Source organism: Benincasa hispida, chromosome 9 (genome assembly GCF_027475165.1).
Source record: "Benincasa hispida cultivar pf3 chromosome 9, pf3_genome.v1.1, whole genome shotgun sequence".
Classification (NCBI taxonomy): Eukaryota; Viridiplantae; Streptophyta; class Magnoliopsida; order Cucurbitales; family Cucurbitaceae; genus Benincasa; species Benincasa hispida.
In genome coordinates this window covers 41,083,492-41,155,580 of record NC_143486.1, presented here as the reverse complement: position 1 = coordinate 41,155,580, position 72,089 = coordinate 41,083,492, and the positions used below count along the sequence as shown (strand labels likewise).

The following is a 72,089-nucleotide window of genomic DNA, read 5'->3' as shown; positions in this document are numbered from 1 at the left end:
AAGTGAAGGAAATCGGATTCTGAGATTTCCGTGAGCAGCGGAACAAGACTATTCCAAATTACAATCATGAATGAGCATATATTTACAGTCGACTTCTAAACAAGCAGTTATACAATTCAAATGTATAAATTACAGCATGAACAATACAAAGGCATTAAGGAAAAACTCTACACACATTTGCAGATGTGTCTCCACACTCCGTTAGGCGACCGCTCGAACAACAACAACCACGAGCGCTCGATCTACACGACCGCAACACCGTACGAACACAACACGAAAACTTCGCACTCATCCTCAATGATCTCCTCGATCACGAACTTCTCTGCAACACGAACGGCCTCCACAGCACCACAAACGACCTCCAGAAAACCTCGACAGTGTCGAGTTGAGTTTGACACCACCAACAAGGCGACCTTGGTATTCTCGATGTGAGAATTCAGAGGGTGGGCTCTGTTCGGACTTGGTATGAGGCAGACGAAAGGAGGAAACAATGATCGCGTACATGACTGGGCAAGTGGGAGATGGCGAGACCTATCGTATAGGTCGATGCCCAATCGTTTAGATAAAGCTATGCGATCGTCTAGCAAAAGCTATGATCGTTTAGTCTATCGTTTAGCTCGGTCTATCGCCTACAGACACTACACGATCATTTACCTTGGGCCAACGATCGTCTAGCAAAGCTATGCGATCGTTTAATAAATACTGCACGATCGTTTATCTACTCTACACGTTAATTTAGCTCGCCCAGCCATCGTTTAGTAAATCTGAATTTACTTGACGACTTCGTGAGTTTCTTTTGCGCGGAGAGAAAACTCAAAAACTTTTTCAAATCTTTTGTAAAAACTTCTTTTCAAAATAGGAAACCACTTTTCTTTTAAACTCACGGTTACCATGATCCAATAACCACCCACTACTTTGGTTATTTAAAAGAAAAAGTATTAATTATCCAATAATTAATATTATTATAAACATAAATGATAACCAACTTATCATACTATATTTATAACCTATAGTTTTAATATTTCATCTCATGAAACATATAAACCATAGTTCTTTTTCTATTCCATGGTACTTAATGTAAATCTCATTTACATCAATCCTCCACTAGATGTATCTCATACATCAAATCGATTATATCATATATAATAAAAATACCTCTTGTCAATTTGAACATTTCAAATCAACACCAAGAACTAATCCTCAACTGAATCCATTGAGCTACTAAGGGGACCTCATGGATCTGTAGCTCGAAGCTCCAAAGGTACGTGAATAACTGACTAAACTCTTTAGTCATGGGTCTATCATCCATTAACTGCCAAGCACTCCACTAAAGACCGATAACTGAACTCTCCTTACCATAGATATATTATGTGTCCATCTTAACCAATCAGCAGTGCGACAACCCTTCACAGATTGATCGTAAATACAACTGGGCCAATAATCGTTATGCACCTTTAGTTACATCTGTCTCCTTAAGTACCACTGATTCCTCTAAGGAATATAAGTCATAGTTCTACTATGACTGAGTCTTTTCTTCAAAAGCGAAGTTGTGGCCACTATATTCAAGCCCCGAAATCAGCCTTTAAGGAAGCAATCTCTCTACTTATCCCTGCTTCGAGAAAGCAGTGAATTCCATCTTTGTGGATTGAGTTCCAAGCTCTTAGACCAGAAAAGTCCCCAAAAAGGTAGGCATGTTGAGTTAGCAATCTGACCACTCTCACCCATACAAATTAAAGGACCACCCTTAAAGGCAAGAGTTCCCAAAACACTCAGGATTGAGGTCGTGTCACCTATGGTCATTTAGATGAGATGTAAGTCTAGTCATCTCATGGTCTAGGTCTTATACAAACTCTTTGTATAGGAAATCCCCGCTCCACGTCTCCACATGAATGGTTAGGATCTACCATCTGTAGTAGTTTACAACATTTGCAAAACTCTACAAAGCGGGCCGTATCCGTAGTATCACCAAGATCAGGTATCCCACCTTAATCCTTATACTACAGATCTATTTAGGTTATCACTTAAGTCACGATCCACTTGTATATCACATATATATGCTTAAGTTCACATAAGATAACAAAGGAGCTCTGTTTATTGGATATGAGTAAATATGAGTAAATATCAGAATTAAATAACACTTATTTTATTCATTGAACAATGTGTATCTTTACAAAACAACGAGACTCCAGGAGAATTAGGACACCAATCCCAACAATCTCCCACTTGTCATAATGACTCGAAAGACTAATGTACAATACAATATAAAAATGTATAATATACAATAAACTAGGACAAACCCCAGTATCATCTCCCACTTGCCCTAGACAAGATGTCACATGTCCCGCAGTGACCCTCGAACACTTTAACCGTGAGGGCCTCTGTAAAGGGATCAGCAACGTTGTGCTCCGATGCGATTTGCTTGACTATCACATCACCGCGATGCACAATCTCCCTAATTAGGTGATATTTCCATTCTATGTGCTTACCCCGACGATGACTCCGAGGTTCCTTCGAATTTTCCATAGCCCTGCTGTTATCACAATATAGTGTGATTCGCAAATCCATATTTGGAACAACTTCCAAATCTGAAAGGAACTTCTTATGCCAAACAGCCTCTTTCACTACTTCATAAGCCACTACATATTCGACTTCCATAGTGGACTCCACGATGCATCCTTGCTTGATGCTTCGTCAAACTACAGCCCCTCCATTCAGAGTAAACACTGACCCCGATGTCGATTTGTGAAAATCTTGATCGATCTGAAAGTCAGAATCCGTGTATCCTATAAGGATCGGATCCTTATCTCTATACACGAGCATGTAGTCCCTCATTCTCCAAAGATACTTTAGGATCATCTTGATCGCCATCCAGTGATCAAATCCTGGATTGGACTGATACCGACTGATAATCCCTACTGCATAGCAAATGTCAGGTTTAGTACACAACATTGTATACATCAAGCTTCCTACAGCAGAAGCATAGGGAATCTGTCTCATCTCCTCAACCTCTTGAGGTGTCTTAGGATATTGATCCTTAGATAGAACGATCCTTTGCCTGAAGGGTAATAAATCCCTCTTGGAATCCTGCATCTTGTACCTGATCAGCATTTGATCAATGTACGATGTCTGAGATAGGGCTAACCGTTTGTTCTTGCGATCCCGAATAATCTGGATCCTAAGAACATACTATGCCTCACCCAAATCTTTCATTTGGAACTGGGCAGCTAGCCAACTCTTAATGTCAGTTAGATACCCTACATCATTCCCAATGTGTAGGATATCATCCACATACAATACCAGGAAAGCTACTAAGCTGTTGATGATCTTCTTGTAAGCACAAGGCTCATCAACGTTCTGGTCAAAGCCAAACGACTTGATAGCAGTGTCAAATTTGATGTTCCAAGATCGAGATGCTTGTTTCAGCCCATAAATGGACATATAAGCTTGCAAACCCTTTGCTCTTGATCTGGAACGACAAACCCCTCTGGTTGAGTCATATAGATGGTCTCTTCAAGATTATCATTAAGAAAGACAGTCTTGACGTCCATTTGCTATATTTCATAATCATAAAATGTGGCTATGGACAGGAAAATTCAGATAGACTTCAGCATGACAACAGGTGAGAAAGATTCCTCATAGTCAACTCCCTCAACCTGGGTATAACCCTTTGCCACGAGTCTAGCCTTGAAGGTTTACACCTTTCCATCTATATCTCTCTTTTGCTTATAGATCCACTTACACCCAATTAGGTCTTACCCCATTAGGTAGATCAACAAGCTCCCATAAGTTATTAAAGTACATAGACTCCATTTCCTGGTTCATGGCCTTAACCCATTCATCTTTGACAACATCCTCCATTGCTTTCTTAAAAGACAACGGATCCTCGACCCCAATATTCGTAATGACGTTTTGGGCTTATGTCAAACCCATGTAGCGATCCGGTGGGTTCATAACCCTCCCACTACATCGAGGAAATCTCAACTCTTGAGATGGTTGACTAGACATCCTGACCTCAACAACTCTTGTTGATCTATAGGCTTGTTCAACAACTCTCGTTGAACCCTCAGCAGTCTCAGTCTCACTTGAGATATCACGTAAAACGAGTTTACTTCGTGGCTTATGATCTCTCATGCGATCTTTTTCTAAGAAGATAGCATTAGTGGAAACAAACACTTTGTTCTCACTTGAATCATAGAAGTATTCTCCTCTCGTTTCCTTGGGGTAGCATACAAAGAGGCAACCTTCATCTCCACGCTCCGTTGTGCGACCACTCGAACAACAACTACGAGCACTTGATCTAGACGATCACAACACCGTACGAACACTTCACGCTCGTCCTCAACGATCTCCTCGGTCACGAACTCCTCCACAACATGAACGACCTCCACAGCACCACGAACGGTTTCCATAAAACCTTGATGGTGTGGAGTTGAGTTTGACACCACCAACAAGGCGAATTTGGTATTCTCGGTGTGAGAATCCAGAGGGTGGGCTCTGTTTGGACTTTGTATGAGGCAGACGAACGGAGGAAACAACGATCATGAGTTTCTTTTTTCACGAAAAGAAAACTTAAAACCTTTTCAACCATTTTGTAAAAACTTCTTTTTAAAATAGGAAAACCATATTTCTTTTAAACTCACGGTTACCATGATTTAATAACCACCCATTACTTTGGTTATTTAAAAGAAAAATAATTAATTATCCAATAATTAATATTATTATAAACATAAATGATAACCAACTTATCATACTACATTTATAACCTATAGTTTTTGTATTTCATCTCATGAAACATATAAACCATAGTTCTTTTCCTATTCCATGGTACTTAATGTAAATCTCATTTACATCAATTCTCCACTAGATGTATCTCATACATCAAACCGATTATATAATATATAATCGAAATACCTATTGTCAATTTGAACATTTCAAATAAACACCAAGAACTGATCCTGAACTGAATCCATTGAGGTATCAAGGGGACCTCATGGACCTGTAGCTCGAAGCTTCAACAGTACATGAATAACTGACTAAACTCTTTAGTCACGAGATCTACCATCCGTTAAGTGCCAGGCACTCTACTAAAGACCGACAGCTGAACTCTCCTTACCACAAATATATTATGTGTCCATCTTAACCAATCAGTAGTGTAACAACCCTTCATAGATCGGTCGTAAGTACAACTGGGCCAATAACCGTTATGCCCCTGTAGTTACATCTAACTCCTTAAGTACTACTAATCCCTCTAACGAACATAAGTCATAATCCTACTATGACTGAGTCTTCTCTTCCAAAGAGAAGTTGTGGCCATTTTGTTCAAGCCCTTAAATCAGCCCTTAGGGAGCAATCTCTCTACTTATCCCTGCTTCGGAAAAGGAGTGAATTCCATCTCGTGGATTGAGTTCCCAGCTCCTAGATCAGACAATTCCCGAAAAAGGTAGGCATGTTGAGTTGGCAATCTGGCGACTCTCACCCATACTAATCAAAGGACTGCCGTCAAAGGCAGGAGTTCCCAAAACACTCAGAATTGAGGTCATGTCACCTATGGTAGTTTATACAATTCAAATGTAAGTCTCTAGTATCAACGATGTTATATACAGAGTCTAGTCATTTTGTTGTCCAGGTCTTATACAAACTCTTTGTATAGAACACCCCCGCTCCACATTTCTACATGAATGGTCAGGATCTACCATCTGTAGTAGTTTACAACATTTTCAAACCTCTACAAAGCGGACCGTATCCGTAGTGTCACAAGGATCAAGTATCCCACCTTAATCCTTATACTACAGACCTATTTAGGTTATCACTTAAAGCATGATCCACTTGTATATCACATATACATGCTTAAGTTTACATAAGATAACCTAGGAGCTTTGTTTATTAGATATGAGTAAATGCCAGAATTAAATAACACTTATTTTATTCCTTGAGCAATGTGTATCTTTACAAAACAACGAGACTCCGGGAGAATTAGGATACCAATCCCAACACTAGGAAGTATATGAAAGGACCTAGAATGGCCTAGGGACATATTAAGACACCTTGAAAGTGTCTAAAAAGAGCCATGGCTGACCTTATGGGGCATAGGTTGATGGGAATCCATATAAATAGCCCAAGGGGGCCTCATTTGTAAACATCTCAATATCAAACGTCAATAAAGCCTCTTAACATTCTCTTAAACTCACTCACTTGCCCCCACACTCTTCAAAGCTCTAAGTCGTGTACCTAAAGTATCTTTAGTAGACACAAGATGCTTTTTAAAGGCTTACTTGGTGTTCTTTGATAGCAACATAGCCCAAGTTTTGCACGGTTGGTCATCTCAAACACTGACCTCGTGACAGGTGGTATCAGAGCAATGGTCCTTGTACCTACGTACCCACACACACATAACTCGTTGTTATTGAGGTTTATTTAGTAAAGATGTTATTGAATATGTGAATTACACCTTAAAACTCTAAATCCAATAAACTAAGAACCCCTGGTTATAGCATTAATATTTGAACTATATGTGGAGACATAAAAGTGGATCAAGTTCGAGTAATAGCCAAAATGGTATATAGTATAGAGATCAGGTTGAATACCTTATCTTGGAAACACTATGTGTAACACCCCGCACATTTTTAGTAATAATATAATTTCAGTAACTTTATTATTTGGAATTTTAGTAATTATTATTAGTGAAGGGCATTTTTGAAATTTTGGACTTCAAGTGTAAGTGTGGGAATTTAATTGTTGGCGTGGAATTATTCAATTTGGACATTAATGGTAGGAATTAATTTTCTTTTGAAAAGAAAAAGAATTTAATAGTATAAAGTGGTATAAGAAAAGGAATTAAATATAATTATATTTATTTCCTTTTTAGTTTTATTATTATTATTATTATTATTTATAAAAATCGAAATTTCTCTTCTTCTTCAACCTCACAACACGTGCCCTAGCCGACCCCCACCCCTTCATTGCGTGGCCGCCACCGTTATTGCCCATTCGACCACCGTTCATCGACCGCCGGCCCAGCACCGCCACTCTAGCACGAGCCGCCATCTTCCATTTATGGCTGCGTTGCCGAACCGAAGGCATCGTTTCATTCGTCAGCCGCGCATCATATCCGTCTGGCTCCGTCGCTAATCTGATCCGTTTAGCCGAGCAATTGTCCAAGCTGCCACCGCTCGAGCCCAAGCCCGTCTCTGTCGATCTCGCTAGCTGGTCTGCGTAGGTCCACGCCCGCCTCCAGCAGCCACCCGACGCCGACCAGCCCTGTTAGTTGAGGCCGAGCCACTCTTCCAAGATCCCTGTCGTTGCTCATTGTCGTTTCTCCATCCGACCAGCCGTCGGTTCGGCCTTCGCCATCATTCTGTAGGGTTTTTGCCAGAACTTGGAATCTGGGGTAAGATCTAAAGTTTGTATTTTCTTGGATGGGTTTGGTCACTCTTTGCGTTTGGATTTAATTTAGTATAATGTTTATGTTGTGAAGCTTGGATTGAAGTTTCAAGGTGTTAGGACCCGCTGTCCAATAAGATTATAGTTCGGCTCAAGAGAATTTTGAAGCGTGTTTGGTAAGTAATGTGAACTTGAAGCTCTTCGGAATGGATTAATATGCTGGAAATTGGTTTTAAATTCCAAATTTTGGGTTATGAATAGATTAGTATTTCCGTGCTAAGCTTGGAACAGATTTCTGGCTCATCACATCGTTTGGGTAAGTTGTTTTGTGGCATATGAGGTATTTCTGTATTTGGAATTTAATCCTAAATGTTAAACTTAATTTTGATTTTTGATTCAGGGTGTGATTCAAGAATTTTACTAAGTTAAAGGTGGGTGTGGATTACTTTTTGTTAGATTTGGTTTCGAGGTAAGTAATTTTACTACTAGAACTGCCTCACGAGCCAGACATTAGATGTATGCTAGCCTGATAAATGAATGTTATGGCAGAATGACAGCATGATAGATTGATAGTATAACATGATCAAAGTATGTTCTATTACGAGATCCGAATTATTTATTTATGCACATAAACATTTTAATGCTAGTATAAGATGGTATGTGCTTCCATGGTTGTATTTGATCTGATGATGTTGAGGTATACATGTATGTTGTAGAACCATGATGTTGAGGTATATGTGTATGTTGTAGAGCCATTATGTTGAGGTTTATATGTATGTTATAGATTCGTACAGTGATGATTATGATGTTGAGACTGTACAAATGTCCTTACTAATTAGTTAGATACCCATTAGATTTTGTGTTTCCTTTGGGATTCACCAGTTTGTGTTTCTTTCGGGATTCACCAGTTTGTGTTTCCTTCGAAATTCACAAGTTTGTGTTTCCTTCAAGATTCACCAGTTTGTGTTTCCTTCGGGATTCACCAGTTTGTGTTTCCTTCGGGATTCACCATTTTGTGTCTCCTTCGGGATTCACCAGAGGTAGTGGGCATACTTAACTACAGTAGGATAGGACTCAGTCTTCTTCTTGGTTCATGTGTATATGTGTCCCATGAGGACTAGATCAGTTTATATGTTTCACCAGAGGTGGGTATCTTGAAGACATAGATGCCCAGCCTGACCCCATTAGTGGGGTTACTTACTGAGTATTTTATACTCATTCTTTCTCATGTTGTTGTTTTAGGTAAGGGTAGAGATATACCCGCGATGGACAAGCAGAATTCGTGATCAGACTTATTTATTATCCTCTATGATTTCTGGGTACCCTACTATTGTTTTAATATTTGAATTTAATGAAATTCTTTTGAACTTACCTTATTTAATTAGCATTATGTCGCCATAACAGAGTGTCGTTTTGAGTTTTATGTATGCATGTATTTAGTAACGGCCTAACTTAAGTCTTAGGGGGTCGGGTCGTCACAGTTGGTATCAGAGCCTATATTTTGGGTTCTGTAGACTGACTTACTACGTAAGTATAGATAGTCCCTATGGCCCAGTAACGGATCCCTCGTCATCGCCAGGTACGTTCTACTAATGAAAGTTTCAATGCATATATGAAAACATTGATGTAGTGTTTTAAATGCACGATGTCTGAGAAAGACCCAGAAATAGCTAGTTAATGTATGAATTTATGACGGGACAAGGCACCCAAACCTAGAACAAGAAAGACAGTTAGAGAAGAAATAGAAGTAGAGAGAGCTGAGAGTAGCTTCAAATCTGCCTGTGACCCAAGTTGATGAAAAGGCGATGGATGCTAGAATTAGTGAAGTTGTTGCATCCTCTCTAATGGGAAAGCTGCAGGAACTGATTCGTAGCACGATGGCAGAACAGATTGTCGAGACCCAGGCTCAGGAGAAACTGGTGCCCTCCGAGCATGTACAACAGACCCAACCGCAGGATAGATATATGCAGGGCCTGTCTCTTGAGGCTAAACATCTGAGGGATTTCCGAAAGTATGACCTTGGCCCCTTTGATGGATCGTTGGGGGACCCCACCAAGGCATAGATGTGGTTGTCATCTATTGAGACAATATTCCATTTTATGATGTGCTCGGAAGAGCACAAGCTTCAATGCGCAGTCTTCATGATGACTGGTAATGCGAAAATTTGGTGGCGTTTAGCAGAAAAGATGATTGATACTTGTGGTGAACTTGCAACCTGGGAGCAGTTCAAGGAGCGCTTTTATGCGAAGTACTTTTCGGCCAACACCCGATACAAAAAATAGGCAGAATTCTTGAACTTGAGGTAGAGAGTTATGTCAGTGGAGGAATACGAGCAAGAATTTGATAAGCTATCTCCCTTTGCTCCTGAACTAGTAGCCATCGAGGCAGTGAGGACAGAGAGATTCATCCTGGGCCTGAGGAGCGGACTGTGAGGGATGGTGCATGCCTTGGATCTCAAGACATATGTTACGGCACTACGGGCCGTCGTGAGGATTGATGCTGACTCCCAGGTGGGAGAGGAATACAAGAGGTGGCTTGGGATTGGGACCTCCACAGGTCGGAAAAGGAAGGCTGAACACAGGGCTCCTAAGCATCAGCAGAGAAGCCAGAACACAGTGAATGCTCCACGTCAGTGGGGACAGCAGGGTTCCCAGGTTGTGACTGGCAGGGAGGATAGGCCGATATGTACCACTTGTGGTAAGCAACACTTGAGATGTTGTCTAGCCGGCTCTGGGATCTGTTTTCGATGTGGCTAGAAGGGACAAGAATTTAAGGAACAAGATGTAATTACAATGGCAAAACAATAATTTTGACCCATTTGTAACTATGAACAACCAGTGAATGATCGACTTATTAATCATGGTTATATCGAGTGGACATAAATATATCTACACTGAGGAGAGTGCAGCGACTGGGCTATAGTGGAATGTTCCGGTAGTTAATGAATGTTGGTTAACTAGGTTAAAGAGTTTATACGATTAATCTTGGATCGTTGGAGCTCATGATCTATAGGTTCATTAGGTCTCCCTTCTCGCTCAGATCAGACTAAACCTTAGAATAGTGTGATGAGAAAATTTGAAACGTTCAAATTTAATTTAGTAAGTAAGCATCAATTATATTTGATATACTTAACAACTTATCGTTTAATTATGAATTAAACAATATTGAGAGTTGAAAATATTTAAAAAGGATTTAAATATTGTACATATGAATAGGGATTCATGATCATGATTGATGTTATATATAAATTTAATATTTTATATTAAATTAATATTATTAATTGAATTATTGAATTAATTATTTAAAATTAATTATTATAATTAATTTTATTTAAAATTAATTTAAAATAAAAATTTTTTAATTAGTTTTATCTAAAATTAATTATGTGAATTATTTTATTTAAAATTAAGAAAAAACTTTTTTAAATTGAATTTTAGAAATTCAATTTTAAAAAGAGAGTGGATTTGTCCCACTTTTCTATTCTTACAAATACCTCAAATCTCACTTTAATTAGTACTTAATTTGGTGTCAATTTGAGGTGAATTGAATTTGTATGATTTCTTCTTGAAATAGAAGAAAATTTGTTGAGATTTGGGTGCTCTTGGCTAGCTTGTGAAGGACAATGAGAATGTATCCTAGTCAAGTACCTAAGGTATGACAGTACTCAGTTATAACCACGTACACGTAGATAATACGACGTCGAGGGATTGAGCAAAAGGGTTCTTCTCGACTAAGGTTGGCATTGAGAGTTAGATCTGATAGTTCACTCTCAACTAAGGATAAAGGTAGTCATATCTTCTTCTAGGCTAGAAGGATAGTTTGGAATTGCTAATGCTTATGAATATTTATCAACGCATGATGTTACTAATGTATGAGTTTTCCAAGTATGTTTCCCATATCTAACGCATGTTAATAGTTTTACAAGCTAGTTCAACATGATTTAAGTCCACTTATTTTGCAAAGTATGAAGCATGCGTTAGGGTTAAAGCTAAGGTCATATGAAGCTTAATGTATTATGTTTTAAATACCTAAGATTGTCAAAGTACATGCATTAGTATTCCTAAATATACTGAAAAGGATACTGAAGGTAGGGAAGGTATCCTAAAGAGCTTCCTATGCTATATTTGAGAACTATTCTTTAAATGCTTTTCAAGAACTTGATAGCTTGAGTGAGTCGGATACCAAAGGTAAGAAAACAATCTGAGTAAAATTACCTAAGGTGTTAACGGTACATAGAAAACTCAATGAGCACGTGGACAGGTCTGAATGAGAGGCCGAGGTATGGGTCTCTTAGCCGATAATAGACGTTGGGAGCTAGAGTGATGCATGCTCGTTCTCAACTAAGGAATAATGATGTTAAGGTGGTTTTAAATGTTTTATATACACATTTGCTTGGTATACTCTAGTTTCAGTATCATGCTTTCAAGCTTTCGGTTTTAAGCATGAGATTTATATTTTTATTAAGTCACTCACTAGGCTTCTAGCTCACGTTTTCGAATGTTTTTCTTTTTCAGGTAGCGGTCAGTTCCCAAAGGACTATTTTGCTGCTGCCCTGCTACTCAAAGAAATAGGTTGAAGGAAGCGTAATTGAAGACCTGTAATAGTTAGAACACATGTGTCTGTCTAGTGACGAGTACTCTTGATGGGGCTCACTAGGTTGTAATATCCATGTATAAACAATGCTGTGAAACTCTGTGATGTAAATGTGTTAAGTTCTGAGTTAATATGTATGTATTTAGGGTTTGAGTATTATTTAACAGTTAAGATAGGCAGTAAGTGCCAGTAAAAGGGTTGGTAACTACTGCAGTCACCATTCCATCTAGGTTAGGAGGGTAATCTGGTGCAGAGTGTGACAAGTTTGTATCAGAGCAAAAGATTTTGGGAAGAGAGGGGAAAAGTTTATATATATAAGTCTGAGTCCTGAGTCCTTAGCATGTGTATTACTTAAGTAAGAGGAAGATGTCAAGAAAAAGTGGCAAGAAGAGCAAACAGATAGACAATGGGAACTCGGACCCTACCTTTAGAAATTCCAAGATTCGAGGGAATTCAAATGTTAGTGAACGGAATGGTAAAGACCCGGTAAATCAGGAAACGAATTTTGACGGGAGTCGAGGATTCTAAAAATAGGAACAGATCTTCAGTTAGAGGACAGAATATTTAACAGGATCGCCAAGAGGTTTGCGGAAAGGAAGTATGGTATTGAGAATTACCTAATAGGTATTGATAAAGGGCAGAGAGCTACAAGTCAGCATAGGGTAGGAAGGAAGAAGCCAAGACTTGTAATTAGTATGGAAGATAGATCAAGGTTTTGACATCCTATCGAGTTGGTAGCTGGTATGGGTAAGAAACCCTTATGCACGAATTGTGGTAAGCATCATCGAGGGACATGTTATAAAGGGAAAAACGTATGTTTCTGGTATGGACAGGCAGGACATTTCAAGAAGGAATGCCCAGCTAGGTCGAGGAATTCAGATAGAACACAGCATGACTTTACAGATGATAGATAAGCCTAGTGGCTCAGGAGCCGAGGAAGGAATTCAAAAGAAGAAAAATGAGAAAGGAAGCAGGACGACCTCAACGTCAGGGCAGGTTTTATGAAGTGTCCTACCAGGAGGCAGAGGAGTCACCTAATGTTGTGAATGGTAAAGTAACTTTATGTACCAGTATATTTATGAACTAAATGCCTATGGTGTTATACCTTTATTGTTATCTAGCATGTTGCACTACTTGTAGGAAAGATTGTAGAGAGCATGTCCCTAAGTAGTTATTATTTTGTTGTGGATAGGTTGTAATAGTATAAGAGTTTTACAGGCTCTGGAGTAGTTGTTGATAAATATAGTTATGAAATGATTCCATTAGATTTCCTGGAATTGATATCACTCTAGAACATGGATTTTCCGAATAAATGTTACAACTGTATGAATTGTTTTAAGGATGGATAATGTTTGAGAGTTTTGGTAGGCAAAAGGCAGTATTTGTAAGAAGTAACGGAATATTTCAGAAAGCTTAATAATAGTAGTGAAGGCTAGGAAGCTGCTAAGTAAAAGATGTGAAGCCTATTTAGCCCATGTGGCGGTTTCATAGGACAAGAAGATGAAACCTGAGGATGTACCAATTGTACAAGAGTTCCTGGATGTTTCCTTGAAAAGTTATCAGATTTACAATATGACAAGGAAGTTGAGTTTACTATCGATTTAATTCCAGATACAACACCTATTTTTCTAGGTATAATTAATCATGGTGCTAGAAGAACTTAAGGAGTTGAAAGTTCAGTTACAGGAATTAATAAATAAGGGTTACAATAGATCCAGTGTGTCACCTTGATGACATATTGGTGTATTTAAACAGTAGGGAAGATCACGGGAATCATTTGAGGATAGTTTTGCAGACACTGCGAGAGAAGCGGTTGTATGCCACGTTTAGCAAATGTAATTTCTGGTTAGACCAGGTTGTATTTCTTGGTCATAAGGTTCCAGCAGCAAAAGTGAGTGACTCTAAACGTTTTAAATGTTTTAAGTAAATTGCTAAAGCTTATGAATGTTTAGCAATGTATGTTTACTGAAAACTATTTATGACAACTATTCTCAAATAGTTACTAAACAACGCACCTCACATTAATGTTGTGTTTATGCTATGTTTTACAATGATCATGAGGATGCGTTAGTATAGAATGTTTTTGGGCAACTAAGTCATTGAGAGATAAGAATATGCAAGTTGAGTATGAGTGGCTCAGTACTGAAGTACATGGAGAAGGTATCCGAGCAGCTCGATACTGAAGTACACGGAGAAGGTATCTGAGCAGTAGTACTTAAGATATGATGGTACTTGAAGTAGAATTGTACAATTAAGGGAAAAGTTGTGATTGATAATATTGAGAACACTCCATTCTAGCCATGAAATGATGTTGAGGGTTGAGTAAAGATGCTCTCTCAACTAAAGAATGCAAATTATGATTGTAGGAAGAGAATAAGAGGAGTTCCTTCACAGTTAAGTAGTAACGTGGTAAAATAAAATGATAAGGAGTGAGCAAAACGGCCACTCTAGTCTAATGGACTAAGGCATAGTCTAACAAAATAAGAAAAGTGTTATGTGATGTTTTTTTTGTCAACAAGTAAAGTCCAGAAGGCAAAGGCCGGAAAGATTACTCAATCCACAGTACCTGAATGGAAGTCAGTAGTCACACAGGTAAACATAGACTTTTCACTAGAAATAGAATGTATAGCAGGTTTGCTCAGAGGTTGGTGGCAAACGTGAAGTCTATTCTAGTGAATTCAGAGGAGAGGGTGTAATCTAGAGGAAGTCCTAGTCAGATTAAACCTAAAAAGAGGAAAAATATGAGCAACAGTGAGCTCAAAATGTACCAAGGGTACATTGAGTATAAAAGTAAAGAATAAATGGTCAGTAGAAGACAAAAAGGAAAAGGTCTAGATTTGTTGATGTTCCAGGTAATAGCTCGAAGTTTGAACTGTAACTGAGCTAGGGACTTGTATAGTTTAGAAAACCTTATGTATACTGTATGGTAAGCCATAGTTTGGAAAATGTTATAGTACAAAGAATGTCTTTCCCCAAGTGTGGATAGAAAGGACATCCTAAAAGAGTGCTCTTGGTCAGGTCGAGAAGTCTAGTTGACATAAATATTGATTTCACAATTAGCAAGTAATTCAAAGGTATAACAACTGGAAAAGAATGTTCCAATGGTATTGCTGGGAAATGGAAAAGGAACACCCTAGTAATAAACGAGTACTATGACTCAATGGAAAATGGAAGAGTCACCAGAGGATGTGACAAATACAGTGATCTATGATGATCAAATTGTTCATACATACTAGTATTATTTAATATGAACAAAGCTAATATCAGAGTAGCACAGTGAAAGCATAGTAAAAGGGGGGAGGAAGAAAGAAAAGAAGAAGGTTGTAAAGTTTACGACCAAACGATGTTCTCAAAGTCTAAGTTATAATAGGTTCAAGCAAATTTTGAGGACGAAATTTCTTTTAGGGGGGAAGAATTTGTAAAACCCAAACCCTAATTACTTCAAGTAAGAGTAAGTAATGTGATGTCTTCTAATAAGCTAAATGAAGCCATGCCTTAGGAAGGGTAAAAGAAGGAAGCAAGAAGAAATAGGCTCTTGGGTAGTTAAGTGTAAAAGTAGGAAAAAAACTCGGCTAGGCTAAGGAAGGTCATGCTTGATAATGGAATGCATAATAAGCATATGAATGAGACTATGTCATCTAATAAGGTGTAGTGCTGAAGTAATATTGTGAGTGAAGTTAGAAAAAGGAGTTTTGCTAAATCCTAGCCTTCATCACCAATAGTGGGCCAGGTGGCACAAGGAGGGTTCATGCTAGATTTTGGGTGGTATATAAGCAAGAAGGTCGAATTCATTGGGTCGGTTTGGACAAACTACTTAGGCTATTTGTGTAATTATAATGGCATTCGAAAGTTCTGTGTGTCTATTTTCTGTGGCTGGGCTACTAGAAAGAAAACTCATCGGAATAAAGCCAGAGGGGCAAAATAAAAATGAAGGGTTCGTTTCTCGGGTGAATCTAGGCATCAGTGAAGAATTGAAGCTCCAAGACGAATTACGAAGCGTTTTAAACTAAAAATTTGAGGAACTCAATTATGAACAACTTTATAGAATAGAACTTTTTAAGATGAGGGCTGGAAATCGAGTTATATAATTTTGAAGTTTGAACTGGAAATTGTTGAACAAGCAGGCAGCTGCTTGAATTGGGGCCAACAATGAAGTTTTGAATCTCTAGATTAAACGACGAGAAATTTTGAGCTTAAATTTTAAGATAATGTTGCTAATCAATTATAAGCATGTTTGTAAAAGGAAGTTTCTTCAAAAACGGTCTGGATTTTGAGTAATGATTTTTTTTAAGTTGTAACAGAGAATATGTGCATAAGTAGACAGCTGCTTGGGAGGAACAAGCAAACAGCTCACTATGGAGATTATAGCAAGATTTTGCGATGAGGATCTTGCTAATGAAGGAAATCTCACTAATTTTGTGTTAAGGATCTCGTTCTAGAAGGGAATCTCGCTAGAAATTGGTTGAATCTTGCTAGAAATTGGGTTGATCTCGCTCAAGAGGATCTCGCTGATATCGCTCTAGAGGATCTCGCTCATGGGGATCTCGCCAGTAAAGCTGTCTTTGTTGATGAAAGTTCCTTTAATAAATAAATTAATTGAGGTATTTTACTAAGAATTCTAAGTAGTTTAATCGGGAATTATTTCCTTTCAGGCCAAGAGGAGCTAGGAAAGGCGTATAATCCATTAATAGGCCAACGAGCTGTGAGTGACTATATGATGACTTACTGTTTTAATGATTTAGAAACTATGATTTCTTTGAAAATATTTCTCATGCTAAGTGTCTAAATGATGTGCCAAGCAACATATTTGTGAAATTGTTTCTCATGCTAAGTAAAGCATGTTTTCCATGGAATTGACATGATTTAGATATGTCATCTTGTCCAAATACTATAAGTATGTTTAAATAACACCATTTTTATGATGAACTAGTATGATGATTTGAGTACTAAGCTTTAGTGTACAACTAAATGTTTATGATTAGTTATATGACAGATACTAAAGGACAATGAGAAGGTATCCTTTCAACTAAATGTTTATGACTAGTTATATGACAGATACTGAAGGACAATGAGAAGGTATCCTTTCAACTAAATGTTTATGACTAGTTATATGACGGATACTGAAGGACAATGAGAAGGTATCCTTTCAACTAAATGTTTATGACTAGTTATATGACGGATACTGAAGGACAATGAGAAGGTGTCCTAGGATATTGAAGGACAATGAGAAGGTATCCTAGTCAAGTACCTAAGGTATGACGGTACTCAGTTATAACCACGTGCTTGTAGATAATACGACGTCGAGGGATTGAGCAAAAGGGTTCTTCCCGACTAAGGTTGGCATGGAGAGTTAGATTTGATAGTTCACTCTCAACTAAGGATAAAGATAGTCATATCTTCTTCTAGGCTAAAAGGATAGTTTGGAATTGCTAATGTTTATGAATGTTTATCAACGTATGATGTTACTAATGTATGAGTTTTCCAAGTATGTTTCCCATATCTAACGCATGCTAATAGTTTTACAAGCTAGTTTAACATGATTTAAGCCCACTTATTTTGCAAAGTATGAAGCATGCGTTAGGGTTAAAGCTAAGGTCGTATGAAGCTTGATGTACTATGCTTTAAATACCTAAGATTGTCAAAGTACATGCGTTAGTATTTCTAAATATACTGAAAGGGATACTGAAGGTAGGGAAGGTATCCTAAAGAGTTTCCTATGCTATATTTGAGAACTATTCTTTAAATGCTTTTTGAGAACTTGAAAGCTTGAGTGAGCCGAATACCAAAGGTAAGGAAAGAATCTGAGTAAATGTACCTAAGGTGTTGACGGTACATAGAAAACTCCATGAGCACGTGGACAAGTCTGAGTGAGAGGCCGAGGTATGGGTCTCTTAGCCGATAATAGACGTTGGGAGCTAGAGCAATGCATGCTCGTTCTCAACTAAGGAATAATGATGTTAAGGTGGTTTTAAAGGTTCTATATACACATTTGCTTGGTATACTCTAGTTTCAGTATCATGCTTTCAAGCTTTTGGTTTTAAGCATGAGATTTATATTTTTATTAAGTCACTCACTGGGCTTCTAGCTCACGTTTTCGAATGTTTTTCTTTTTCAAGTAACGGTCAGTTCCCAAAGGACTATTGTACTGCTGCCCTGCCACTCAAAGAAACATGTTGAAGGAAGCGTAATTTAAGACATGTAATAGTTAGTACACATGTGTCTGTCTAGTGACTAGTACTCTTGATGGGGATCACTAGGTTGTAATATCAATGTATAAACAGTGCTATGAAACCCTGTGATGTAAATGTGTTAAGTTCTGAGTTAATATTTATGTATTTAGGGTTTAAGTATTATTTAACAGGTAAGATAGGTAGTAAGTGCCAGTAAAAGGGTTGGTAACTGCTACAGTCACTATTCCGTCCAGGTTAGGAGGGTCATCTAGTACGGAGTGTGACAAACAGTCTTGTAATTTAATGTCTTGCTAATGATCATACATTCAGAATAAGTAATACAACCATAAACATGCAAAGACAATAAAAGAACCTAAAGACAAAATACAAACAATTAAGATTAAATGTTTAGCATAAGTCTCACAAGGTCACAATTGGAGAAAACCTCAAAAACTAGGAATTGGTATCCTTACCTTCCCGTTGAGTTGAGAAAGCTCAAACCTACCATCTTTTAGCCCAATTACAGATAAATACTCATCTCAAAACATCTAAAACTATGTTGTAGATGGATAGGGGACAAAAAAGACAAAGAAAACAAGTGGTAATCCGCCTAAAACGACCACCTAGATCAAAAGATCTGACCGAAAAATCGAAGAGCAAATTTTGTATCCACAAGACAACATGAAGCGTTGCACTATTTTTTAGCATTCTCTGAAGAGTGGCATGTCACAGTGTCATAAGGCACTTTGGTGTTATCCCTTGTTGGCAAATTTTTCATTTTCTCTTTCATTTGAAGCCTCGATGCCTTTTTTAGATTTTAATTGCTCCAAATTATCCTCGAATGACCATAACGCTCCAAAATTCATGTGTTGCTCGAGATCCTAAAAATATAATATTTAAGAACATTAAATATAATAAACAGGCAAGATTAGAGGTACTAAGATAGCACATTTTAGGCGTTATCAATGGTTGATTCTCTTCTGGATAATACTTGAAAAAGATAAAACCTTTTCTCTCTCTATCAAGCTCTTAATTCTCTAAACTTACAGAGAAAATTCTTTGCAAAAAATCAATTCCCATATTCTCTTTTCACAAGGTTTCCACGAACCAAACCTTACCAGAGAATAGCAGGGAAGGCCTTTTGAAGGTGTCATGGTACGTGATGTGGAAATCAATTCGTGAAAAGAATTTTTTTTTTCTTAAGAAAGCTTGTCTTGGTATGTGCTGTGGAAATCGATACGCTTGTAGATATATTTTTGTATCCATAAGTATAACCAGTCATCAATAAGTTAATTCTTTCCAAATTGCTCGTAATTACAACCAGGTCAAAATTATTGTTTTACCCTGTTTTTTCAAGAAATCTTTTACAAGAGTTGTAAAGGTCACAAATTACTCGTAATTACAGCTGGTTATCCTATGAAATGTTAGTCTCTTCAAATAATGGTGTTATAATGAGAGATTAATCATTTTGTGTTCTCATCTTATACAAACTCTTTGTACCAAATACCCCTACTCACATGTCTCCACATAAACGATCTGGATCAAGTCGTATGTAACATTTATAACTCTTGTAAAATTTACAAGGTGGGTGGTTTCCACAGTGCTACCAGGATAAGGCACCCAACCTTATCCCTACACTGCAGATCTTTTAGGTTATTACCTAAACATGATCCAATTATGTGTCTACCACATACTGTTTAAGTTATATTAAATAACCTATGATATTAATTTATTGGATTAAGTTAATACAATCTAAATGTAGAATAAAATACTTCTTATTTTATTAAATAAATAATTCATTATTCACAAAATACAAACTACAAGACCCACAAGATTTAAGGCATTAATTCCAACACACATGCCATACATGTTTCACATTCGGAGTATGATGAAGGATTTCTTTGAACTTCTGAGATATCCAAGTTCAGTTCATCGATAGGGGAGGTTGTGTAACAAAAAAAAAAACAATACTATTGTATATGATCCCTTTGTCCATAATAGTGATAAACCCAGAACCTATCATCTTTCAAATAACATTGATAGATGATGATTCTGATGATTTAGACGTGGCTTGATTTTTTGTTCTCACAAGTTCAGCTTTCCGCTTTCTTTTGCCTTGAACCTACCTTCCATGTGTGTTTTCACTTTTGCTGAATCCAATACCAGAAACATCCCTTGCAGCATTTCCTTTAGTCAGAATTTTATCACAAACCTCAAAACCAGTGTTTAACATTCTTACAAATTTTTATACAGACTCTTTCTCAACTCGACACGATTTTTCTCACGCTTTAGATCAGTGATTAATTGAGGGGCAATAATCTGAAGAAGCACCAAGCAAGGGTGCATTGCTGACTCCATTATGGAGGCTGAGTATGTAGTAGCTTGTGAAGCTACTAAGAAAGTTGTGTGGCTCAGGAAATTTTTTACTGATCTAGAAGTGGTTCCAAACATGTCTAAACCCATCACCTTGATTATGATAATAGTGGTGTGGCTAATTCCCAAGAGCCTAAAAGTCATAGGAAGCACATAGAGTGGAAGTATAATCTCATTCGAGAGATGGTGCATCAAGGGGACATGATCATCACGCAGATAACTTTGGCGCACAACGTTACTGATCCATTTACAAACGCTCTCATGGCTAAGGTGTTTGAAGGTCAGCTGCAAAGTATAGGTCTATGGAACATGCCACATCTTACATGACCTGAACCCTAAGTGAGTTGTGAATTGCTACCTATGAAGGCGGTCCTTTGATTTGCATGGGGTCAATTCGTCGGTTCAATATGCCTACCATTTGGGGATTTGTCTAATTGGGGAGTTGAGAACACAACTACACAAGACGGAATTCACTTATTCCCTAATGTTAGGGTAATTAGAAAAATTTCTCCCTTAAGGGCTGATTCTGGGGCTTAAACAATGTGGCGCTACACCCTCTCTTGGCCTGAGAGGGGTTTGGTCATAGTTAGACTATGACTTATTGCCCATTAGAGGGATCAGTGATACTTAAGAAGCTAGATGTAACTACAGGGGCAAAATGATAATTTTCGCCAAATTATACTTATGAGTAATTTGTGAATGGTCATCGTACTGTTGACTGGTTATATTCAATGGACACAGAAATATATCTGTAGTGCAAAGAGTACAACTATCGGTCTTTAGTGGAGTGATTGACAGTTAATAGATGTTGAATAATTTAATTAAACTAATTTAATTAAAGGAGTTTAATTAATTATCCAAGTACTATCGAAGCTTCAATCTACAAGTCTATAAGGTCCTATCTACGAGTGGGGTTGGGTAAGGGGGTGCGTAGTAAGTTGTTCTGTGTATTCTGGTATGTTTCCATCTACTAAATCTGGCAAGAGCATAATCGGCGGCTAAATGGAGGTCGACCGAGGTTGATGTTTTTTTTGTTTCACCTTATGGTCTCTACGGTTCGTACTCGAGCTGCTTCCTAGTGGGTTGATCTTTTTGGTCTTATCTAGCGTGTTTATGGATGCTTTTCTTCTTTTTGAACTTGTTGTTGCTTTCTGTTTTGCTGTTGTCCCTAGTTGTAGGGTTTTGATTTCTCTTCTCTGCCTTTTTCCCTGGTGTTTTGAGGTTTTTTTACGTTTATGTTTGGTTATGTTCTGGTTTTATCTTGTTGGCTTTGTTTGCATATTGTTGCACTGTCTTTGCTTGTGTTTTGTTGCTTTGATACCTTGATTCCGGATTGTGGGATCCTTCTTGTTGTTGTATAATAATATCATCTATTCGATATATATATATATTCTCTGTAATATTGCATAACTTAGGCTACTGTGTTTTAATTATTTGTGAGAATTGAAAATTGGGATTGATCTCGCTTCCGCTATGGACCTCACAGACCTTCAATCTTCAACAATATTAACATGTAGAGTTGGTTTGATAACAACAGGATTTTCATCTGGGATTCTCTTTCTCTTATTACACTGGTAGGATTTTTGTTATGGTTTCCCACAAACATAGCAGATTGGTTTTAACTTCTCAAATTGTCCACTAGCAACCTTTAATTGACCTTTCTTTTGTGGTGACTTTGTGACCTATTTTCCTATATTTTTTAACCTATCTTTTGCATTGGAAGATTTGACAAGGTTAGCGTTAAAAGAATTCAAAGGCAACAAATTTAGCATATCTTTATGTATGTTCGCCTCTTCAGTATGTATATGTATATAATCGATTTACTTTGTAATGTTAGATATTTCTTTGGAAAATTTCCACATATAAAAAAATATCAAACTAGTTACAAAAATAGTAAAAAAAAACACTGATAGACTTCTATCAGCATCTATCTTTGATAAACTTCTATCAGTTTCTATCACTGATAGACACTAATAGACTTCTATCAGCTTCTATTGGCCTTTATCAAAGAAGATTAAATTTTTTTTATTTTGTGTAAATAATTTCCATCATTTTTCTATTTTTGAAAATCCCCCCATTTCTTTGCTTCAAATGATTGCAATAGTCACTCTAGGAAGGAATAAATTTTTCGAGCAACACATTTGCTTGAAGAATTTCACATACCTTCATGCCCTCAAATAACACGTTGGCCACCAAATTCTTGTATTCATGAACTTGTGGTTTGTTGTCATCCATCATCTTAAATTGCAACCATTTACCAACAACATACTTTTTTTGGCCTGCATCGTCACCTTCATATCTCGACTCTAGGGTATTCCATATTACTTATGCAAATTTCTTGACAATGAATATATTGAACAAAGAATTTTCCTTGTGGGTTAGTAAATGGCCATGAACCATCTTACTATCCTTCTCAAACTTGTCAGTTCCACATCAGAGTTCCTTTTAGATTGAACATGATCGACAACAACATCTAAATCAATGATAGCAACATTTGTTTTTGAACTGCCAAGCACTCAACGGTGAAAATGTACTCGACCTCCAATTGCTCGAAGATCAACAGTTTTTGGGACCAGTGACATTAATTGGCTCCATCGAGTGGCTCAAGTTGGACAAATATGGGAGAACGTTTTCAAATTTGATTGATATTGGGTAGAAACTTTGCTTTCAAATTGTTGACCATCATCAACTCTTTATCTAGAGCGTTGTGCCATGAAAACCACTACCTTGAAAACAAATTCAACACAACCTCGGTACGAATTTTTTATGTCGGTTGTTCTCCAAAATTAACACAACATCCACCTCAAGCGTGAACTCACTAGTGATGGGTGAGAATGGAAGTTCAAAATCAGAATGAAAATTCGTTAAAAAAGAATGTGAAAAAGGACTACTATTTTATCTAAACTAATGATAACAATGAAACATAGCGGGCGAGGGGGAAAGGCTTAACTACCATTTTATCCACTTTTACAAGTGCCTTAAAGTGCTCTTGTATATATATCCACTGCCTAACTTTTAATCTTCCAATGTGGGATAAAAAGAATCTCTCCCATGAGAAAACTTGCTATGGACCTTAGGGCCCAAAGTGGTTGTGAGTCATTCCCAACAACTTATACTCATAAAATTTTAAGATTGAGCATATCAAACCAACTTTGTGGAATAGTTCACTCCCATCACATCAAAACGCTACAAAATTATGGTGGATGCAATATGGTTGGCAAGGTGACATAATTCTCAAATTTAAGGAGCAATTAAGAGGTCATTTGAGGCAATAAGTTGGTTATCATATTCAGTGGTCATTATAGTCTATGGGTTATAATAGACTGTAGGTTATAATAACAAGTTCTAGGTGTAGCTTATTTTAGTTTAGGTAGAAAATAGTAAACATTGTAATAAAGAGAGGAAGAAATGATGAATAGGAAATAGTAAACACTGTAAAAAGGAGGAATTTGAAATAGTAATACATAGTTATATTGTAGGTTGTAATAGTTAGAAACACAAACTATCATAATTGAAGCCCCAAACATAGGAGTGAGTTATAATAAATAAAAGAGTTGTTTTCAAATATCGGAAAATGAACCAAAATATTTACAAATATCATAATTTCACGGCTTTTTTGTGATAGATCGAAATAGACTATTATCTATGTTTACATAGTCACAGATAGTAGTCTTTAGACTGTGATATTTTGTTATTATTTGTAAATATTTTCATCGATTTTGTCATATAAAATAGTTTTTCTAAATTAAAAAAATAAAAGAAAAAAAAATAGATTGTTGAAAAGAAAATCCAAATTATAAAATTACCAAAAATATATTGATACACCTTGAATTTTCTATCTCCAACAAAAACCCATAAAACATTGGTGATGTACAGTGGCGTCGGTCAAGCAGTGGACGTGGACGACGGTGGAAGCAAGGTGGATCAAGAGCCATGGTCCACGTTTAGTAACGGTCGACGTGGGTTCAGTTATGTTTTGCGTAAAGAGAAATTAAGGGAGAGAGATAGAGAGAGATGAGGTTGTGAGTGAGGGTTTTGCGTGAAACGAAATCTAATCTTTTTTTAATTCTATTTTATACAAGGGGTTGTTTGACAATCAAGGAGAGTTGGGTTGAGTTGGTATTTTTTACCAATTAAATATTTAACAACCAACTTTAAATGTTGGTGGGTTGTGTCGGTTATTTTACCAACTCTCCCCAATTCTCTCTTTATAATAGTTCCACTCATCGATCTTCGTTGGATATTACCGCTACCACACTCCGACGACATACTCCGATGATCACCTTTGGGTGGCCAACTCCAATGACCAACTCCGAGCTCCGGTAACCACCTCTGACGATACTCTGACAACCAATTCTGAAAATCACCTTGGTATAAAAAAACTCTTACTTCCACATTCACACGACCAACTTCGACGAAGAACTCCGAGCTCCATCAATCACCTCCGACGATAACTCTAGCACTCCAACGACTACCTTTGGACAAGCAACTTCGGAAACATATTTTACCTACCACCTTTGTGTCCCCATCTTCGAAAACCACTGATAAAAATAAAATGATGGCTTTAATTACCCACCATTTTATCACTCCCACTCTCACCCGTTTTCTCACACGTTTTCATTATTCTCCCAACTCTCTCAATTACTTTGTCGTTTCTCTCTCTCATGCTCTCTTCACATTTACTCCCCTTCTCTCATCTTCTCTCTTCTTTCACTATTTGATTCGTCTTTCTTATTTTCTCTCTTCTTTCTCTATCTAGTTCGTATGGGTTTTATTTTCCCTTTTCTTTCTCAACTCTTCATTTCTCTTTTTTTTTCTTCCTATGGTTGTTCTTTTAGATCTAATTATTCTTCTTCTATTTCATTTTTTTCTTAGATCTAAAAAATATTACATACAACATCCTATTATTGTTTCACTAAACAAAAGTTCAACGATATGTTTTTAACAACCTATCTCTTGATGTTTTCAAATATTACATAATTCTAATGAAATAGTGAAATTTAAAATTATGGCTCAATTTTTTTTTCTTTTTGAAATAGTGGATGGTTTGTACACTGATGCAAACATAGTAGTAGAAAAAATTGACATCAATATTTTTAAAATCATTTCACTGGTTTTAGCAAAAGGTAAATCCACATTCTACAAATTGGTAAAAAAAAAGACTATCTAATATTTGGTTTTATGATTAAAGATTTTGGTTTTTTTTTTAAGATAAACATTTAAGTGTCATCCCTTCTATTTAAAACAAGGTCAATAGTTTCATTTGTTGGCACTAATCCCTTAAGTTCTTTTTAATTTTTAAGGTAATTAATGAATAAGTTAGGTTTTCGAATGGAATAATCACTTCTATTCAAGTGTTTAAAAATTTGAATTCAAAATTTTATGTTTTGTATATGAAGACTTTCTAGAGAATTTGTTATGTTTTGAGAATAGAAAAGAATTGGAAGTTTTTTTTTGTTTTTATCTTAGAAAAGTAGAAAAATATGTGTATAGTTGAAAATTAAAATCAACAATAGCAAAAAATAATAATAATAATAATAATAATTTCATTTACAAAAACAACACCAAATATCTCAACTCAACTCAGCATCCAAATACAGATAATAATTACTAACTCAAATCAACTCTACATGTCAAACACAGACAATGTAACTCTCTAGATAATAATTACCAACTCAACTGACTGCTTTTATAATGCATCGAACGCCCCTAGAAAAAGAGAAATTGAAGGAGAGAGATAAAGATAGGAACAATAGGGGTTTTGAGTAAAAACAATATTTTCTTAATTCACTTATTTATATAATCTTAAATAGAGTTAAATCTATCTTTTTTTCTCTCTCAAATTCAAAATTTACAAATTTTAAAATCTTTTGTCAACTTAAATCTAAAAATTTCAAATGTCTTGTCAAATAAATTTAAATAAATTATTTTCTCAATTATATCAAATTTGTAGGGAAACAAAACCCAATAATTTGAGATATATAATACTGTCATATTATTAGATTGCATTTTAAAAAGTATATACTAACTATATAATACAAATTAAAAATATGTATGAAATAAAAAAGAAAAGAAAAGAAAATTAGATAAGTCGTCGTCGTATCCGTGTCAAGATTTTCGTCGATATAAATACCATTTTTGGTAACAGTTTCTGTCGGCATATGTGTTTTCCCAACAAAATACAATTTGCGTCAGCAAAAACATATTTTTAAACAATAAAAATTTTCAGTTCAATAAACAGATTTCTGCTAACGTTTATTTGCATCGGCATAAGTTGTTATTTCCAAATTACTAAATTTTTATTTCCTTGAATACCTAATTATGCACAAACAAAAATTAATCTACAAAATATCAATTGGAGACAAATATAACAAAAGTAAGCTTATATATTTAAAAATAAGACTAATATTCAATACACGAGCTATAAAATTATACAAAAAAAAAAATGTGTATGCAATTAAATTTGAACATTTCTAGTTTCTTACATATTCTCTACACAAAAAAAGTTTAATCTTCGCTAAAATATTCTAAACCCAAATAAGTGAGTTACTAAATCAAATTAAGTAATCATCTCAAAATCTTCTCGTAATCTCTAAAAAATAATAAGAATTTACACGAATGACCTGAAATAGGAAAAACAAATATTATGAAAGATTTCTTAAAACAAAAATGAAAAATGCACAAAAATATCTTAATAATCACACAAAGACTTGAACAAAATGTTTAAAATGGTTATGAGAAATGATCCCCCTCTCAAGCCACAAACATGTCGTGAATGTTCATAATTAAAATATAGACATCACAAACAACCATTTTAGTATCTAAAAAGTTATTAAAATGGTTATAATTAAGACATGAACCTCTCCTCCACGCTACAAGCATATCGTAAATCCACTTAAACAAATACATAAACGCCCTTTAAACCTCCACAACTATCAGATCCCTACAAATAAGCCAAGAACAAAGTTCCTTTAAAGTGCACAATTAGGCTTCAATATAATCTAAAACACAATTACAACATATACATCCCCCTTCCCAAGTTATGAGTGTGTCCTAGTTCCACCTAAATGCCACTTAAACCTATAAAGTAGCAACAATTGCATAGAAAGCGTCGAAGTGAATCTTTCTCCCTTAAATCCACCTAAATTTCTTTCAAGGCTAAACTCAACATTCGATAGTCCTAAAAGCATATAACTCAACTCTCGGGTCCTACAAATAAGCCATGAACAAAGTTACTTTAAAGTGCACAATCAAGCTTTAAAATAATCTAAAACACAATTACAATATATACATCCTCCCCCCCTCCCTCAAGCTACGAACGTATCCTAATTCCTAAAAATATATAGCCCACCTCTCAAAAGTAATATACAACTTTTGAGACTAAATAAGTAATTAAATAGTCCTAAAAATATATAGCTCATCTTTCAAAAGCTATAAAAAAGCCAAAAGAAAGTTCCTAAAAAGTGTTGAAACCCCTCCCTATGTTATGAACCCCTCTCTCCTAAATCCACCTAAATTTCTTTCAAGTCTAAAATCATCATTCAAAATGTCTTAGAAGCCTAAACTATGCTACAAACATTTCGTAAACACTACAAACAACCATTTTATTATGCTATGAACATGTCGTAAATCTACTTATACAACTTTTGAGACTAAACAAGCAATTCAATAGTCCTAAAAATATATAACACATCTCTCAAAATCTATAAATGAACCAAAATAAAGTTCCTAAAAAGTGTTGGAACCCCTTCCCACGTTGTGAACCCACTCTCTCCTAAATCCACCTAAATTTCTTTCAAGACTAAAACCATCATTCAAAATGTCCTAAAGCCTAAACTATGCTACAAACGCGTCGTAAACACTACAAACAATCATTTTATTATGCTACGAATATGTCATAAATCTACTTATACAACTTTTGACACTAAATAAGTAATTAAATAGGCCTAAAAATATATAGTCCATCTCTCGAAAGCTATAAATAAACAAAGAAAGTTCCTAAAAAGTCTCAGGACCCCTTTCCACATTGTGAACCCCTCCCTCCTAAATAAGCTAAAAGAATTTTTCTCTTAAAACCTACAAAGTAGCAAAAGGAAACAAAAAGATTTCTACAGAATACAAACTTGTCTTAAACACATCTAAAACGTAGAGAATTTTGAAATAAAAGTATCTATATTAGCTACCATAGCTGTAGGATAGTCACATAACAATGTAACAAGTTCCTAAATCCGCTATATTACCGAAGTGAAACTTTGACTCTAAAAAAAACCTAAAACGTTTCTAAAAGTCACTTTAACTCTCAAAACCAACTAAAAAAACTTCTAAGGAATTTCTAAAAAGCACTTTCAATCTTAAAATAGTCTAAAAATGGCTAAGTTCCACTTTGATTCTCAAACACTAACTAAAAAGTTCCCAAGTGTCACTTTCACTCTCCAACTCAAACTAAAAAGCTCTTAAAATTTGTCTAAGTGACACTTTGACTCTAAAAAAAAAACTTCAAAAGTTCCTTTAAGTCACTTTGACTCTCAAAACTAACTTAAAAGCTCTTAAATAGTATCTAAGAGGCACTTCCACTTTCAAAGAGAAACTAAAAAACTCTTAAAAAATAGTCAAATGACACTTTGACTCTTAAAGCAACCTAAAAAGTTCCTAAAAAGTATGAATAACAAACATATTACCCAAAGAAACTTGATAACACTTGAAATTCATCTTATAACTCTATCTCCACAAGAATAGTTTTTTACATGTTTTTCATATACTATATTTTTTTACAAGCTTTTTGAACTCGCAAATGCTCGTGGAGTCCCTCTAGCCACAATCTGTAAACAAATTAAGTTTCAAAACATACCCTTTTACATTTAGTTAAATAAGTAATTGAGTTTCTCTCTCTAACTTTATAAATCTTACTTTCTATTTTTTCCATCAATATAAATCACATAATAATGGAATGTCAAAATTCTAATCACTATCCATGTAGTTCAAATCTTTTCACCCTATTTTTTCAACTATTTGTAGAAAGACAATAATTACAAGATAAGTGTTTAAAATTGATGCTACAAATACAAGTAAGATAGAGAAAAAAGAATATATTCAACTACAAGTTACAACTTTGAGTTAAAACTCACTAATGTAATGTAAAATATGTGTTCTTTTTTTCATTTCTTTTCTAATGCATTCATTATAATCATTTGAAAAAGAGGAGAAAAAAGTTGTTGAAAATGAGCTAATGTAACATTTAGAAGTTTCAATTAGATCTTTGTTTTAGTAAATGACACTCTAATACCCACCATTTAACTTGTTTTTTTCAAGAAAAATCAATGTTAATCAACAAAAAAAAAAAAAAAAAAAGAATTGTGTTAACACAATAGGTAAACTTCCAACGTGCAACTGTCGGAGTTGGAGTAGTGTGCGGCACCAACATTGGAGGAGTGTGCGGCTGCCAGCATCGGAAGAGCAGCCACCGGACCTCCAAAGCTTGCAAAGAAAAAAGTGAATGGGGGGAGGTGGAAGAAAAAAACGTGGGGGAAGAGGAGGAGTGGGAGGAAAATGGTGAAAAAGTGGAGTGAGAAAGGAAATGGGGGGAAATAGTGGGAATTAGGAAAAAATGGGAAGCAAAAAATGGGGGGAAAGGAAAATGGAGGGAAAAGGAAAATATTTTTTTTTAAACTTTGACCGACGCGTTGTGTGTCGAGATAAGTGTCTAGTTACGTCGGCATAAATAAGTAAAAAAAAAAATGTAGGTCTTGCTTCATTTTGGCCGACGAATTAAAATTACGTCGAGAGAAACCAGTCTATGTAGATGAAAATTGATGCGTAGGGAAAAAAAGTCAAAATAGGTAAAAATTCTTGTAGTGCGTGATAAGAATATAAATCTCCAAAATGTATATAAAAAAAAAAAAGAATTAGACCAAAATAAATCAAATCTGAATCTAATAATGAAATAAATAAACAAATAAAAAAATAGTAAGATAAAACCGAATCTAATAACGAACGATAGATTTGAACAAAATTAGTGGAGAAAATCATGAAAATATTATGTTAGAATTAAAAATCAAGAAAATGATGGTTAAATTAAAACCTCATAACTTCATATTACAATTACATTGTATATAAATGTAGATTATTTTAACCTCATACCTTCATATCTATTATATTGTATGTGTGAATGTATATTAGTTAATTACTAAAACACACCGATATAATTATCAAAACATACTGATATTGGTGGTGAAAATTTAGGAAGATTAAATATTCTGCTAAAATCAAGAATGACAAAAAATGATGGTTAAAACCTCATATCTTCATATTACCCTTACACTATATGTGTATAGATAGATTAGTTAAATCTCATAGTTTCGTTTTACAATTACACTGTATATATAAATGTATATTAGTTAATTATTAGAATCAACCCAGGGTAAATTGGGAATACAGATAAAATGGGGCATGTGCAGGGCACATGTTTCACTAAAATTCTGATTGATTCCAGAATTTGCTAAATATCCAAAACAAACCTCAAACATTGCTATGTACTACAATTTCCTTCTTATTAATCAGGGACAATTTGTTTACAACCTAGTTTATCACTTGTCATTTTGCTTAAGAAAAAGGTGCAAATCAAATATATTAATGATACACGAGTGATGGATGAAGATAAAATTAGAATAATAAATATTTGAAAACAAGTTCTAAAAATTTTTACCACTTTCGATTTATAAATAGCCATTTTTTTTCCTTTTTTTCTTTTTTTTTTTCGCCACTCATTATAATTCCCTTATTACCAAAAATTTAATGGAAGCGTAGATGTTACTGACTATTTAATTTTTTTCGAGCTTATAATTCCCAAATTTAATTATATTTCAAGTTCCTGATCATATAAGAAAAAAATTGCCTCGTCCTACTAAGCAAAGTAAATATTAAAGCCTCAAATTGTTTTTAGTTTTTATGATTGGGAAAATAATGAATGGAAAAACAACTAAGATGTTTAGTGACTTGTTTTTCAAACAATTTTGGAAAATAATTGATCGACATGAAATCTACTATTTTCATCGTCTTCAATACCCTTTCAAAAAAAAAAACCCTTCAAATTAGATCGTAGTTCTTTATTGTGTTTCCTTATTTTTATTTTCTCATGTCAAATTGTTATATTTTAGGGAAATTGCATTATATGACAAATACATTTTAAGAAACCAAGGCCATGACTTCAACTTTTTTGTAATTGCAGGTGTGACAATCATATAGAAATCACATAGTACTCACATAACAATCATATAGAAGTCAGATAGCAATCAAATTTTCAGGCAGAAGTTTTTTTGACATGTTTGCAAAAAAGCAAAACTTAAGGACACGCGTCTAACTTTCAATTTTTTTTTTAATGAAAGTTGCAATTGCCCCTATATTTTATTAACCAAGAAGTATGTTGTTCGAATACTCCACTCTTATGTACTAAAAAAATGTCTTATAAGCACACCCGCGGAAGAAATCAGGATCCATAAGCATTCTAATTCATTAATTTTGGTTGAAAAGAAATATGCTAAAAATATAGTATAATGGGTTTCAAAAACATATTTTGGCCGAACCAACGAAATCTCTATTTCCAGCTGCTAAATCCTCCACCAAATCCTTGTGTAGACCACCACAAGATCTTTCTTACTATCCTCTTGGTGATCTAGATTGAGTTGTGGGACTCAAAATAAACGGGAATCAAAGGGAATATGGAGAAAGCTCACTAAACCAACCCATTGAAGAACACCTTTTTCATCTGAATTATTCAGAAAAACTTCAATCGATTCATCATCATTTTTCTTCACTCCAATCTCTTGAATGTATTGCAGACTATCATGCAAAAAGATGTGTTGCATGGGATGCAGCTCATGTTTAGAGTAAACTAAAGGAGGAGGTGGATTCCTTGTGAGCAACTTTGAACATGACTTGAAAAACCCATTTTTCAAGTTTGTGTGATTTTTCAATTTCCAAATTTTATTTTGATTTTAAAATCATATTTTATTTCTAAAAACAAAATTTATTAATTTTACAAATTAATTGCATAAATTAATTTTCTAATAAAAATTAATAAATAATTATTTATTAAATAATTCTAGTTAATTTAATATCCAATATTAAATTAATTTTTTACACAAATTCATCTTCATGTATTTAAATCGTATTTAAATATATTTTCTCCAATTCCATTTGTTTCTAATTTGAACGTTTCAAATTAACTTATCACGCTATTCTAGAGCTAATCCATTTCCGAGCTAGTAAGGGAATCTCATGGACCTACAAATCATGGGCTCCAACGATCCGAGATTAATCGGCTAAACTCATTAGACCGCCCTCACTGAGTAAGTTAAACATTTATAGGTTGTTCGTAATAACGGCTAGTTCAAATCTCTGTTTCGTCCCCGAAATTACCTCTTGTTCCTTAAGGCCCCACTGATCCCCTAATGAACAATTTTTTTGTGATCCAAATCACCAAATGAAAGGGCAAGATCTCTTGTTCAACCCCAAAATCAGCACTTAAGGAACAACCTATCTACTATCCCTAAAGCGGGTAGGAGTGAATTCCTCTTGCATCTTATGTCCCCAACTATCTATCCGGTCTTACCCCTAAAATGGCAATCATATTGAGCCGGCGCTGTTGAGCCAACCCTCACCTATGCAAATCTAAGGGCAATATCAGATAAACAAGAGTTCATAATTAGCTCAAGATTAAGGTCAAATTACCTAGATCATCGCTTTGAAATAGTCAATCATAAACAGTAAACAACGTTATAAAGTAAAAGTGACTCATTTCGTGGTCCAATCTTGTACAAACTCTTTTGCGCAAGGATTCCCCCACTCCTCATGTCCAACATGAACGAATTAGGATCACTTCGTTTGTAGCACTTTACAACTCCTTTTAACAACTACAGAGTAGACCGCATTACCAGAATAAGATACCCAATCTTATCCATGTACTATAGACATTTTGACTATTTACTCGAACCTGATTGGTAACTTATACATCTGATATATAAGATTGAGTTCCTAAGTTTTATAGAGAAATACAATAAACCAGGACATCCTATACCCATTTTTTACCATTCGGTATCTCTATACCCGATATTTCTCCTATTTGCCCTAGGTTATCTGGTATTCCTAGTTCTACTAGATAATTCTCAAACACAAGAGAATTATTGTAAACATTTTAATATACAATAGGCTTTAGATAAAACTATAAGGGGATTGCATCTTAATCTCAATAATGGCTAGGAAGCACACTTTCCTCGGCTAGGAAGCACACTTTTTTTTCCTCCCACTACATTGAGGTACTCTTAACTCTTTGAGCAAGATGCATCTGACCTATCTCAATAACTATCTTTGTTAATGGTCAGATTTAGAAACATAAAATTTCTATACTTTGATCTAACCATTTAGATATCTAAATATCTACAAATGACTTTTAACAATTTGATTCTCAACAGAGATAGCTAGAACAAACATAATTTTTTAAAATTAACATTTCATGAGAGGAAGGTAACCAGGCTAACATTTTCTAGTAAGCCTGTAACTAGTAGTCAAATTTTATTCTGCATTCAAATTGCAAAAAACTCTTCAGAAAATATTTTAGAATAAAACCAACTTCAGCACCGTTTACTTAGCTGGCGAAAATATAAGCATGAGCTATATCATTAACCTTGACCCATCTGTCATATACATCCCGAACATTTAAAGTTAAGAATGGGAGGACAGTCCTCAGTTAAGACAAACTGCAAATTGCCTATGTGTTCAAATTTGATTTTTAATTCACATGATTATCCCTAATGAATTTATCTAAAACGATACTACATCAAAACATTCTTGACTAAATACTAAAATAACTCATATTCCGATAGTCATTTATAATTCTATAAGTGTAGACTCACCTATGTTACAACCCTCCGAGGGAAGCCGTCGTAACGAACAGACGCAACATAAGAATCTCACAGTCCAAACTAATGGAAGAAACCGCATGACATGTTGACACATTTCCTTCACCCTACTTACCATGCACTAACCACTTGTTTTAATTAGTTAAACAAACTCAACCGCCTATTTTTGTCAATATTTTCAATCCTAACCTATTTTTATTAATATATATTAAAATAACATTATTTAAAAAATTTGTTAAATAAATGAGTATAAAATATATATTTAGTACAAATAAGTAAATAACTACGTTATTATTTTGACTAAGATTTAATTGAAAAATCAACCGATCAAATTGAAAAGGTTAAAATAAATCAAAATATTAACAAAATATAGCAAAATTTTAGACTTATCCATGATAGACATTGATAGACTTTTATCAAAGACCTCTCCAATTTCTTCCGATGATCACATGATCTTTTATTCCCTTATTTTCATCTCACCCCACAAAAACATCAACTTAGTTTTCCATCCTAATAATGCATCGAATCGACTCCCCTTTCAGCATGTAATCAAACGCCTTATTGATCTCAGAGAACGGCACTGTATGTGTAATGAACTTCTCCAATTCCAGCTCCTTCAACAACAACAACAACAACAAAAAACACCTCAATTCTCAAATTAACCTTTAATGGGGATTCCAAATTCTTTTAAACACCTTCCTTACCTTCTTCAAATACTTCTCGACGACCCCGGGAATGTCGGTTCGTGGTTTGTAGTTGCCGAAGAAGGTTCCCTTTAGAGTTCTTTCGTTAAGGAGATTCATAGGATGAGTTTTGAATGCATCGTCTTTGTTTGGGACTCCCACAAGTACAGCTACACCCCACCCCTGTTTTTTCATAACAAAGCAAATCAAAAGTTAAAATGGGAAATGGGGAATTCAGAACATGAGTGTAGGGTCCGTTTGGAATGACTTATTTACATCGTGAACGCATTCGAATGCTGAAATCATTGCTTGGATGCTTCCGTGCATTCGACACTCCGGTCAACTCCTCCATTCGTCATCTCAGCAATCACCTCTTGAACTGGCTTGTTGTGATCCTTTGGATTCACAAATTCATTGCAACCAAATTTCTTTGCTGTTCAGAAAATTGTTGCCACATTAATAAATAATCCATCCAAACCAAGAAAATTCTCATTACTCATTATGTTAATTTGATTGTACCTTCTTCAAATCGAGCTGGGTTCAAATCAACACCAATGATCCTAGATGCCCCAGCAATTCTGGCTCCTTCAGCAGCCTTAGATTAAAAAACAGAGAACAGCTCAACAACAGATTCAGAAAAGATCAAAATCTAAATTAGACTTATGATTGATAAACTAAAAACTTACTGCAAGTCCAACAGCTCCAAGACCAAAGATTGCAACAGATTGACCTTTTTTGGGCTTTGCAACATTCAAAGTGGCACCAAGACCTTGATTCCAGAATCAAGAACCAAATTGATTACATTATACAACATAATCAAACAAAGGGAAGGTTATAAATTTATAAGCGTTATATATAATAAAGAGAAATGAGGAAAACCTGTGGAAATGCCGCAGCTAAGAACACAGACTTTGTCAAGAGGAGCAGCAGGATTGATCTTAGCCAAACAGCCAACATGAACAACAGTGTATTCACTAAAGGTGGAGGTTCCGACAAAATGATGAATGGGTTGTCCATTTCTGGAGAATCTAGTCTTTCCGTCATTGATCATAACTCCACGATCAGTATTAATTCGAAGAAGATCGCACATATTGCTTTCTTCAGATTGGCAATGACGACAATCCCCACATTCACCAGTGAAAACAGGAAGAACATGATCTCCTGGTTGAAGATCTTTCACTCCTTCTCCAACACTCTCAACAATTCTATTACAACAAAACAAACCCAAAACCCCAAAATCAATATCCCCATTTACAAAAAAAAAAAAAAAAAAAAAAAAAAAAAAAAGAAAAGAAAAGAAAAAAGGTTGACCCAGTACTTACCCTCCAGCTTCATGCCCAAAAATGCGAGGAAACAATGGGGTTTGTCCCTACAAAAGATCAAAAATACAAAAACCCTAAAACCCCATTTGAAAAAAAAAAGAAAAAAAGAAAAAAAGAAAACGGGATTTGTTGATTATTGATTTGAATTTGAAAACATACCTTGGCTTCCCAGAAATAAACATCGGTGTGACAGAGAGCTGTGAAAAGGATCTTCACTCGGACTTCATTGGCTTGCGGCGGTGCTACTTCGACTTCTTCAATCACCAGTGGCTTTCCGGCCTCCCAAGCCACGGCAGCTACAACAAAACAAAGATCAAACGAAATGAAAACGAAAGGCCATCACAAATCTTTCCTCATTTGGGAAAACAAGAAACCTCAAAAGTGTTATTGTTTTCACCTTTGCATTTGATGACTTGACCGGCAGTGCTTGACATGGTTGGTGGTTATGGTGGGAAGGGATTTGAAGAGAAAGAAAGAAAGAAAGAATTTGATTTGGGCTGAGGAATGAGCAATGAGTGAGAGTATTTATAGTTAAAATTATATATGAAACTAATGAAATGAACTAAGCGTAGTTTTCGGCGTGTAATACCATTTCCGGTTATACTATTGACTGGTTTTCTAGGTGCGCCTTGGGTTCTTTATTGTGACACGTGGCGTTTTGCAAAAGAAAAGAACTCTGAACCAATCCAAATCCATAACCGAAACCAACTTGCTCGCCACGCCACTATTCTTTTTTAATTACCCAATTAAAATGTTTCTACTTACAATTCTATTGCTTTGCGATTACCATAATACTATTTCATAATTTAGGAGATTTTTTATACTACAACACTCCCATAGTTCACCATTTTTAATATTTGAGAGGAATTGAATAACCATCCTGCATAATAGGAAAAACCTTGCATCGATGTGGTGTTCAGTCAGCAATACTCTAACGATCAAGTCTATAATGATCTAGAGAGTTGAGAGAAATGGAAAATTTAGAATATTTTCAATGTAGCTCAAATGTCGTGTACCTAATTATATAAAAATATGGTTTTTTAACGTTCATCTACTAATTAATCTATTGAATAATTAATTAGATTGTTTTTAACCGTTATGATTTGTTGGAATTATTTCACCAACAAACCTAAGCACAAGTAGAAGTTAAACACTTAAGTATAGTTTTGTCTTCATGGTCGGCTCTTCCTCATAAATCAACTTCCATACTTAGCCAAATAAACATATTCTCTTGTTAGATTATCCAACCTTAGACCTTCATACTTTAGACATTATTTCTTCTAAGGGGTCAAATCTCATGAAGTCTACAAAGTTTATCTCTATGGTATTCTTAATTTCCATGTCAACCATAAGGGTTAGGCTTCATAGTTCTTGTTCTATCTTATGAAGTTAGTTGATCTATTTGGCTCTTATGATTGTCTCTTGGTCGACCTTCTTAGCCAAATAACTTGCTTCTCTCAAAATGAACCATTGGCTCATCCTTGTAAGACCAAATAATAAGCCATATTTTTCACCCATAACAACCATTATTTTAGCTCTATTTGACAATAATTTGGTTTTTAATTTTTAGTTTTTGAAAATTAAGACTATAAATATCATTTCCACTTTTAAATTTCTTATTTTTATTATCTATTTTCTTCTAGTAGTTTTTAAAAATCAAGACAAGTTTGGAAAACTAAAAATAATTTTTGAAAACTTATTTTTATCATTAGAATTTGACCATATAAGAATACAACTTTTACTTAAGAAAGATGAATATTAGTTGTAACAGATTTTTGTTATTTCTGTTAGTATTTTCTTATTGGTTATTGCTTTCCTCTTTTCTCATTGGATGTATATATAATGTATTTCTGCCCACTGTGATAATAAAAAAGAAAGATTATATTTAAATTTTCTCTTTTCCATTTTAATATGGTATCAGAGAGAGAAAAACCTTTCAATCCCTAATTTTTCCCCCTTCCCCTTCCCGCACGAAGTCAACATGCCCCTTCCCGATTTGCCTCTTTCTCCTCTGATCGATCCATCTTCTTCAACCGACTTTCTGGCTACTGGGCTTCATCTTTCTCATCAAGATCAATACGCTCTTCATCACAGTGACACTTCCAATCTTGTTCTTGTTTTAGAACTTCTCACCGACAATAACTATGTTTCTTAGAGCAGATCAATGGTTCTCGCCCTTTCCATCAGAAACAAACTTGGTTTCATTGATGGTTCTCTTCCTCGAACCATAGGTGACCTTCTCTCTTTGTGGATTCGCAACAATAATGTTGTTGTTGCCTAGATTCTCAACTCTGTTTCTAAGAGTATTTCTTCAAGTATTCTTTTCACCGAGTCGGCTCGAGCAATATGGCTTGATCTTCAAGATCGTTTCCAAAAACGCAATGGACCTCGTATTTTTCATCTCAAATGTGAGTTATCCAACCTCAAGTAAGATCAAGATTCTGTCACGATATATTTTACAAAAATGAAGAGTTTCTGGGATGAATACATTTCCTATCGCCCTGGTTGTACTTGTGGGAAGTGTACTTGCGGCGACATCAAATCCATGGAATATTTTCTTCAATTCGAGTATCTCCTCTGCTTTCTGATGGGGTTCAATGACAGTTTCAACCACACTCGTTCTCAAATTCTTCTTATGGACCCGCTTCCACCTATTAATAAGGCCTTTTCCTTTGTTGTTCAACAAGAGCAACATCATTCTCTTGCTAATCCTTCTTCTTCTGTTGTTACATTGGCTGTGTAGAAAAATGATAACCCTTGCTACAGAGTAATCATTAGCCCTCTTCAAAGCAGAATAAAGGTCGTCCTGTTTGTACATATTGCAACATCACTGGTCACACTACTGATAAATGCTACAATCTTCATGGGTATCCACCGAGTTATAAATATAAAGGACAGTCTAATAAAGTTCATAAGCAAAATTCTTCATCCAATTCTTCTGCTAATCCTGTTGATTCTGCTTCTTCATCATCTACTGCTCCATCTGAACATATGATTACCAATGACACTCTTCAACAACTCCTCACTATGTTGCAGTCCAAGCTTAATATGGCAAAATCCGATATTGATTCAGTCACACATGTAGCAGGTATTTATTTTCAAATTATCTCTAATCATGAATGGATCATTGATTTTGGGGCTTCTACACATATATGTTTCCAAAAGCATTTATTTCATGAGCTACAACCGACTAGTACTATTGTTGTTCTGCCTAATAACACAAGAATTTTAGTATCTTTTCTTGGCAATGTCACTCTTTTTAGGTCACTTCATCTTCACCATGTTCTCTATGTTCTTGAATTTCAGTACAACTTACTTTCTATCAGTGCTTTAACATCTGATGGTAATGTATCTGTCCACTTCTCCACTGATTCTTGTGATATTCAGGCAAAGTCCACTTTGAAGACGATTGGCAAGGGTAGGTTGCGTGATGGTCCGTATATTGTTGAGCAACCTCACATCAATACAGTATCTTCTCATGTTGTTAATGCTGCTTCTTCCACTAATTCTTCCTTATGGCATGCCAGGCTTGGACATCCATCCCTATCTCGCTTATCTGCTTTGAAACATATTTTACATCTTGATTTTATTTCTCTAAATAGCACACATCCCTGTGACATTTGTCCTTTAGTAAAACAAAAGAAACTGTCTTTTGAATCAAATAATAATAGATCATCTGCTGTTTTTTATTTGATTCATGCTGATATTTAGAGTCTGTTTTCTACACCTAATCATGTTGGACATAAGTTTTTCCTTACTATAGTAGACGATCATAGTCGATTCACTTGGGTCTTCATGTTAAAATCCAAGTCTAATGTTTATACTCAATTTTTTTCTTATGTTGAGATTCATTATGACAAGAAAATCAAAGTGTTTCGTTCTGATAATGTTTCTAAGCATTTTTTTTGTTGAGTTTTTATTACAAAGAGGGGGTTTACATCAATATTCTTGTGTGGGTAGACCAGAAAAAAATTCAATAGTTGAACGTAAGCATCAGCATTTGATAAATGTTTCCAGAGCATTTTTCTTTCAATCTAGAGTTCCTCTCAAATTTTTGAATGAATATGTCTTGACTGTAGCATATCTTACTAATAGGACACCTTTACCTATTCTTGGTTGGAAAACACCTTATGAGTTGATGTAGGGTACTTTGGCTGACTATTCTATTATCAGAACTTTTGGGTGTCTATGTTTTGCATCCACCTTATCTCACGGTTGTTCCAAGTTTGCTCCAAGGGTTGTCCCTGCTGTTTTTATTGGTCATCCACCAAATATGAAGGCTTATAAACTTTTAATATCACTAGTAACAAGTTTTTTGTTTCCCAAAATGTTGTTTTCCATGAATCTATTCCCTTTTCATAAAAAGACCTTGGAGACCGAGCAACCAGACCCTTTTCAGCATATTGTCCTTCCTATAGCCCTTGATATCGACTTTTCAGCCCACCCTCCCACTGCACCTACCTTACCTCCCATTCATATCGAACCTCTTTCTTCTGACAATCTTTCCCCATCAATTCCTTGTCGGTACCTTTTACATCTACCTCTTCAGTTTCTTTACTAGTCACATCCCCTCACTTTTCACTGATTTTTCATCTCAACAGTCTTCCTCATCATCCAACCCAAATACTCAACCTTTTGTTCCACCTCGGAGGACATCCAGACCACTCAAACCCCCATCCTACCTTAAAGACTATCACTGCAGCCTCACAACTCAAACTTCTCTTCCCAGTTTTTCCACCCGATATCCCATACACTCATCCCTTTCTTATGATCACCTCTCCCCTATTTTTCGCACATTTTCCATTGCCATTTCCTCTCATTATGAACCGCAATTTTATCACCAAGCCATACCTTATGACCATTGGAAGAAAGCAATGAAGCTTGAACTTCAAGCCATGAAAGACAAGGATACTTGGAAGGTTGTCCTTTTGCTTCCATCTAAACATAGCATTGGTTGCAAGTGGGTCTATAAATTCAAACACCGTGCAGATGGCTCTATTGAGAGATATAAAGCTCGACTTGTTACTGAAGGATATACTCAATATGAGGGCTTGGATTTTCTTGAAACGTTTTCTCCTGTGGCAAAATTAGTCACTATTGGATTGAGTCAAACGAAAGAGGATGTGTTAGTAGAATTCAACAATATTAAATTGAAATTTGAGACGTGCAAAAATTGAAATAAGATGAGGTAAGGAAGAACACAACCCCCAAATTTATTTTTTCGTCCACATCATTTTGATCGCATCCTTTCCTATGGTGGGTTGATTCTTTGATTGCGACAGGTTGATTGAACCAGTCGTGTTTTTTAAGTTATTGCATTGCTTCATCGCAATTGTTTACTACGATCAGTGTGATGAATATGAAGAAAATAAAAAGTATGAAAGAAAGAGTTGGCAATTATAAAGAGTAGTAACCATGCAAAAATTAAGATAGATTCTTGAAAGAAAAACAAAAAAAGGATACTAAAAAAGGATATACTTCGTCCCTGATGAATGTGTGTCGCTTATCGTCGCAGGGACTAAGTGTTTCTTATTTATTCTGGCTTCCCCAAGTCAATGGAGGTTTTCTCGCATTGGAAATCTCCTCCATGTACATCTTTACTCTTTGTCCATTTACCTTAAATGCATTGGTCTCATCTTCGTTTGTCAATTCTATCGCTTCGTGGGAAACACTTCCTTAATTATAAAAGGTCCGGACCAACGCAATTTCAATTTTCTCGGAAAGAGACGTAGCCTAGAATTGAACAGTAATACCTTCTGACCTGCTTGGAGATTTTTTTCACAAAGACACTTATCATGCCATCGCTTCGTGTGTTCTTTGTAAATTTTGGAATTCTCATATGCCTGTAATCTCCATTCGTCCAGCTCTAGTAGTTGAAGTTTTCTCTCTTCCCCTGCAGCCTTAAGATCAAAGTCAAGCTTCTTAATTGCCCACATCGCCTTATACTCTAGTTCCAATGGTAGATGATAAGCCTTTCCAAACACCAACGTATAGGTGACATGCCTATGGGTGTCTTATAAGCAGTCCTATATGCCTACAAGGCATGTCAAGCTTCATGGCCCAATCGCGATGGATTCACCACCTTCTCTAAAACCGACTTGATTCTCTGTTAGAAACCTCTGCTTGTTCGTTTGTTTAGGGGTGATACGTGGTGGTGATCTTATGGTGGACATTGTATTTGATCAACATTTTGTTAACAATATAATTCACAAAATGGGTCCCTTCGTCACTTATTATGGCACGCATGAAACTGCTTCAATCCATTTGGAAACATAGTCGACGGCCAATAGAATGTATTTATGACCATTTGACGATGGAAATGGTCCCATGAAATCTATACCCCAGATGTCAAATAGTTCCACCTTCAATATGATGTTCATTGGCATTAAATTTTTTTCTGAAATGCTTCCAGTGTGTTGGCACTTATCGCATTTCATGGAATATTCTCGTGTGTCCTTAAACAAAGTGGGCCAGTAATACCCACATTGCAAAACTTTTTCTGCTGTCCGTTGTCCCCCGAAATGCCCTCCATAGGGTGATTCATGACATTGAAAAAGTATGCACTGAAAAGCAGTCTCTGGAACACAAAGTCTCAATATTTGGTCTGGTCCCCTTTTGTAGAGATTTGGCTCGTCCCAGTAGTAAAATTTGCATTCATGAATGAGCCACTTCTTTTGATGGGATGTGTAGTTTTCAGAAAATTGTTTGCAGACCAAGAAGTTGACAATATCTGTATACCAGGGTAGTTCTTCAATCTTAAGTAACTACTCATTAGGAAATAACGCGTTCACCTCCGACTGGATGCGATCCACTTCAGGATTCTCTAACCTCGATAAATGGTCAGTGACTTGGTTCTCTATTCTCTTTCGTATTAACTCCATATTAAATTCTTGTAGTAAGAGAACCCATCGGATTAGTCTAGGCCTCACATCTTTTTTGGTCATTAAATATCATATCGCCAAGTGGACTGTGTGGACCATAAATTTTGATCCCAACAAGTAAGGTCTAAATTTTTCAATCGCAAAAATTACCGCTAAAAGTTCCTTCTCGGTGGTGGTGTAATTCGCCTGTGTGGAGTTCAATGTTCTACTAGCATATGCGATGGGATGTAATATTGTCTTTACTTTTTGTGCCAAGACTGCCACCATCGCATATCCACTAGCATCGCACATCAGCTCGAATGGCTTTGCCCAATCGGGTGTGATCGGAATTGGCGCTGTAGTCAAGGCATCTTTTAGTGTTTTGAATGCATTGAGGCAGTGTGGATCAAAGTTAAATGGTCTATCAAGTTCCAACAATGCATTCAACGGTCGAGCTATTTTGGAGATGTCCTTCACAAATCTTCTATAAAACCCCGCATGTCCTAAGAAATTCCTCACAACTTTCACATTTGCTGGAGGTGGGAGTTTTTCTATAAATTCAGTTTTTGCTTTATCCACCTCTAGCCCATTCTTTGAAACCTTATGCTCAAGCACAATTCCTTCTTTGACCATGAAATGGCACTTTTCCCAGTTCAGCACCAAATTAATATCTTCACATCTTTTCAGTATTCTCCCCAAGTTTTTCAAACAGGTTTCATATGTTTGCCCATAGACTGAGAAATCATCCATAAAGATTTCAACTGCGTCTTCAAGGTACTCGGAGAAGATTGCCATCATACACCTTTGAAACGTACTGGGCGCATTGCATAGTCCAAAAGACATGCGACGAAAGGCGAATATTCCATATGGACATGTGAACGTAGTCTTTTCTTGATCCTCTGATGCGATCATAATTTGGTTATAGCCTGCGTACTCATCAAGGAATCAGAAATAGTCATTGCCTGCTAGTCGGTTGAGCATTTGATCAATAAAAGGTAAAGGGAAATGATCTTTTTTGTCACCGCGTTGAGTTTCTTGTAGTCCAGACAAATCCACCAACCTTTGACAGTCCTCATGGGGATCAACTCGTTGTTTGCATTAGGGACTACTGTCCTCCCACCCTTCTTGGGAACGCATTGCACGGGGCTAACCCACGTGCTATCTACGATAGGGAATATAATGACGACATCTAACCATTTGATGATTTCCTTTTTGAAAACCTCTTTCATCGCAGGGTTCAGTTTGCGTTAAGGTTCTATCGAGCCTTTATGGTTTTCTTCAAGCCAAATTCGATGCATGCAATATGTCGGACTAATACCCCTGATATCTGCGAGCGTCCATCCGATTGGTCTGATATACTTCTTTAGGATACTAAGCATCACAACTTCTTTTTCTTCAGGTAACGCAGAAGATATGATGACTGGTAAGGTTTCATTCTGGCCAAGGAAAATGTAATTCAAATGGGTTGGTAGAGTTTTTAGTTCCAATGTAGGTGGTTGCTCTAGGGAGGGCTTCTGTGCTTTTCTTTCTTCATCTAAATTCAACATTTCTTCATTTTTTACCGTCTTTGTTATTGCATGGTAGGTTTCTAAGGATGCTATTGCGCCATCTCTTTCTTCATTTTCTTCCTCGGACTCCCAATCTTCAACGCAAGTGTGTTCATCGTCGAAATCTGATAAGTCTTCCTCTTCTGGGAACTTCATTGCCTTGATAATATTAAACTTGAGCTTCTTTCCATTGATGCTCATTGTGATTTCTCCCTTGTGCACATCTATTTGAGCACTACCAATAGACAAGAATGGTCGTCCCAATATGATTGGAACATTTTTATCTACCTCATAATCTAGGATAATGAAGTCTGTAGGTAGAATGAATTTGTCTATTGTTACCAAGACATCCTTTAATTTTCCTTCAGGGTGTACCAGGGATCTATCTACAAGTTGGAGAGTCACCGTTGTGGGTGTTAGCTGTCGTACATTCAATTGTTTGAAGATTGAAAGGGGCATTAAGTTTATGCTTGCCCCAAGATCACATAATGCTTGACCAATGTAGATCCCTCCTATTGAGTAGGGTATTGTAAAACTGCCTGGGTCGCACATCTTTGGTGGGATTATAGTATTTGATTCTTGTGTTAATTCCACCGTGGCGAATTTTCCCTTGTTTCTCTTCTTCAAAACAATATCTTTAAAAAACTTGGCATACACCGCCATTTGCTCTATCACTTCTATAAATGGAATATTGATGTGTAGTTGTTTCAATATTTCTAGGAAGTGATGATACTGACCATCATCATTTGTTTCTTTTTCAGTCTTTGAGGAAATGGAGGTAGCTGTACTTTCACTGTTCCTTGGTCTGGTGGCTTAGAGGTGATCGCATCTTCAGGTTTCATAATCTCGAGCTCCTTTGACTCAGTTTGCGACAATGGTTTCTTTGATTCAATTGTAGGTTGCTCCTTTAAATCGATCTTGCTAGGCTCATTCCTGACTTCTACCATCGCCTTTCAACTTCTTAGGGTGACTACTTAGTAGTTTCTTTCCCTGTATTCCCTAGATGTGTGGAAGCTCGGTTGAGCTAAGCAATGTCCTTTGGGCTCTGTTTTTTAGCTCTCCCGCAATTTGTCCTATTTGAATTTCCAAATTGTGGATGAGTGTAGCTTGGTTTTGAAGGACTGTTTCATTCTTTTCAATGTACTACTTCAACAAGTTTTCCAAGGATGATGATGGTGGTGTTTGAGAGTTATTAGCTTGCTGTTGCTGCTGTCCATTAGTTCTTTGGAAAAATCCTGGTGGTCCCTCTCTCTGAGTCATAGGTTAACTACCTTGTTGTTGGTTGTTTTTCCAAGAAAAATTAGGGTGATTTTTCCACCTTGAGTTGTAAGTGTTTGAAAAAGGATTGTTTTTGACAAAGTAGATTTATTGCGGATTTCGTGGACACTCCTCAACAGAATGCAATTCTTCACATGCAACACAGCTGGTGCTTATTTGCTCTATCGCATTGACCTGCCCACTTTGAGTTCCGGAATTGTTTATTGCAATGCCTTGCAATAAATTTATCAGCGCATTCATCTGATTTTGCAATGATGCGATGACACCATTACTTGCATTACCTTCTCTAGGTTTTGCTCTTTGATCGCTTTCTTGCCAATCTCTGTTGTTTTTCGAGATGCGATCAAGAATGTTCTTTGCTTCATCATATGTTTTGTCCAGCAGACCTTCTGCTGCTGCCGTATTGGCAGCTGTCTGTGGTGCAGAATTGAGTCCATGATAGAAAATCTCCATTCGAAGACAATCCAGCAATCCATTGTGTGGGCAGTCACGTACTAGTCTCTTGAATCTCGCCCATGCGTCACTAAGCGATTCATCTTCTTCTTGATCAAAATTGGTGATCAATTTCCTCCTTCTGGCATTCTCTTTAGGAGGGAAATATTTCTTCATAAACTTTTTCACAACTTGCTCCCATGAAGTTATCTCTCCTGGTTCGAGAGAGTAAGCCCATTTTCTTGCTTTATCGCATAGTGAAAATGGAAATAACGTGAGTCGAACATCTTCTAGGGAAATATTAAGGAACAAAAAAGTGTTACAAATTTCAATGAAGCTTCGTAGATGGGCGTGCGAATTTTCACCACGCCGTCCTCCAAACTGTCCTACCGTTTGTATCATTTGTAACATTACTGGCTTCATCTCGAACCTTGACCCATCCAATGCTGGTCTCATGATTCCTGGAGAGAAATCATACAGGTTTGGTAATGCATAGTCTCGGATGGGTCTATTGTGATCATTTGCCAGTAGGATAGGATTTTCCATTATGTTGTTTTAGTTTGCCACTCGTTCTTCAGGTTGTTCAGCCGTTCTGTGAACTCTTCCTTGTCATTTACGTTTGTTTTTCTATTTTTTGTGAAAAGTTCTTTCGATCTCTGGTCGTAGTTGAGCTCAGGAGTATGTCCTTCACTCATGCGTCACTTGATTCTTCCTCTACAGATGGAATGACAATGCAATAAAGGTCGAAAGATCAAAGAGGTTTGATGTTAGCGCAATCTATACCGTAGTCCCTGACAACGAAGCCAAAAACTTGATGTGATGGTTTATAATGCGATGATGTGTGGATGCAATGATCATACAAGTTTTCCTAACAAAGCCTAAGTATAAGTCTTCTTAGGTTCCTAGTAAGTCCAGGGTCGAACACAGAGACTACTAAATAGATATCCGTTGGACTCTCTGATTCTATTGCAGTGGTGATAAAAAAGTAGATGGTGTTTTGATTGACTTTCCTATGTGATGGAGTTAAACACGGAGTGATGAAAGTGTAGTGTTATAACAAGTATGCGATGAAAGGGTTGAGAAGAGATTTAGCTAATATTACTCAAGATTGTGTACAAGTCATGTGATCATGCTATACACAAATATTAGTACTATATTTCTCAATGCATAATGTCACAATTCCTATTTCTAGGACGCATGTGATGTGTATGAAAAGCAGCAGATAGAACTTATTTCTAAGTCTCTACTCTTGCTTATGCAATCTAATCTGACTCTCTCAAGCCTAGATTCTATCTTTAGACTACTCTCTTAAGTAATTCCAAATGATGAATGACGCATACATAAGACAAGATGATCGCATAAAATGCATAACTGAAGTCATGCTAGCTAAGTACTTCTCAACTCATTCACAAATTTAGTTACTCATTCATGGTGTGGAGAGACTAAACATAAATCGAATTGAAGTTTCCATTTTTGCAAAAAAAGTGTTGAGTACAAAATAACAAATGGATTGAGAAATAACAAGCCAGGTAAGTAATGTCTTGCTTTTCATGGCCTTTTACACTACTCTTTATCACTTCAACTCTGTTTCGATTTGTTGACTCTTGCTCTTGCAAGAGTTGGACTTCTCTCCTTTTTATTGTTTTCCGACAATCTCTCGATCTTTCCGAAAAGCGATTTCTCTCTGCTTCGCCTCGCCTCCTTATTCTCTCCCTCCCTTTCTCTTTCTTGTAGCATTGGGTATTTATAAATTTCAAGGTGAAGCAGCTCTTCTTACTAATGATTGCAAAGATGGGTAGCATTAATTTCCCTACTATGTTGCTCCGTGTAGAAGTCACCGAAAGTTCAATGTACTTGCAAACAGATGGTTTTTAACGGTTGTCAAATGAATTTCGAAATTGACCGTTATCAGCTTTACGCCCCATCATGTTTTATTATGTTGTCGCCTTTATGTGAGGTCTTTATGCGATCGCTTTTTGAGGTACTTGTGATTGCAAACTCAAGTGTGCCATCGCATTGTGCCCTTGGATCGTAATTTCATATGTGTCATCGCATTGTACCTGCACAGAATAAGAAAATTAACTGCTTTTATGCGATGAGCATTGGCGATCGCAATTCCTTTTAGTTTGGCACTTTCAAACATAATATTGCCTATTTTACCATCGCTTTCTCCCATTGTTTTAATAATTTGAGCTGTAATAACTTGTATTTCTACTAGTTATCAATTATGCTGCCCACAGCTGATGCATAGAGAATCTGTCTCATTTTCTCAACCTCTTGAGGAGTATTAGGACACTATTCCTTAGACAATATAATTCCATGCCTGAAAGGCAATAAATCCTTCTTGGAATTGCACATCTAATATCTGACAAGCATCTTGTCAATATACGATGATTGAGACAAGGCCAAAGTTTTGTTCTTACGATCCCTGATCACCTAGATCCCTAGAACAAACTGTGCCTTGTTCGGCTGAGAGAACCGTTGTCGCTCACGACCTCTAATTGAATAAAAATATTTCCTAATTCACAAACCACTACTTATACTACTAGGTAGGGCAAGAGGCAAGCACGGGGTCGAACCACAGGGAGACCAAGAATTAAATCTCTCCTAAGCTTAGTTTGACTGTAGAAATCGATAAAAACGGGGGGGGGGGGGGGGAGGGGGGGTTTGTTGTTTGATTGATAGGAAAACTAAATGCGGAAATTAAAAGGTTGAAAAGTAAGATAAATTGAAAAAGAGAGAGATCGAACACATGATTACCTTTACCAGTTTAGAGATCATAGGGTTTTCTATGAATCTAATCATCGATTAATTATGAAAACAATTATGGATTAACCATTTCTTAAGCTTAATCAAATGTAAAGAGAGCCACATAAACTCCCTAATGAGAATCAACATGTCGTTAATCCCTAAATTAACTAAGCTTGTTACAAAGGTAATTTACTTAGTTAATTGTATTACATTATTGGATTGATTAAGACATTAAGCAAGAATGACCAATTCTATCCTAATGCATTCCCAATCTTTAGGTTTTGTTATCAATTAGGTGATCCTAGATAGCCTAGAAATCATGCCATAATTCAAACTAAAACCTATTGCTACTGAACTAAGCATGCTTTTAATGCAATTACATACATAAAACACACATCGTGAAGACAAACCTACAAGAAATTTGAGTCGTTAATTTATCAATACTATATGCTTGCGCTAGAAATTGAATAAAAAAAATGGAAATCATAAAGAAACAGAAAGATCCAATCAAAAATTCATAACAAATCTTATAAAATTCAAGAAAATTCCTACAAACCTAAAAAACCAATGTCGTGGCCTTCAATTGTTCATCAAATCCGACTCACCTTGCCAAGATTTAACAATTACAACTCCAAATTAAATAGAATCTCATGAGTTTTGGCTTGGAATTGTCAAAACTGAGCAATATGCTTCCTAAGATGGTCTAACTCTTTTCAACCCTTACCTAATTCGAAAAGAAACAATTTACATTACAGTTGCAGTGTTGCAACGCTCTTATCGATCCAATCCTTGATCGTTGGGGTAGGGTTGAGACAACGTTGCAAATCTGGTGCAAATTTGAGGCACACGCAGATTTTAGCACTTTTCCATCAAAAGTCGTAGCATTGTAACGTTGATCTTACATCCACGCATTCTACCTTATAGTGTTGCATTATAGCGTCAAGTGGGGGTTGCAATGCTCCGGTTAGGGGTATTGGTCATTTATTCTCCTTTGAAGCCTAGATGCTCAAATTACCTCCAAATTGCTTCAAATTAATCATGTTTGACTCCAAATGCTTGGTTCTAATTCTTTGGGCACTTAACACCTACAAAATAGGATAATTAAACATTAAAACCTTATTTACGAGCCTAAATTAAGTTAGTAATTATAACTCTTTTTTAGAGCTATCACACCACATCCAAATCTTTCATTTGGAATTGGGTGGCTAGCCATTTCTTTACATTCGTTAGTAGACCTACATCATTCCCAATGAGTAGGATATGATTTACTTACAAAGAAAGCTATTGAACTATTGATGATTTTCTTGTAGATTTAAGATTCATCAACATTTTGGTCAATGCCATGAGACTTGATCTCAATATCAAATCTTATATTCCAAGATCGAGATGCCTATTTCAATCCATAAATGGATTGACTAAGTTTGCAAACCATTTGCTCTTGACCTTGTTTAATGAATCCCTTTGGTTGTTGCATGTAAATAGTCTTTTTAAGATAACCATTCAAAAAGGCAGTCTTGATGTCCGTTTGCCATATCTCATATTAATAATATATGGCAACGGACAAGAGGATTCAGATAGACTTAAGCATGGCAACAAGTGAGAAAGTTTCTTCATAGTTCACTTCGTCAACTTGGGTATCACTCTTTGCCACCAGTCTAACCTTAAAAGTATATATGTTACCATCTACATCCCTTCTTCTCTTATAGATCCATTTGCAAACTATAGGTTTTACCTCATCAAGTTGATCTTGAAGATCCCATACTGAATTGAAGTATATAGACTCTATTTCGAGATCCATAGCCTTGACTCATTCATTTTTGTACACATCATTCGTTGACTGTTTATAGGACAATGGATCCTCAACGTCGATATCTAATATGACGACAAGAGTTTCAGTTAAACCCATATAGCGAGTAGGTTGATTAGGAACCTTTCCACTAAGTTGAGGCATCCTCAACTCTTGAGGTAGATGTGCTTGACTAGATGAAGCAACTGTAGGATTTATGCCCTAAAGCCTCGTAGTTAATTAGTTATTTGATATAATAATTGATAATTTTAGATATGCAATAATTAGGTATCCATTACGGGAAGAATCCAAGGTTATTCCATGAGACTTGAAATAGTATGTATTAGACATAGAGGTGGATCATGTTTCAAGTAATAACGTAAAAGGGTCTATAGTATATGGATTATGGTTGGGTGCCTTATCCTAGTAACACTATGGTTACGATTCACTTTGTAATTGTTACAAATGTTGTAAGTGTTACAAACGATTTAATAAAAATCATTCATGTAAAAACATGCGAATGATGGAGTTTGTATAAGACTGGACTGAGATAAATTTACTCTCTCATTGTAACACCATTGACCGAAGAGATTTGTATTTCATAGGATAATCATGTAACTCGATCTCAGTCCTAAATAAGTTATAGACTCCTGTTTATGAGAGCAACCCTTTGATTTGTATGGATGAGAATGGCCTGAGTCGCTGACTTAATATGCCTACCACTTTGAGAACTTTTTCGAGTAAGGAGTTGGGAATATAACATACAAGATAGGATTTTCTCCTTCCTACCTTTAGGATAAGTAGAAGAGTAGTTCCCTTAAGTACTGATTTCAGGTATTGAACAAAGAGCACCCACCCTCTCATTGGCTCGAGAGGGATTTGGTTTTTGGTAGGACCATAAACAGATTTTTTTTAGGTAGATCGGTGGTACTTAAGAAGTAAGAGATAATTACATGAGTAAAACGGTAAATTTTCCTATCGGTAATTACAAACTACTTATGAAGGATCAACTTACTGTAATGGTTAAATCCATGGACACAAAAATATTCTACAATGCGAAGAATGAAACTGTGGTTTTTTAGTGGAGTGACCCACAATTAATGAATGTTCATTAACATAATTAAAGAGTTTAATTAGTTAATGTCGAATCATTGGAGCTTCTATTTTGTAGGTCCATTACGTTTCCCTGCTAGCTCACAACGGGTAAACAAGGACCAATAGTTTTGGAAGAATTTGAATTGTTCAAGTTATTAAAGGGAATAATATTAATTATATATGATACAATTAATATAATGTACATAGATACATTATAATGTAAAGTTAATTTTGAACGAGAATCGAAATTAAACTTTATAATAAAATGAGATTTATTATTTAAATATGATTCAAACAATTAATATGAGTAAAATTCATATTAAAACTATAGGTGAAAATTTAATGTGAATGAGATTCATATTAAAACTATAGGTTATGAGAGAGATAAATATTTGAATAAGATTCAAATATTTAATTAATTAAATATTAGATATTTAATTTTATAAATTAATTATTTAATTGATTTATTTAAATCAATTATTAATTATTATAATTAATAATTAATTAAAATTAAATTAAATCATTTAATATAATTTAATTAAATAAGAAGTGGGTGAAATGGGAGTTATTCCTACCTCACGTTAAAGAAGGGGAGAAGTTATTTAATCTAATTGAAAGAATTTCATTTAATTAAATAAATATGAAGTGTGAATTGAGAGTTCATCAATACTTCACGTTAAAGAAATGCATTCTCTTTTTCTAGAATTCTTTCAAGTTTTTCACAGATAAATAGATCTATGTGGGAAAGCTCTCCAAACACAACAAATTCCTTTTGCTCTTTCAAAAAGTCGATTCCCACAATGGGTCCTTCCCAAGAGAATAGCTAGGAAGACCCAATGGTGGCATCACAATACTTTGTGGAAGATTAGTTTGTTAAGGAATTGTGAAGACTTAGAGAAGTTTGAAGAATGGTTCTTCAAAATTATGATTTTTCTTCCTTCTAATTTCATGCTAACTTATTACATATTGATGCATGTTTCTTGTTTTCTATGTTGTAATTTTAAAACAAAATCTGAATAAAGTGATAACCCGCTTTTGCTGTGGGATTCGATCCCTTCAGCAACATCAACAACTCTTATTGATGTATTGGCTTCTTTAACAACTTTTGTTGAAGTTTCAGTAACTTCATTAGAAAGCCCATTTGACATGATTTTACAGTGCAGTTTATGCTCCTTGATGTAGTCCTCTTCTAAAAATGTAGCATTTTTCGTATAAATACTTTATTTTCTTTAAGATCAAAGAAGTTACTACCTCTCCTTTCCTTGGGATAGGCTACAAATAGATACAATTTTGAACACAATTCCAATTTTTTTAGATTTGCCTCAAGTACATGTGCTGGACAACTTAAAATCTTGAAATGTCATAAACTACTTTTATGACCTCTCCATAATTCCAAAGGAGTTTCAAAAAAACTTTTGGACGAAAGACTGTTCAAAATATAAGTTGTAATCATTACTACATAACCAAAAAACGAATCAGGTAATTGAGTATAACTCATCATAGACTGAATCATGTCCAACAGGGTTCTATTTCTCTTTTCATATACCATTTTTTTTAGGTGTACCAGATGTTGAGAGTTGGGATACGATTCCATGTTCTATCAAATAGTTATGGAATCTTAAATCCATATATTCTCCACCCTTGTCTAATCGAAGTATTTTAATAGTTTTACCTAATGAATTCTTAACCTCAACTTATACCTTTTGAACTTTTCAAGAGCTTCTGACTTATGTCACATTAGGTAAAGATACCCATATCTTGAATAATCATTGATTAAAGAGATGAAGTATTCATGCCCTCATCTTGCTTCTGAAGGAACTCTGATATTAGAGAACCAATGAGTGGAAGCAAATCGTTCCAAATCCCATTGTGAAAGCACATCAACATTTACAATCTAACACTGAACAGTTATTCATCAAGTCGAAATTACAACATGCTTCAAAAGAAAAATACAAGAGATCGAGTAGACGATACCTTTGAATAAAATTTTCTTCGTGTATCCTTCGATCAATCGGAAAAACATCCAACAGCACGAACATAACGTGAATAAACCAGCAAACTGCACAAACTGGTAAAACCTCGAACACAATCGAATAACACTGGATCCTCGACCCTTGAACAGCAACTTAACACTACCACGAGGCTACCTTGGTATTATTGGTGTGAGAATCTAGGAGGTGTAGGCTCTGTATGGATTTGATAAAGGAAAGGAGGAACTAGACGATCGGGTAAACGATCGAGTAAGTGGGAGAAGAAATTAGTTTATCGTATAGACTTGGGTACTCGATCGTTTAGCAAACGAGACTATCGTATAGGTAAACTCAAACGATCATTTAGGAAACGAGACTATTGTATAGGTAAACTCAAACAATCATTTACTCTCTCAACCAAGCTATCATATAACTCGATTCTTCTTGCACGTATAATGAGTGTTTTTTCAAAATGAAAAACCATTTTTCACTTTATCCCATCGGTTGCCATAAACTGTCCATAACCAACCACTAAGTCGGTTATTGGAGAAAAAACCGAAATCAATTATCTCATAATTAATTTTATTACAAACAAGTATAATAACTAATTTATCATATTATATTTATAACCTATAGTTTTAATACCACAACGTATAAACCATAGTTCTTTTCTTCTTTATGGCATTTAATATAAATCAAATTTATATTAATTCCTCCAATCAAATAATGTATCAAATATATTATATCAATTATATCACATATAATTTAATTAATTTAATTATATCATATATAATCAAATTCCCTCTTGTGAATTTGAACACTTTAAATTAACCCAAAAACTGACTCTCAATATGAACCCATAGAGCTACCAAAGGGACCTTATGGACTTATAGCTTGAAGCTCCAATGGTACGTGAATAACTGACTGAACTCTTTAATCACGATATCCACCATCCGTTAACTGGCAGACACTCCACTAACGACCGACAGCTGCATTCTTCGTACTACAAATATATTTTTGTGTCCATTGGATATAACTAGTCAACAGTACGATGACCCTTCACAAATCGTTCGTAAGTACAGTTGGGAAAATTTATCGTTTTGTCACTATAGTTACATCTAACTCCTTAAGTACCACTGATTCCTCTAATGAACAATACATCATAGTCCTACTATGAGTAAACCCTTCACGGGCCAAGAGAAGGTGTGGCACCACATTGTTCAAGCCTTGGAATCAGCCCTTAAGAGAGCAATTTATCTACTTACCCCTGCTTCAGGGAATGAGTGAATTCCATTTTGTGTAGCTGAGTTCCTAGCTTCCTAATCAGACGAATCCCTAAAGTGGTAGGTTTGAGTCGATGATTTGACCACTCACACACATGCAAATCAAAGAACCGGCCTCATAGGCAGGAGTTCCCAACTTACTCAGGATTAAGGTCATGTTACCTATCGTCATCCTAGTGAAATGAAAGTCTCTGTCATGAACGACATTATATAATGAGACTAAACATTTCGTATTCCGGTCTTATATAAACTTCTTTGTATAGAGCATCCCTGCTCGCATGTCTAATACATGAATGGTCAAGATCAAACCATTTGTAGCACTTTACAACACTTGTAACATCTACAAAGTAGGTCATGCTCATAGCGTCACTAGAATAAGGTTTCCCTCCTTTATCTATATACTACAGACCATTTAGGTTATCATTGAAAGCACGATCCAGTTGTATGTCTCCACATACATGCTTAAGTTACAATAATAACCAAGGATCTTAGTTTATTGGTTTGTGGTTAATGTAACTAAAATATCTCATATTTCATAGACTGAAGTGAATAAAATATCTCATATTATAAATCACAAAATGTTTGTCCATATAGATGTTTACAAACTACAGGATCCTACAAGATTTAAGGCATCAACTCCAATAGTTTCAACATACACAGGACCACAGAGGTCTGAATATACAAGTTCTAAGGGCTCTTTTGCTCTATAACCTTTTCCAGTAAATGGTCTTTTTGTCATCTTACCTTCAAGGCATGACTCACATACAGGTAAAAAGTTTTCTTCTAACTCGCTTAAAAGTCTACTCTTAACCAACCTCTCAAACATTGGGATTTATGTGACCTAATCTTAAATGTGTAAGATGGGCATTTTCTTTAGGAGAAATCTTTTGTCTTTTATGTTGAGTGGTTGCAGTTTTGAACATTTTAGTATTAAGAAGCCCTTTAGTTGTTAACAATCTTAGCACATATAAATTACTCTCTTAACTTGCAGAACAAATCTGAACACCATTTTTTTTTATAAATAAAATCTTTATTTATATTGAAAGATGTAGAATAAGATTATTCCAACAAACACTTTACAGAAATCATGTTCCTTTTTAAACTAGGAATCACATAAACATCTTTCAACAAAAGAAATAATTTCTAAAAGAGTAACTTCATGCCTCCCACTGCTATGGTGAAGACAACCTGCCGAGTTCTGTCCCGCATGGTCATCTCGCCAGTCTCGAGTTGCTGCCATAAACTAATTTCCTGAAAAGAAGAAAAAACATGATTAGTGGTCCCTAAATCATTTATCTAGGACAAATTATCATTCTCTACTAAACAAGTTTCCAAAACAAGTAAATCACTTTTATCTTGTTTGGTTTTCTTCTTCTCTACTAAATACTTGGGACAGTTCCATTTCCAGTATCGCTTCTCGTTGCAATGGAAACATTTTTCTTTGGCAATCTTGGCTTTTATGCCCTTCTAGGCTACAACAGGGTTAACTTTATTCTTCTGACCTCCCTTCTTCTTCTTCCATCTTAGTTCCAGAGAAGGCATAGACTCAATTCCAGAGATCAAACTCCTATGGAAATTTTTAGAGTAAGTGGCAACATTTGTCACTTCTTTCTGTCTCTTGACTTTTATCAGGGATTCGAAAATCTGTAGCTCATTAAAAAGAGTGGTCAAGGTGTAGTCTAGCTTGTTTATAATAGTATTACTACAGAAATGGAGGAAACTCTCTGGTAAAGATTCCAGAAGAAAGTTAACTTGACTGGCTTGATCAATGATGACCCCGTTCATTTCAACTACGTTGAAGTTGAAGGGATTGAATCCCAAGCAGAAACGCGTGAACGCCGTATTATTTAATTTTAATTTGAAGCCAAACAGAAAATACAAAGAAAATATGTATTTTACAGGATAAACAAATTTCTAATCAATATGCTAAAGGAAAAAGATGAAGAAATTAAAAAAAGATGAAGAAGTTCTACTTACCATTGTAGAATTCACAACCTTCACGAATCCTCTCCCGATATCACAAATGAAAACGATCCTTCTTCAGTCTCACAAGCAAATGCAGCAACGGAGGAAGTTATCACTACAAGGGCTTCCTCATTATTCTCAAGGATATGAATCAAAGCGGAGTTGTGGACTTACTTTGATTAATTTTTGGGAGAAAGGGAGTAAAAAATTTTGTTAGAAATTTTTTTTGAGAATTTTCACATAGAGCTTCATTCCAGAGAGAATGCATAGGAGGAAGAAAAAGAACCATTTGCCTCTCTTTGTCAAATGTGAACTGCTCTCATGTATTGGAACTTTCTTGTTGAGAGATAAATGGGGAAAGTTATCAAAATAACTTCCTCCCTAATTATTTAAAAATAAAAAATTAAAACATAATATTTTGAAATTTAAATAAAATATATAATAACTAACCTTATTATATATTAATAAAACTATATGTTACATCACATATAACATATAACCTATAGTTTATATTACATAACATATAATATAATCTACAGTTTATTAATCTCTCATATAACCTATAGAATTCATACGAATCACATTCATATTGATTTTACCCTATAGTTTTTATTTCAATCATTTTCATATAATTTAATATTAGAATCATATTCAAATACTTATTTCTTCCATTAAAACTTTATATTATAATGTATCACATATGTTATATTAATTCTATCTTATATGAATCATATTCCTATAATTAATATTTGAATCATATTCAAATATTTATTTCTCTCATTAAAACTTATAATGTATCATATACATTATATTAATTATACATTATATAATCAATTTCCTTTAATTTGAACAATTGAAATTAATCCTATAATGTATCATATACATTATATCTCATGTAATTAATTAATTCCCTTTAATTATTTTGAACAATTCAAATTAATCCAAAATTAATTCGATTCTTATTAATCCTAATTGAGCTAATGAGGGGACCTTATGGACCTATACATTGAAGCTCCAATGATACTTTTTAATTAATTAAACTCTTTAATTAAATTAATGAACTTCCATTAACTGTCAGTCACTACACTAAAGACCACAGCTGCATTCTTTGCACTGTAGATATATTTTTGTGTCCATTAGATATAACAAGTCAATAGTTCATTTACCCTTCACAAATTGCTCGTAAGTACAACTGGGTCAAAATTACTGTTTTGCCTTTGTAGTTACCTTTAACTCCTTAAGTACCATTGATCCCTCTAATGAATAATTAGTTATAGTCCAACTATAACTGAACCACTCTCTGATCAAGAGAGGGTATGACGCCACATTGTTCAAGCCCCAAAGTCATTCTTTAAGAGAGAAATTTCTCTACTTATCCTAACAATAGGGAAGGAGTGAATTCCTTCTTATATAGTTGCATTCTTAGCTCCTTAATCAGACGAATCCCCAAAATGGTAGGCATATTGAGTCGACGACACTGGCCACTCTCACCCATGTAAATCAAAGAATCGCCCTCATAGGTTAGAGTTCACAACTCACTCAGGATTCAAGTCAAGTCACTTATAGTCATCCAAGTGAAATGTAAGTCTCTTCTAGAGACGGTGTTATAAAGAGAGACTATTCGTTTCGTGGTTCAATCTTATACAAACTCTTTATATACCCTCGCTCACATGTCTCCACATGAATGATTAGGATCATGTCATTTGTAGAACTTTACAATACTTGTAATAACTACAAAGCAAGTCGTATTTGTAGTGTCACCGAGATAAGGTACCTAGCCTTATCTATCTACTACAGACCATTTAGGTTATTACTTATGCAGGGATCGAATCCCGCAGCGGAGACGTTTTATTAGAATGTCTTACATCCCACAAATCGATTTTACATTAAAAAAATCATTATACAAAACAGAATATATAAATATGTAAATTAATATGCATTAGGGAAAAGATTAGAATGATTCTCACCTTTGTAGATTCCCAAGTGCCACGAAAAATCCTCTTATAGTTCCAACGAATGGATCTCCAATGATCTTGATCATGAACAATTTCTTGAACAATCTAAAAAACTACCACGAGAGTAACCTCATTATTCACTGGGATTCCAATAGAAGAATAAGTGGTATCCAAGTAATGGGAGAGGGAGAGGAGAAAAAGGGTTTTGGAGAGTAGAGGGGATTTTCTTTGTGGCTTAGAAAAAATTTTGCACAATAACACTATGGTATTTTGTATTGTCTTCTGTGTGTTTTAGTGTATTCCCAAAAGACCATAAGGAGATCTTTATATAAAGAATGGGCAAATCCTTTTCCTAATATTTTCATTTTTTATAATTAATTCAATAACACTTATTTAACTAATTGGCCTATTTAATTAAATAACACTTATTTAATTGATTGGCCCAAATAAATAACACTTATTTAATTTTAATTTGCACAATAATTAAATAACTATTTATAGATTAAATACAATTTAATATATATATTTAATTATCATATAAATCCCATGTACATGTGCGAAACCTCTCTATCAATTTATTCTTTGTGAATTTAATTCATTTTAATTAATTATTTGAATCTTATTCAAATATTACTTTCCAATTTAATTATAGATCATATCCATAATTAATTATATATTAACCACATTAATATATAGTTTCCTCAAATTAATTTGAATAATTCAAATTATCCCTTTTAGGTATCCTCTAGTGAGTTAGCGGTGGGACCTGGTGGACTTGTACATCAGAAGCTCCAACGATATGAGATTAATTGGCTAAACTCATTAACCAAATTAATCAATATTCGTTAACTGTGGGTACACTTCATTAATGTAACATCTGGTCCTGCACAAGATTCCTTAGGTGGAGAGAAGAGCTAAGAGTTAAAGCCTTGGAAAGGGAAAGTTTAACTAACTACCTAAAACTATGCCTTAGAAGAAGAAAATTTTCTAAGTGTAGGAGGCATAGTAACAATAATCATGCATAAGAGTTGTACAATTTTATAAAAACTTTACCAGGATAAGGTACCTAGACTTATCCTATACTATAGACCCTTTAGGTTGTTTCTTGAACATTGATCCATATATGTCTCCACATACAGTTCAAGAACTCATGATGCAACCTTGGATGTTAGTTTATTGGATTTAAGGTTATTAAGAAAAAAATAGAATACAACACAATCAATAACATTTACTAAATTAATATCGATAAATCTTTACTGATGACAGTCAATTGATAACATTTACTAACTACGAGTTTTAGGGCATAAAACCCAACAAACTCCCACTTGATTTAAAACTCTAGTCATTGGTTGTACATAATATTAGAATCCAAAACAGTAGGAATATGGTAGAAAAAAAATACAATAAACTAAGGTATCCATATATTCATTACACAACTTCCACTTGCCCTAGATAGCCTAAAAGCATAAAAACCAAAGAAGTCATCAAAATTACAAAAATGCAACTCAATTGAAGCATCTGGCACCAAGATTAGCATTACAACCCTAGCTCAACGCTTCTATGCAACGCTGAAAGGCAGTAGGCGAGGAAACCAAGCAGCATCGCTATGCTACCATATGGCATCACAAAGCTACGGATATTCACAGAAAAATCAAACTTCTGCGCGCGCGCCTTGTCGTAAGCAAATATCACACCACGACTCCAACACTACTCCAATGCTTGAGGTCTAAATTCGACGAGAGAGTTGCATTGTTCTCTTCAGCGTTGCAACGCTGCGACCTAAATATAAAAGCCAATTTTCAGTTTTTGCACAAGAGAGAAACCAAATTCCAAAAAAAATTCAAAGCACTTAGGGAATTTCTGCCCAAATTTCATCATTCTTTTCATTCTTTTTGTATTATTTGATGCTTTACTTGTACTTTCATTGGATTGATTGAATAATTTAACATTACTTGTTATGTACTTTGTTAAACATAGTTTTAATATTTGAAAGTTATACTAATGTCAAACTCAATGAGGATATGCAATGGAGATTGTAATTTTTGAACATTATTTCCTCCAAAAATGTTTGAGAAAAGATTTTAGATTATGAAAGAATTGTAAAACTAGTTTACGACATTTCATTATTTGGATAAATTGAGACACTTGTGTCAAAATGAACCCTTGACGAAATAAAAGTTCAAAAGTACACCTAAAGTTAGGTAGTCTTTAGAGTGTTTATAAAATGGCTTTTGGACAATCCAAAATAAAATAATACATTTGTTTGACAAATACTAGTTTTATAGGAATGTTAAAATAAAAGGTTGCGAACTTTTAACAAAGTTAAATTGTGTTGATTGACTAATTCCAAGTAAAACTACTTAATAGCTAAAGTGTTGATAATAATTTATTTTCATTTGAACATCAATTTTTAATTGTTAAACAAAAAAGGCATCATCGTAGTGGAAGAGTTATGAGATAACTCAATATTTGTAATAGCTTATTTAAAGTCTTCATTGTCATATGAGATGACAAGATGAAAACTTATAAACCTCAAAAGCAGTGAGAGAGTTATGAGATAATTCAACATTTGCAAAGATTTACTTGAAATCTTCGTTGTCATATGAGAAGACAATATGAAAACTTATAAACCTCAAAATTAGTGGGAAAGTTATAAGATGACACAACTTCTTTATGGCTTATTGAAAAAAGAAGTTTTTATAATGGATGACAAGAATTGAAGGTAGTTGACAAAAGGAAATTATGTCAAAGTCATAAAATTTGAGATAAAGTAGTGTACTTGATCTCAATAAGTTTTTGTAGATTTTCATTGATGGGTCAAACCTAAAAGATATGAATGGATTTATGAAAGGAAGACTTAAAAGTGTAGAACTAGGAGATAGAGATATTCAAAATAAGAATCTTTGCGTTAGTTGAAAACTAATGCTGGAACTGTTGGATAGAAATGAATTGTGAATCAATTTTCTATAATATAGCCTCTGTGCATTGTTTGATTCATTGTTGCATATGAGATATGTAAAAATGAATAACTTTTATGAAAAGGAGTTCAATGCATCTAAAATTCGAGTACATTTTTCAGAGATTAAATTTGCAAAAGGTTTGCAAAGTTGTGATGTACATTTGAGAAATACATTTCACAATAAAAGTTTTGATATATATTTGAGAAATGAATTCACAATCAAGATCTTTGAGAATAAGGGTTTGATACAGTATCATAACCCATGACTTTGAACAATGACAATATTCTTATACAGACAAGAAAATGAAAAGTAGGTATTTATCTATTTTATACTTATATTTACTCATTATGAGTGAGGTAGAAATCAGTATGGAAGTTTGACTATTTAACCAATTTCAAATAGTAGACTTGAAGTGTTTTTGTATATTAAAAGTCCACATAAAGATGTTTAGGACATGATGTTAAATTTGTATCATGCATCTTACGTTTACAAAGTAGTTGTTAAATGTTCGATGTAATAGCTTCAGATGGAATGGTAATATACTATTCTACAATGAAGTTGATATGTCTAAGAGAGAAGTTTTCTAAGCCACCTCAAGTGTTAAGGGGATATAAATTGTACAAGAGACTTTATTAACATTGATTATACAATTGGTTAATTATATTGGTTGAATCATTGGTATGACCATTGAATTTGAAAATTAAAACTTAAGAATAATGAGATGTTGGTGTATAAAGTTTAAGATTTGATCTTTTACGGGATACACTGTTTCATACTAGATTTAGAGAAATCCATGTGTTTATCTTTAGTGGTGCAATTTGGAGTACAAGGCAAAAGTACTTCTTATGAAGCAATAATTTGCATTGTCTTGATATATCCTTAAATATTTGAAAGTTGTTTCAAATATGAATTACTCTATCCACTTTATTGGATAATGTGGTTGTAGGAATGTATCAGCAACAGCGAAAGTAACAAGGATCATTTTAGCACTCTAATTCATTAATTTTGGCAAAATATAAAGCATGCTCTTGCAGAAAACAAATGAGTTTCATGACATACCTCTTGTATAACTTCTTCAAAGCTTCTTCTCCAGCTGCAATGTTCTCCAAATTTTGTTGCAGACCACCTCAAGATCTTCCCCACTATCCTCTTGGTACTTTAGATTGAGTTGTGGGACTCAAAACAAGCTTGAATCAAGGGATGAAGGAGAAATGTTCACAACAACAATCTTATTGAAGAACCCTTTCTTCAACCTGAATTTTCTCTAAAATTCTCTTTTGATTGCATGCCCGAAATTCACTCCTAACTCTTCAATATATTGGAGTAACACAAGGCAATATTGATGTCTTTTATGTGAGCAAGTAAAAGATGGATAATGGAAAACATGGTTTTTTCATTTTGTGTTTTGTTTTTCTAATTTTCCAATTTCATCACAAAATCAAAATTTGATATTTAAAATCTATTTTGATTTTAAAACTGAAAAATCTAATTAATTTCATAAATTAATTTTTAAAATAAAACTTAATTAATTTAATATCAAATATTAAATTAATTTTTACACATATCCATCTTTATAAATTTAAATCATATTTAAATATAAATTCTCCTATTCCATTTAATTCTCAAATTAAACATGTAATTACATGTCGTATAATTACTAATTTCTTTAATACTAATTTGAACGTTTCAAATTAGCTTATCACTCTATTCTAGAGCTAGTCCATTACAAGCTAGTAGGGGGACCTCGCAGACCTACAGATCATGGGCTCCAACGATCTGAGATTAATTGGCTAAACTCATTAGACCAGATTAATCCCCATTCGTTAACTAATGGGTCACTCCGCTAAAGCCCATAGTTGCACTCTCCTCACTGTAGATATATTATGTCCACATGATTTAATCATAATCAGCAAGTCGACCCTTCACAAGTTGTTCGTAATAACGGCTGGGTCAAATATATGTTTTACCCCTGAGATTACGTCTTATTCCTCAAGTTCCTACTGATCCTTTTAGAACAACTGGTTTGTGATCCAATCACTAAACCAAACTCTCTCAACCTAGTGAGAGGGTGGGGCCCCTTGTTCAAGACCTGGATTCAATACTTGAGAGAACAACCTTTCTCCTATCCCTAAATTAGGTAGGCATGAACTTCATCTTGCACCCTATGTCCCCAGCTATCTATTAGGTCTTACCCCTGAAATGAAAGTCTTATTGAGCCGACGCTATTGAGGCAACCCTCACCTATGTAAATCTATGGGTAATCCCGAATAAATAGAAGTTCATAGTTAGCTCAGGATTAAGATCGAGTTACTTAGGTCATCTAGGTGAAACAGTCAGTCTTATACAGTAAACAACATTATAAAGTAGTGACTTGTTTCTTGGTCCAATCTTATGTAAACTCATTGCATAGGACGCCCCCACTCCTCATGTCATAACATGTGCGAATTAGGATCACATCGTATGTAGCACTTTACAACTCTTTGTAACAACTACAGTGTAGACCGCATCCAATGGTGCTACCAAAATAAGGTCCCAACCTTATTCATGTACCATAGATCATTTTGACTATTTACTCGAACTTGATCCACTCTTATGTCTCTACATAAAGTTCAAGTACTCATTCAATAGTCATGGGTCTTAGTTTATTGGATTTAGACTTTCATACAATTTTGTGAAATCAATAATAAGTATATTGATTATAGAAAATGTTTATCATATTACAAACTACGAGTTTTAGGACATAAAATCTAACAATGGTGTAAGGAATAATTTTAAGGATAGTAATAAACAACAAGTTATAGGAATAGAACAATATGAGATAAACGTCATGGTGGTGACCATATGGGTTTTTTTGACATAACAATTTGAATTATATAAAAGGATTCTCCATGCTAGAGTGTGAGAGGATCTCCTAAAATATCTAGGACTATGAGACACGTTTCTAGTGCGGTAGGGAAAATGGAAGAGCATGTTGAGTATAGAGTATGCCCTAGGATACATGTCTCATCGGCTTGCGTCCTACCGACTTTAGTGCAAATAGGAGATTGTTGGGATGTATGCCCTAAAGCCTCATAATTATATGTTGATTGAAATAATGGTTGATTATTTAATATATGGAATAATCCATCAAATAAATATCCAAGGTTACTTTATGTAACTTAAACATGTATATGGTTGACATATACGTGGCTCATGTTTAAGTAATAACCTAAATGGTCTGTAGTATATGGATAAGGTTGGGTGCCTTATCCTAGTAACACTACGGATATGACCCACTTTGATCCTAATCGTTCATGTGGAGACATGCGAGTGAAGGTATCCTATAATTAATCTCTCTTTATAACACCATTGATTAAGGAGATTAACATGTTATAGGATGACCATAGGTGACTAGACCTCAATCCTAAGTGAGTTATGAATTCCTGTCTATGAAGGTAATTCTTTGATCTATATGGATGAGAGTGGCTAGATTCGTTAACTCAATAAGCCTACCTTTTTGAGGATTTGTGCAAGTAGGGAGTTGGGAATTCACTTCTTTTCATCTTTAGGGTAAGTAGAGAATTGTTTCCTTGAATAAGACCCCTCCCTCTCCTGGCCCAAAAGGGTTTGTTTATGGTAGAACCATAAATAGGTTGCTCATTAGAGGATCAGTGAGACTTAAGAAGTTAGATTGTAATTGTAAGGGCAAAACAATAATTTGACCGAACTATAATTACGAGCGATTTGTGAAGGGTCGTCTTACTATTGATTGGTTATATCCATGGATACATAAATATATCTACAGTACGAAGAGTATAATTGTGGCTCTTTAGTGGAGTGACCTGTAGTTAATGAATGTTGATTAATTAATTAAAGAGTTTAATTAGTTAATCTTATATCATTGAAGCTTCTAATCTGTAGGGTCATAAGGTCCCCTTGCTAGCTCACTAAAGATAAACAAGAATCAATTTACTTTGGACTAATTTGAATTGTTCAAATTAAATAAGAATATTAATTGTATAAGATACAATTAATATAATGTATATGGATACATTATAATATAAAGTTAATTTTGAATAAGATTCAAAATTATACGTTATTATATGAGAGAGATAAATATTTGAATAGTATTTAAATATTAATTAATATAAATGAGATTCATATTAAGACTATAGATTAAATTAATATGAATGAGATTCATATTAAAACTATAGATTAAATTAATATGAATGAGATTCAGATTAAAACTATACGTTACATGAGAGATTTATATTTGAATAAGAGTCAAATATTGATTATATGAATAAGATTTATATAGAAACTATAGGTTAAAATAAATGTGAATGTGATTCACATTTAAACTATAGGTTATGAGAGAGGATTATATCTGAATATGATTCAAATATAATTTAAGTTAAATATAAGATATTTAATTAATTATTTATTTAAGTTATATATTAAATGTGAATTAATATATAAATTAAATAAGATAACTCCCATTGGGAGTTATCTAACTTATGTTGGTAGGATGTTATAACTCCCAATCTCTCTAGCTTAATTTTTAAGTTACAAAAACAAAAAATTCATACGTTGTTCTTGGTGAAGAACTCTTTCTACAATTTTTTTCTCTCTACACACAAAAATCTTTCTCCCTCAAAAGAACTTTACAGAAAAAATTCCTTTTATGAAGTTCTTCCCTTCTCCCAAAAGAGAACCCACCATCTCGATTCTTGCTAGAGAATAGAAAGGAATGCTCGATGACGGTGTGTTGTTAGCGTCTGTGTAGAAAAGTTTGAAAGAGAGTTCGTGGTACAAAGTGTTTGTGATATGGAGCAGAAAGCATTGAAGTTTGTCTTCAAGTGTTAGTCTTTTCTTCCCTTGTAAAAGCATGTTTATTTGTATTTATGTTTATCCTGCATATTGTATGTTTTTCTCTGTTTTTCCTTGATTCTTAAAATAAATTTCGAAAGCACACGCATTCACATGCTTCCCCTGAAGAATTCAACTCCTTCATTTGGTACTTGCTATAACCAACGAGTTGCTCAAAATATATTTCATCTTCTATATACCCATTTTGAAAAGTTGACTTGACATCCATTTGATGTACTTTCCATTCATTTAGTGTTGCAAGGGCTAGATACGAACAAATAGTCTCCAAGCAAGTCACATGTGCAAAAACTTCTTCGTAATCTACCCCATACTTTTGTTTGTACTCTTTCATGACTAGTCTTGTTTCATATTTCTCGATTTCTCCATTTTGATTTAGCTTCTTTTTTAGATCCATTTGACTCCAAGAGCTTTCCTATTTTCTGGTAGTTTGACTAACTCCCATGTTTCATTTCTTCTGATTGCATCAATCTTTTCAATTTTTCATCTTGAATTGTCTCCTCAAAGTATATAGGATTAACATATGCAAATAAAGCAAAATCAACATGTTCATCGTCTAGCATTCTTCTTGAAGTACTATAGATAACATGAATAATTCTTGTTTTCCTTGAAGTAGTTTCTTCATCACTTGTGGAGTGTGAAGATGAAGATGAAGCCCTCAGTTGAGTCTGTTCAAGCTCCAAGTTTCGAGCATCTTCTATGCTACCCATGTCAACATGTAATGGATTCTGATCTTCATTTTTTGCATCCGATTTCTAGAATTCTGCTTCATTGAACTTTACATCTCGACTAATAATAACTTTCTTACTTTGTATAGTCTGTAAGCCTTGGAGTTCTCATTGTACCCAACAAAAATACACTATTCTGATTTATCATCTAGCTGACCTCTATTTTCATCTGAAAGTAAGCAATGCATCCAAATACTTTTAGGTGACTAATAGTTGGCTTTAATATGCTCCATACATCTTGAAGAGTAATATCTTGCACGCTTTTTGTTGAAGCTTGATTTAAGAGATAAGCAACAAAAGTTACTGTATCTCCCAAAAAATGATCTAATAGCCTTTTGATTATCTTGAACAATTCAAATTAATCCATTATTATTGCAAGCTCTTCTCTATATACTTCTTGCAGGCTCCATTATCGTTGAAGCTTGATTTAAGAGATAAGCAACAAAAGTAATACCTTGCACACCTTCAATATATTTCTTGCAAGCTCCATTATTATTGTATTTTCTTTCTGGAACTCAAATTTATTGAGGAGTTCTTCTAATAGCCTTTTGATGCTTGATTCCATTTTCCTTCAAGAAATTTGCAAAAACAATATGTTCTCCTCCATGATCCGAATATAATGTTTTCAATCTCAAGTTACTTTCATTTTTAACCATTTCTTTTACTTCCATTTCTATACAGTAAAATGAGAAAATAATGAGAAGGAAGTTATCAAATAACACCTCACTAATAATTTAATTATATATATATATATATATATATATATCATGTCAGATTACAGAAACATGTAGCGCAAGATACCAGGATCATTAAGCATTCTAATTCCTTAATTTTGACATTAAAATAAGCATGTTCAAAGGGTAATAAAATGGTTTCAAGAAACACATATCTTTGAAGAATTCCTCTTCGTCCAAGCTGCTCCTCATGAATTCTCAGCTCTAAATCTTTAGTGAACCACCAAGAGATCTTCTCTACTATTCTCAGCCTTGAATTTGAGTGGTGGAACTCATAATTGAGTTGAATTTGTGAAGGGAAAGGGATGAGTTTTTAGGTGAAGGAGAAGAACTCATCAGGAACTTTTTCCTCTAGTTCTTCAATCCACCTCTTTTTTGAATTCTCACACATTGGAGTGATTTTTTCTTCAACTACATGTAGGCATCAGTGAGTTCAGTCAAAGACACCTCAAACTTGAAATTGAGTAGGAAAAGAGGAACTTATCAGTTGAAGACTCTCTTCACTTGAAATCTCGCTCTGTCTACGCACGGACTCCTCGCGCTCTTGATAGAACAGCAAGCAATCATCCAACAACATCGTGGTCATCTACACGAACAACTTCACACGAACAGTAGGAAGATGGGGACAACACCACCACTTGGAGCCCTTAGTATTCTCGGAGTGAGAATCCAAAGAGTGGACTCTGTTTGGATTTGGTAGAGGGGAGGAGGAAAACAGACCATATACAACTATCAAGTAAGTGGGAGAAGGCAACACTATTGTATAGTCAAGATGTTCGATTGTTTAGGCAAGATACATGATCGTGTAGGAAAAGCTAGGCGATCGTCTATACGATCGTTTAGTAAAGCTCGGGCGCTAAGTGATTGTTTAGGTAAATGTAGGCGATCGTTTAGTAAGTAGCGCATGCGTGTAAGTGGTCATTTAGTAAATGTGACCTGTTATCGTATAGGCTCTCAATCCACTAAGCGGATGGGAAAAACACTTCGTTGAGCAATTAAGCGTGTTCTTTGCAAAAATGAAAACAATTTTCATTTTATTCTTTAGTTATGAAAACCGAATTGAACTTCCCACTATTGCATGGTTATGGAGAAAACGCCGGGCAATTATCCCATAACTGTCCAATTAATAAAATAATAAATATAATCATATTATATTCATAACCTATAGTTTGATATCATATATTAACTATAGTGTTTTCTCCTCCACTAGATATAAATAATATTTATATCAAATTTCCTCCAATTAATGTATCTCATATATATAGTCAATCATATCCTATATGATTAACCAGCTGAACAGTTCAAACTGACCCAAAAACTGATTCTCAACTTGTATGCAAGTTACCAAGGGAACCTTATGGACCTATGGCTCGAAGCTTCAATGGTACGTGAATAGCTGACTAAACTCTTTAGCTACGAGATCCACAATCTATTAACTGCCAGGAATTCCACTAAGGACCGACAGTTGAGCTCTTCTTACCATATATATTTCAGTGCCCATCGGATATAACCAATCATGAGTACGATAACCCTTCACAGAAGCTCATAAGTACAGCTGGGCCAAATTATCATTTTTTTCCCTGTAGTTACATCTTACTCCTTAAGTACCATTGATTCCTCTAATGAACAATACAACATAGTCCAACTATGTGTGAACACCTCTCGGGCCATGAGAAAGTGTGTGGCGCCACATCGTTCAAGCCCCGGAATCATCCCTTAAGGGAGTAATCTATCTACTTACCCTTGCATCGAGGAAGGAGTGAATTCCATCTTGTGTAGCTGAGTTCCCAGCTCCCAAATCAGACGAATCCCAAAAGTGGTAGGTTTGAGTCACCGACCTGGCCACTCGCACCCATGCAAATCACAGGATCACCCTCAGGATTGAGGTCATGTTACCTATGGTCATCCTAGTGAAGTGAAGTCTCTGTCATGAACGGTGTTATATAACGAGACGTCAACACTTATAGGACGCCCCCGCTCGCATTCCTCACACGAATGATCAAGATCAGATCATCTGTGGCAAGTCACAACACTTGTAACTATTCTACAAAGCGGGCCACATCCGTAGCGTTACCAGGATAAGGTTTCCTTCATATATCCATTTACTACAAACCATTTTGGTTATCTCTTAAGACATGATCCACTTGTATGTCACCACATACATGCTTAAGTTACATAATGACAACTAGGGATTTTAGTTTATTAGTTTTTGGTAAAGCAAATGAAACATCCAATGTGCAAACTCAATAAGTGAAGTAAATATCATATATTATACATCACAAGTGTTCGTACAAACTGTTTACAAACTACATGAAACGAGACTTTAGGGCATCATCCTCAACAATAAATGTGTGAACTGTAGAGTTCCACCTACAATTTTATGAAACATTGGATTTTTCCACTAAGTGGAAAATTCCAAATTTCAAATACAATCTGAATTTAATTTCAAATAATTCAAAGTTAATTTAAATCAAAATTTCAGAATTTAATTTCTCAAATTGAATTAAATTTGAAAATTAATTTTAATTTAATTAATTAATTAATAATTTAATATCAAATATTAAATTAATCATACATCTAATTTTAAACATGAATCTTATTCATGTAATTAATATTTAAATCAATATTTGAATATTATAAACTCTCCAATATCGTTTAATTTCGATAAATTAAACGTTAATTAACTATATATAATTATACAAAACTTAATTTGAATTTGAACTATTTAAATTCAAACCCTAAACTAAATTTGAACATTTCAAATTGATATCATTCCAAATACATTCAACTTACTAATTCAAGGTGTTCATGTTTTACGAGCTAGTAGAGGAACCTTATGAACCTACAGATCATGAGCTCTAACGATTTAAGATTAATTAGCTAAAACTCTTTAGCTCAAATTAATCAATATTCGTTAACTACCGAGTCACACCACTATAGCTCGATAGTTGCACTCTTCTCACTGTAGATATATTTATGTCCACTTGATTTAACCATAATCAGTAAGTTGACCATTCACTTGTTTGTAATAACGGCTAAGTCAAATGTTGTTTTACTCCCAAAATTACGTCTTGCTTTTTAAGTCTGACTGATCCTCTAATGAACAATTGGTTTGTAGTCCAATCACTAAACAGGATTCCTCTCGGGCCAATGAGAGAGTGGGTCCCCTTGTTTAAGACCTAGATTCAGCATTTATGAGAACAACCTTTCTCCTATCCCTCAATTGAGTAGGTGTGAATTCCGTCTTGCACCCTATGTCCCAGCTATCTATCCAGTCTTACCCCTGAAATGAAGGCTTATTGAGCTGGTGCTATTGAGCCAACCTTCACCTATGCAAATCTAAAGATAATCCCCAATAAACATGAGTTCATAGTTAGCTTAGGATTAAGATCAAGTTACCTAGGTCATCTAAGCGAAATAGTTAGTCTGAAATAGTAAACAATGT

At 34.9% G+C, this 72,089-nt stretch overlaps 2 pseudogenes across 1 annotated transcript; one reads left to right on the top strand and one right to left on the bottom strand.

The window, feature by feature from the left end:
• Nucleotides 1–34,735: 34,735 nt before the first annotated feature.
• On the bottom strand, nt 34,736–36,992 carry LOC120084793 (alcohol dehydrogenase 1-like; annotated as a pseudogene). The gene is made up of 9 exons (XR_016532284.1): nt 36,832–36,992; nt 36,594–36,730; nt 36,435–36,481; nt 35,992–36,317; nt 35,799–35,881; nt 35,632–35,707; nt 35,389–35,545; nt 35,134–35,295; nt 34,736–35,043 (listed from the first exon to the last, which is right to left on the bottom strand). The product of XR_016532284.1 is annotated as an alcohol dehydrogenase 1-like (transcript).
• Nucleotides 36,993–38,415: 1,423 nt separating this feature from the next.
• LOC150033813 (uncharacterized) lies at nt 38,416–40,995 on the top strand (annotated as a pseudogene).
• The last annotated feature ends 31,094 nt before the right edge of the window (nt 40,996–72,089 follow it).